The sequence below is a fragment of the Coregonus clupeaformis genome, unplaced genomic scaffold (assembly GCF_020615455.1).
Source record: "Coregonus clupeaformis isolate EN_2021a unplaced genomic scaffold, ASM2061545v1 scaf0870, whole genome shotgun sequence".
Lineage (NCBI taxonomy): Eukaryota > Metazoa > Chordata > Actinopteri > Salmoniformes > Salmonidae > Coregonus > Coregonus clupeaformis.
Window position 1 is genome coordinate 151,766 of NW_025534324.1, and position 71,750 is coordinate 223,515.

The 71,750-nt window shown below is 43.9% G+C and overlaps 2 protein-coding genes and 1 non-coding gene across 4 annotated transcripts; all 3 read right to left on the reverse strand.

Moving 5' to 3' along the window:
- Positions 1–1,940: 1,940 nt before the first annotated feature.
- mrpl39 (mitochondrial ribosomal protein L39) lies at positions 1,941–20,227 on the reverse strand. Of its 2 annotated transcripts, XR_006659166.1 has the most exons (11): positions 20,019–20,227; positions 19,353–19,559; positions 19,037–19,176; positions 14,312–14,411; positions 6,403–6,470; positions 3,908–4,020; positions 3,248–3,313; positions 2,851–3,004; positions 2,642–2,689; positions 2,367–2,521; positions 2,021–2,111 (listed from the first exon to the last, which is right to left on the reverse strand). XR_006659166.1 is itself a non-coding variant. In XM_045216946.1 (10 exons), the coding sequence occupies exons 1-10, from the start codon at positions 20,053–20,055 to the stop codon at positions 2,013–2,015; spliced, it is 1,032 nt and encodes a 343-aa protein (XP_045072881.1). In that variant the 5' UTR covers positions 20,056–20,226; the 3' UTR covers positions 1,941–2,012. The 2 variants fall into 2 exon arrangements, 1 of the variants encoding a protein (XP_045072881.1); XM_045216946.1 differs by lacking the exon at positions 2,367–2,521 and having other exon boundaries at positions 1,941–2,111; positions 20,019–20,226.
- Positions 3,704–3,792, reverse strand: LOC121553796. Its single transcript, XR_005997582.2, has one exon. It is a non-coding gene; the product is annotated as a small nucleolar RNA SNORA47 (small nucleolar RNA).
- Positions 20,228–27,236: 7,009 nt separating the features above from the next.
- LOC121562373 (ras-related protein Rap-2a-like) lies at positions 27,237–60,315 on the reverse strand. The gene is made up of 3 exons (XM_041874672.2): positions 60,130–60,315; positions 59,444–59,814; positions 27,237–28,332 (listed from the first exon to the last, which is right to left on the reverse strand). The coding sequence occupies exons 2-3, from the start codon at positions 59,755–59,757 to the stop codon at positions 28,092–28,094; spliced, it is 555 nt and encodes a 184-aa protein (XP_041730606.2). The 5' UTR covers positions 59,758–59,814; positions 60,130–60,315; the 3' UTR covers positions 27,237–28,091.
- Positions 60,316–71,750: the final 11,435 nt, after the last annotated feature.

Genomic DNA, 71,750 nt, shown 5'->3' on the forward strand with positions numbered 1-71,750 from the left:
ACTTGCACAAACACTCACACACACACAGAAATCAGAACCATGGACAGCCACATATTTGGCTTACATTGATTGGACTAAATTGTTTTTGGTATCTTTTAGTTGTCACTGTATTAGACTAAGCAGAGGTGATTTGATGATGTTGAAATGTTGAAGTTGAAATGGTGCTGGAATAGTGGAGGCAGCTCCTGTTTTCTTTGCGACTTGCGGTAACTCTGTGGTTCTAAATCAATAGTTGTTTAGTGGTCCGAAAATGTCGGAAACATTAACTTGCTAGACCATGCTGTAGGTCATGTAACTGTCTGTTACTACATGCAATATGCTTTGTGGACTTCACTGGACAGAGGTTGCTATCTGGTTTTGTGATAAAACAAAGGTGTGGTTTAATTTATTCTGCCACTGTCTTATTGTCTCGGCCTTTAGGCCTATATATCACAGTCGCAAGGCATTTGAATTAACAGGTTATAGAGCTTCCCCAGTGATTTTACCCACGCAGCGCTACTGCCTTATGGATTAAAGTTTTTTGCTTTATTGTTTGGTTGTGGAATAATCCATTGTGAATGCTTCTTTTTATAGCCTATAGGCCTAGACAAAAACATATTTAGAAAACAGTCTAAGCTATATTTTCCAAAAGCATATAGGCCTATCCCATCATTAGTTGATGAAAATATTGAATTGATAGCGGATTACCTAACCCAGGACAAATCTATTTTTTGTGGACAATAACATTACAAATATTCTACATTTTGACCCATTTCTCTGGATAATTTCCATGGAATACAGTGATCTGGAATTCCAGGCACCAGTTCAAACATCTCAATTGGTGAGAGGTGGGGGGGACTGGGGTGGTCATTTGTCCTTGGGTGTGTCTCCCATACTGTCGCTGGGTGTCGGGGTGGGGCTGGCTGTTTGAGCGGGGGCGACAGCTGCGCAATGGGCAACCTCTCGATCTGCCTCACGGCACCGTGGATATTAAATGTCCCATCTCCATTGTTGAGACTCTAGACATGGAGCGTCATAGATCAAGATGAATTATGCAGCATCACATTTATGCATACATTGTTATATTTCTTTTTATACTATATCACTGTTTCAGTTTGAGGAATATACTGTAACTGTTGACATGTACTGTAGGCCTACAGTTACTGTTTATGATCACACTTTTCTTCATCCCAAATGGAACCCTATTCCCTATATGGTGCACTACTTTTGACCAGAGCCCTATGCACCCTGCCCAAAAGTAGTGCACTAAATAGGGAGTCATTTGGGACGTACACCATGTCACCTAATCTGATCTGGTAATCTGTGACAGCTCATGCCCACTTTCACACACACACACACACACACTCCTCAAACACCTGTCCCAAAGCGACAGACCCAACAGCTGCTCTGCCCCCGATGGTCGAGCAGCACACACCAGTCTTTGTGTGTTAGCAAACTGCTGACCACTCAACACACACTTTTTGCCCACATACTGTCAGCTGAGCAGTTAAAGGCCGCAGAGGGGTGTGTTAGTGTATGGCTTTAACATGCTCGAGCATGGCACGGACCACGGCTTTCATTCCACACAAAAGACAGATGGTTATATCACACGCCACAGGTCATCAATTCATTTGACTTTGGTTTCAAATCCCCTGCAAGCACATACGATTAAGGAACAGTAAACTGAGCTGTGCTGTTGTAACAGTAGGTTCTATCCCTGTCCCTCACTGGGCGCAAACCAGTTACGTTCTGCACAACAATCCTTTGATTCCACATCAGCTACTACGTACAGATGTAGGATCAGATTCCCCTCCCCCAATCCTAACCTTAACCATTAGTGGGGAAAATGCAAAACTGACCCAAGATCAGCAACTTCACTCTACACCAAATCAGCTACACTGTCATAAACCAATAACCCACTTCATTTTCAGCAAGCATTTAGTATACAGAGGAGAGGGGACGATTTTCATACGTTATACATTTATTCCACAAATATTACAAAGACATATTTAATGACAACGTTATAGACATGATCATTGTTGGGGGGTAGGGGGAGGAGTCTGTTTAGGGGCAGAGGGCGGAGTCAATGTATCTGAAACAGTTTCATTGACTGATCCTGTGGGCACCTCAACCTGCAGAGAGGGAGAGGCATTAGGATGAAATCTGCAGTTCAATAATTAAGTATGAATAGATACTGATAGAGATTCTTAAAGGGATATTTCACTTTTTAAAGGATCACTTTACTCAAACACATGTATTTTGTTCATTAGTCAACTGTTGATATGGACCAAAAATGGTGCACGTCAGCAGAACAGATTTTCGAGATAGAACCCTTTCAGTAAAAATCTAAAAGTGTGATGATGCGTTTTAACTCATTTTTGACTTACTTACGGTGCTGTTGTTTCATCCAAACCATTCAAAATAATGTGGAAGCGTAACCTGATCCTCACAACATTTGTAATGCTTTTGAATGCACCGCTAGCTGTCTCCATCGATTTCCAGTAGCACTGCTACATGCTGTAAAAATGCCAGCCAGGTGATTCTGGACATTGGTAAATAACCAGACAACAACCTTAAAAACAGTTCAGATGAAATGACAACACCCTAGGTATGTCGCATACAAGCTACAACTTCAAAAAAGTAATGAGGTTATTTTCTTTACCAGCTTCTCTGCCCTGCTCCTCAGTTTCCTCCACACAGTGTGGTGGGCCTAAGGAAAGAGAACAGAAGAAATCGATGAATGACTCACTCAGTGAAACTAATCACCTCACTGACACTCACTCACAATCGGATACATTCTAAGATGCTTCATACATAGACAGAAACATCTCCTGCAGATGTGTGTGTGTGTGTGTGTGTGTGATTATGTACCTGTAGCTGGAGGGGCAGTGAGAGCCCCTGGGCCCGGCGGTGGAGACCCCACTCGTCCTCTCCTAGAGGGTGGATGGCGGTGACCTCGTACTGAGAGCACAGCCCTGTCCTGGCCACCAAGGGGCCCCCACTCAACAGAACATGGTCCCCACACCTAAGAGACAGACAGATAGGAGGTGAGACAAGAGTGTGTGTGTCATATATGTGTATGAGTGTGTATGAGAACACAGTGAAGATGAGTGTGTCTCAATAAGGATGTGAATAGTGTGTGTGTGTGTGTGAGAGAGAGAGAGAGAGAGAGAGAGAGAGAGAGAGAGAGAGAGAGAGAGAGAGAGAGAAAAAAAAAAAGAAAAAAAAAAAAGGAGGCATCTACCGCGGTACAGTTCCTGTAGCTCACCTGTAGAGCATCACTGTGCCTTTAGGACTTTGTGCTGACTTCTCCTCCACTTCCTCCTGCTTACACCTGCAAACACAGACAAAGACACAGGCACAGCTAGAACACTGGAAGAGAGAATATGAAACAGAGTAAAATAAGTGAAAAATAGCTATGAAAACATGGAGGAAAAGGGATAGAAGGGAAAATATTGCAAGAGAAGAGAGGTTTCGAATCTGGCTTTGCCAATAGACCTTCAGTCCAGAAAATAGCTACCAACAAGCCATACACATCTATGACCTAAGGTGAAATCCAACGTTTGTATTGTGTTACTTTTCCATTAAATACCTATGTAATTGAGAATGCTAGTTCTGTTCACAAACACAACGTCAGCTCTTATGGAGTTGATGTTGTATTCGGCGCATGTGACCAATAAAATTTGATTTGATTTGATTTGATTTGATATGGGTCTCATAGAGCTGGTTGTTGCATCTGCCTTATTTTCATTTAGGAGGTTATAACCTGTTATAACAGCACGTAACAAGCTGCTACACATTCTCAGTCCTCCGAAAGGGGGTACTGATAGCCAAATTCAATACCTTTGCATTATTTAGGTTTTGTCTTGTATATTCTATCCCCCAAAAATGATACAATTGAACAACAGAGGGTCTAGAAATAAAGTACCTGCTGTGAGAGAAGACCTCCAGGGCCACTGGGGGCGCTACCTCCAGAGGCTCCCAGGGCAGGTCCTGATGGATCAGCTGCTGAGCACCACGTGTCAGAGAGCGCAGGGACTCCTGGGACACACACACTCTCAGGTCATTTCACTTTGCTCAACACACATGCACTGTGGGGTCCGAAATGATTGACACCCTTGATAAAGATGAGCAACAATGACTGTATAATGTATGCAATATTTAAAATATATATATTTTATATAAGTGATAATGCCCAAGAAGCCGGTGTTTGGAGGATATATTGGCACAGGTGTTGTTAGGCCGGCAAACTGTGCCAATATATCCTCACAGGTGTTGTTAGGCTGGCAAACTGTGCCAATATATCCTCACAGGTGTTGTTAGGCTGGCAAACTGTGCCAATATATCCTCACAGGTGTTGTTAGGCTGGCAAACTGTGCCAATATATCCTCACAGGTGTTGTTAGGCCGGCAAACTGTGGCAATATATCCTCCAAACACCGGCTTCGAGGGCATTATCAACATATTCAAATAATGATTGACATATTTTCAATAAAAACGTAATTTTGATGAATTTATTCATACTATTTCATCCTTCCACAAGATATAGTCCCGACACAAATCTAGGATTGCTACCCAAGCCGGCTGGTTGTTCGTTCTATCGGTTCGGTTGCCAGAGACGCGACCCAGTCGCTCAGTCTTTTTTTGTTCTGTATCTATGGACGCGACCCAGTCATTAGTTCTAAATGTTACATTGCCATACTGGCTGTTCTTATCCCTTGCTTGCTAGTCAACTACGGCTAACTTACAGTCACGTCAAACAGTGCAGCCAGAATAACAACAGTAGCGGCATTTGCATTTGTTTAAGCTGTTTTTTAGTGACATTTATTTGGAGACATCCATAACAATGAGCTAATGAGGTGCAATTTCGCCTGGCTTAGAAAATGTGCTCTCTCGTCAGGACACTGTTGTTCAGAGGAGCAAGCCAACAACACAGCTAACACAATCACTTCAAACTGAAGCTGGAAAGACTGCAAACTAGCTGCACTTCGTTTCATTTTACTTTTTTCAACAGACATTTCTTTGTATCCATAAAAATGCCAGCTGATTCATGATTTCGACTGGCTGAGAAACGCTGCCTGCCTTTCTGTCTCGTCCCGACACGTTCATTACTATGGGACAGCAGGAGATCGAATTTGAATATCGAAACAAAGTTGTAAATGTCGGAGAGACAGACAGCAAGGTTTATACAAATCTCCGCTGTTGAAAACTACATTTTAGTCTAAAAGAAATGTGAGAATGTCTAGATGCTTTTTATAGTGGAGATCAAGTTTATAAAGTGCCTGGCTGGGTTGATGAGACAGTGGATTGCGCAGTGAGATGGAACAGAGTAAATAGGCATTTTAACATGGTGGTAACTTGTGGAATAGACACCGGCTGGAATGCGGTTTTAACCAATCAGCATTCAGGATTAGACCCACCCGTTGTATAAACTAATACAATTGCTCAGAGAAAGAGATTGTTTAACAAGTTTTTTAAAAATGATCTAAAAAAAACTCATTGACACCCGTAAAGATTCTTATAAATAAAGTAGTCAAAGTTAAGTAATTGGTCCCATATTCCTAGCACGCAATGACTACATTAAACTTGTGACTCTACAAACTTTATGGATGCATTTGCAGTTCGTTTTGGTTGTGTTTCAGATTATTTTGTGCCCAATAGAAATTAATTGTAAATAATGTATTTGGTCATTTTGGAGTCACTTTTTTAATAATATGTTTTTAAAGACTTCTACAATAATGTGGTGGCTGCCATGATTACGGAGAATCCTGAATAATGATGATTGAGAAAGTTAGAGGATCAAAGATCATACCCCCCCCAAGACATTCTAACCTCCTCTGTTACTGGTAATGGTGAGAGGTTAGCATGTCTTGGGGGTATGATCTTTTGACCCTCTAACTTTCTCACTCATCATTATTCATGATTCATTCAGGATTATCCGTAATCATGGTAGCATTCCTCATTAATGTAGAAGTGTTTAGAAACATATTATATTCTTACTTATAATAAATGTGACTCCAAAATTACAAAATACATTTTTTACCATTATTTTCTATTGGGCACAAAATAATCTGAAACACAACCAAACCTTTGACTACTTTATGTAAACTCTTTAGGGGTGTCAATAACTTTGACCCCTACCTTTTTAAGAAACAAAACTATTACTTGTTAAACAAAATCTATTTCTCTGAGGAATTGTATTAGTTTAAAATAATATAATAAAAACAATATTTCCATACAATATAGCTCAGTATTTGAATTTTTGATTTTATACAGTCATTATTGCTAATCTTTATCAAGGGTGTCAATCATTTCGGACTCCACTGTAAGCACACGAACACAACAGAGAATAACAAGTGTTTACACACACCAGAGATTAACATACATATTTACACAAACCAGAAAATAACACACATACACTGACCTCTGAAGGGCTCCAGGCGTCTAACTGAGGATCCAGCACCACATCACAACAGAATGCTCCTGAAGTTACTGCAGAGAGCGAGAGCGAGAATAAACATTGTATGTATTATATACACTGTGTGTACAAAACATTAGGAACACCTTCCTAATATTAAGTTGCACCCCCTTTCGCCCTCAGAACCGCCTCAATTTGTCAGGGCATGGACTCTACAAGGTGTTGAAAGTGTTCCACAGGGATGCTGGCCCATGTTGACTCCAATGCTTCCCACAGTTGTGTCAAGTTGGCAGGATGTCCTTTGGGTGGTGGACCATTCTTGATACATATGGGAAACTGCTAAGCATGAGAAACCCAGCAGCGTTGCAGTTCTTCTGACGTGGAAATTCTAACCAATGAGGAGAGACTTTGTTATTTCTTCAAACAATCACACTTTATTTATCTATTAATTATTGCAATAATGGAGCTGGTCAACGACCACCCGAATGACACGAGGAGTACAGAAACCTTATATAGGCAAGCCATCTTATGCAAGCATGTACAAAACTCGTGATCTTGGTGCGTGTATTTTCTGGACAATGAGACGGAACTGGGGTACAGGGTACAGACTAACTGTGAAAAAGGTAGTCTCATTCTGAGAACAATAGGTGTTAAAACAACAGGAAATCTCCCCAGACATAGTTCCTCAAAAGTAGATTAATGGTCCCTCGAACCAGGCAAGCAAGCATCTTTCGCTGTCTGCCTAGATGTGTGGGATTTGACACCCAAACACACACAGACGCTTGAACCTTTTGCCCAGCAACAGGCCCTAGCCAGGACACCAGCTTTATCACTAGTGCGCCGGATTCAACACTTTGCTCTGGTTTCAGTAGATTAAGAGGAACAGGTTATTTTCCTTCTGACTAGCAGGAAACCATAGGTCTCGCCTGTCAGCTCTTGGCTGTGCGCCCAGACATCATGCACATATTTCTCTAAACCTAGGTTCCTATGCTACACACATAGAACAGTTAGAAACAGGCCCATACCCATGCACACATAATCCCATCTCATATGATCTAGTTATATCAATAATCTCAGAATTAATGCCTAAGCAACTAGGCTTAAAGAAAAAGCTTCTAGTAAACAAGCATGATAAAGGTTTAACAGAAATTCCCATCACACTTCACACCCTCAAACCGGTGCGCCTGGCACCTACTAAAATACCCTGTTCAAAAGGCACATCAATATTTTGTCTTGCCCATTCACTCTCTGAATGGCACACGTACACAATCCATGTTTCAATTATCTCAAAGCATTCTTTAACCTGTCTCCTCCCCTTCATCTACACGGTTTGGTTACTACTGAAATGAACTGTATTTCATTATCCTCATTGCATTGTACAGTATTTACTGAAATGCTGTACCACTATACTGCTTTGTCAATATCTACAAATTGTATTTCATGCCAATAAAACAATCTCAATTTGAGAGAGACAGCGAAAGCCAGAGAGAAAGAAAGAGCAAAAAAGCGAGCGAGAGAACGAGCGAGGGTAAATAAAAGCTGGTTACAAACAGTGCCTTCGGAAAGTATTCAGACTCCTTCACTTTTTCCACATTTTGTTAGGTTATAGCCTTACTCTAAAATTGATTACATCTTTATTATCCTCATCAATCTACACACAATACCCTATATTGACAAAGCAAAAACTGGGTTTTTAGAATTTTTAAAAATGTATAACAAATAGAAAGATTGAAACATCACATTTACATAAGTATTCAGACCCTTTACTCAGTACTTTGTTGAAGCACCTTTGGCAGCGATTACAGCCTCAAGTCTTCTTGGGTATGACGCTACAAGCTTGGAACACCTTTATTTGGGGAGTTTCTCCCATTCTTCTCTGCAGATCCTCTCAAGCTCTGTCAGGTTGGATGGGAGCGTCGCTGCACAGCTATTTTCAGGTCTCAACAGAGATGTTTGATCGGGTTCAAGTCCGGGCTCTGGCTGGGCCACTCAAGGAAATTCAGAGACTTGTCCCGAAGCCACTCCTGCGTTGTCTTGGCTGTGTGCTTAGGGTCGTTGTCCTGTTGGAAGGTGAACCTTCGCCCCAGTCTGAGGTCCTGAGGATCATATACCTTACCTATCACACTAGACCCACTTCAATTTGCTTACCGCCCTAATAGATCCACAGACGATGCAATCGCCATCACACTGCCCTATCCCATCTGGACAAGAGGAATACCTATGTAAGAAAGCTGTTCATTGACTATAGCTCAGCATTCAACACCATATTACCCTCGAAGCTCATCATTAAGCTTGAGGCCCTGGGTTTGAACCACGCCCTTTGCAACTGGGTCCTGGACTTCCTGACGGGCCGCCCCCAGGTGGTGAATGGAGGAAACAACATCACTTCGCTGATCTTCAACACTGGGGCCCCTCAAGGGTGCGTGCTCTGCCCCCTCCTGTACTCCCTGTTCACCTATGACTGCGTGGCCAAGCACACCTCCAACTCAATCATCAAGTTTGCAGATGAAACAACAGTAGTAGGCTTGATTACCAACAATGACGAGACAGCCTAAAGGGAGGAGGTGAGGGCTCTGGGAGTGTGGTGCCAGGAAAATAACCTCTCACTCAACGTCAACAAAACAAAGGACATGATCGTGGACTTCAGGAAACAGCAGAGGGGGCACTCCCCTATCAACATCGATGGGACCGCAGTGGAGAAGGTGGAAAGCTTCAAGTTCCTTGGCGTACACATCACTGACAAACTGAAATGGTCCACCCACGCAGACAGTGTGGTGAAGAAGGCGCAACAGAGCCTCTTCAACCTCAGGAGGCTGAAGAAATCTGGCTTGGCACCTAAAACCCTCACAAACTTTTACAGATGCACAATTGAGAGCATCCTGTAGGGCTGTATCACCGCCTGGTACGGCAACTGCACCGCCCGCAACCGCAGGGCTCTCCAGAGGGTGGTGCGGTCTGCCGAACGCATTACCGGGGGCAAACTACCCGCCCTCCAGGACACCTACAGCACCCGATGTCACAGGAAGGCCAAAAAGATCATCAAGGACATCAGCCACTGCCTGTTCACCCCACTATCATCCAAAAGGCGAGGTCAGTACAGGTGCATCAAAGCTGGGACCGAGAGACTGAAAAACAGCTTCTATCTCAAGGCCATCAGACTGTTAAATAGCCATCACTAGCACATTACAGGCTGCTGCTGCCTATTGAAATCATTGGCCACTTTAAGAAATGGAACACATGTCACTTTAATAATGTTTACATATCTTGCATTACTCATCTCATATGTACAGTTGAAGTCGGAAGTTTATATACACTTAGGTTGGAGTCATTAAAACTCGTTTTTCAACCACTCCACAAATGTCTTGTTAACAAACTATAGTTTTGGCAAGTCGGTTAGGACATCTACTTTGTGCATGACACAAGTAATTTTTCCAACAATTGTTTACAGACAGATTATTTCACTTATAATTCACTGTATCACAATTCCAGTGGGTCAGAAGTTTACATACACTAAGTTGACTGTGCCTTTAAACAGCTTGGAAAATTCCAGAAAATAATGTCATGGCTTTAGAAGCTTTTGATAGGCTAATTGATATCATTTGAGTCAATTGGAGGTGTACCTGTGGATGTATTTCAAGGCCTCTTTGCTTGACATCATGGGAAAATCAAAAGAAATCAGCCAAGACTTCAGAAAATTTGTTTGTAGACCTCCACAAGTCTGGTTCATCCTTGGGAGCAATTTCCAAACGCCTGAAGGTACCACGTTCATCTGTACAAACAATAGTACGCAAGTATAAACACCATGGGACCACGCAGCCATCATACCGCTCAGGAAGGAGAGGCGTTCTGTCTCCTAGAGATGAACGTGCGAAAAGTGCAAATCAATCCCAGAACAACAGCAAAGGACCTTGTGAAGATGCTGGAGGAAACAGGTACAAAAGTATCTATATCAACAGTAAAACGAGTCCTATATCGACATAACCTGAAAGGCCGCTCAGCAAGGAAGAAGCCACTGCTCCAAAACCGCTATAAAAAAGCCAGACTACGTTTTACAACTGCACAAAGATCTTACTTTTTGGAGAAATGTGTTCTGGTCTGATGAAACAAAAATAGAACTGTTTGGCCATAATGACCATTGTTATGTTTGGAGGAAAAGGGGGTAGGCTTGCAAGCCGAAGAACACAATCCCAACCGTGAAGCACGAGGGTGGCAGCATCATGCTGTGGGGGTGCTTTGCTGCAGGAGGGACTGGTGCACTTCACAAAATAGATGGCATCATGAGGAAGGAAAATTATGTGAATATATTGAAGCAACATCTCAAGACATCAGTCAGGAAGTTAAAGCTTGGTCGCAAATGGGTCTTCCAAATGCACAATGAACCCAAGCATACTTCCAAAGTTGTGGTAAAATGGCTTAAGGACAACAAAGTCAACTCCCCTCCATGTCTCCGACCACTACTCTGTATCCTTTTCTCTCTCGCTCTCCTCCAACACTACTCACTCTGCCCCTACTCAGATGGTAATGCGCCTTCGCAACCTTCGCTCTCTCTCTCCCGCTACTCTCTCCTCTTCCATCCTATCATCTCTTCCCTCTGCTCAATCCTTCTCCCTCCAATCTCCTGATTCTGTCTCCTCAACCCTCCTCTCCTCCCTTTCTGCATCCTTTGACTCTCTATGTCCCCTATCCTCCCGGCCGGCTCGGTCCTCCCCTCCAGCTCCGTGGCTTGATGACTCATTGCGACCTCACAGAACAGGGCTCCGGGCAGCTGAGCGGAAATGGAGGAAAACTAGACTCCCTGCGGACCTGGCATCTTTTCACTCCCTCCTCTCTACATTTTCTTCATCTGTTTCTGCTGCTAAGGCCACTTTCTACCACTCTAAATTCCAAGCATCTGCCTCTAACCCTAGGAAGCTCTTTGCCACCTTCTCCTCCCTGCTGAATCCTCCTCCCCCCCCTCCTCCCTCTCTGTGGATGACTTCGTCAACCATTTTGAAAAGAAGGTTGACGACATCCGATCCTCGTTTGTTAAGTCAAATGACACTGCTGGTCCTGCTCACACTGCCCTACCCTATGCTTTGACTTCTTTCTCCCCTCTCTCTCCAGATAAAATCTTGCGACTTGTGACGGCCGGCCGCCCAACAACCTGCCCGCTTGACTCTATCCCCTCCTCTCTTCTCCAGACCATCTCCGGTGACCTTCTCCCTTACCTCACCTCGCTGATCAACTCATCCTTGACCGCTGGCTATGTCCCTTCCATCTTCAAGAGAGCGAGAGTTGCACCCCTTCTCAAAAAACCAACACTCGATCCCTCTGATGTCAACAACTACAGACCAGTATCCCTTCTTTCTTTTCTCTCCAAAACTATTGAGCGTGCAGTCTTTAGCCAACTCTCTTGCTATCGCTCTCAGAATGACCTTCTTGATCCAAACCAGTCAGGTTTCAAGACTGGTCATTCAACTGAGACTGCTCTTCTCTGTGTCACAGAGGCTCTCCGCACTGCTAAAGCTAACGCTCTCTCCTCTGCTCTTGTCCTTCTAGACCTGTCTGCTGCCTTTGATACTGTGAACCATCAGATCCTCCTCTCCACCCTCTCCGAGCTGGGCATCTCCGGCGCGGCTCACTCTTGGATTGCGTCCTACCTGACCGGTCGCTCCTACCAAGTGGCGTGGCGAGAAGCTGTCTCCGCACCACGTGCTCTCACCACTGGTGTCCCCCAGGGCTCAGTTCTAGGCCCTCTCCTATTCTCGCTATACACCAAGTCACTTGGCTCTGTCATATCCTCACATGGCCTCTCCTATCATTGCTACGCAGACGACACACAACTAATCTTCTCCTTTCCCCCTTCTGATAACCAGGTGGCGAATCGCATCTCTGCATGTCTGGCAGACATATCATGGATGACGGATCACCACCTCAAGCTGAACCTTGGCAAGACGGAGCTGCTCTTCCTCCCGGGGAAGGACTGCCCGTTCCATGATCTCGCCATCACGGTTGACAACTCCGTTGTGTCCTCCTCCCAGAGTGCGAAGAGCCTTGGCGTGACCCTGGACAACACCCTGTCGTTCTCCGCTAACATCAAGGCGGTGACCCGATCCTGTAGGTTCATGCTCTACAACATTCGGAGAGTACGACCCTGCCTTACACAGGAAGCGGCACAGGTCCTAATCCAGGCACTTGTCATCTCCCGTCTGGATTATTGCAACTCGCTGTTGGCTGGGCTCCCTGCCTGTGCCATTAAACCCCTACAACTCATCCAGAATGCCGCAGCCCGTCTGGTGTTCAACCTTCCCAAGTTCTCTCACGTCACCCCGCTCCTCCGCACACTCCACTGGCTTCCAGTTGAAGCTCACATCTGCTACAAGACCATGGTGCTTGCCTACGGAGCTGTGAGGGGAACGGCACCTCCGTACCTTCAGGCTCTGATCAGTCCCTACACCTAAACGAGGGCATTGCGTTCATCCACCTCTGGCCTGCTGGCTCCCCTACCTCTGCGGAAGCATAGTTCCCGCTCAGCCCAGTCAAAACTGTTCGCTGCTCTGGCACCCCAATGGTGGAACAAGCTCCCTCACGACGCCAGGACAGCGGAGTCACTCACCACCTTCCGGAGACATTTGAAACCCCACCTCTTTAAGGAATACCTGGGATAGGATATGAATGCACCAATTTGTAAGTCGCTCTGGATAAGAGCGTCTGCTAAATGACGTAAATGTAAAAAAAAAATTCAATGTAATGTATTGGAGTGGCCATCACATAGCACTGAGCTCAATCCTATAGAACATTTGTGGGCAGAACTAAAAAAGCGTGTGCGAGCAAGGAGGCCTACAAACCTGACTCAGTTACACCAGCTCTGTCAAGAGGAATGGGCCAAAATTCACCCAACTTATTGTGGGAAGCTTGTGGAAGGCTACCCGAAACGTTTGAATCAAATTAAACAATTTAAAGGCAATGCTACCAAATACTAATTGAGTGTATGTAAACTTCTGACCTACTGGGAATGTGATGAAAGAAATAAAAGCTTAAATAAATCATTCTCTCTACTATTATTCTGACATTTCACATTCTTAAAATTAAATGGTGATCCTACTGAACTAAGACAGGGAATTTTTACTAGGATTAAATGTCAGGAATTGTGAAAAACAGAGTTTAAATGTATTTGGCTAAGGTGTATGTAAACTTAAACTGTATATACTGTATTCTATAATATTCTACTGTATCTTAGTCCATGCCGCTCGTCCATATATGTATATATTCTTAATTCCATTTCTTACTTAGATTTGTGTGTATTTGGTATATGTTGTGAAATTGTTAGATATTACTTGTTAGATATTATTATTGATATGAGAGAATGCCAAGAGTGTGCAAAGCTGTCATCAAGGCAAAGGTTGGCTATTTGAAGAATCTCAAATATAAAATATATTTTGATTTGTTTAACACTTTTTTGGTTACTATCGATTCCATATGTGTTATTTCATAGTTTTGATGTCTTCACTATTATTCTACAATGTAAAAAATAGTAAAAATAAAGAAAAACCCTTGAATGAGTAGGTGTGTCCAAACTGACTGGTAGTGTATGTAAATAAGGTATTTGTGTTTTTTACTTTTAATACATTTGCAAAAACGTATAAAAACGTGTTTTCGCTTTGTCATTATGGGGTATTGTGTGTAGATTGCAGAGGATATATATATTTTTTAATCCATTTTAGAATAAGGCTGTAACGTAACAAAATGTGGAAAGAATCAAGGGGTCTGAATACTTTCCGAATGCACTGTATACTGTTGATTAGAAACACAAGAAACACCCCAATCCCCATAGGATTCAGTTCCTATCTGTTAGCTAGATGCTAGTAATTTCTTGATGTTTTTTTTACTGAAAATGGTAGGGAAAACATGGGTGTGAGTGTTTCCTGGCATATACCTGACACCTCTGGGACTCTGAGCAGCTCCACAGAGAAGTCCTCTTTAAAGGCATCCTGAAGGACCTGGCCCAGGAGGGCTGCACACGACCGCCAGTATGCCTATGGAGGGAGAGAGAGGCCACACACACACATAAATATAAACCATCAGCCAATCACTACAGTCACATTATTCTGAGATCAGTCAGTAACCACCACCAGAAAACCACCACTTTGGGGGCAAATATGGCTGGTGTTAAAAGTTTGCTGTATACAGTATCTATGGCCCTGTACACTAGAGTCTACATGTACACTGCAGAAATGTTGATCTTACCTAGATACTGGATCTCTTAACATTAGAATGCAATGACTTGACGTCTTAACAAGGTCAATTATCTTAGTGCACTGGCAAATCATTTTGCTTACTTTAACCTAAAAAAAAGGCTTGAAACAAGTCAGAATATCTTAAAACAAGACCAATTATCTTGATGCATTTTCTGGGTGAGCGAGATCAATTCAAAACAAGTATATATATATATATATATATATATATATATATATATATATATATATATATATATATATATACACACACACACACATACAGTGCCTTCAGAAAGTATTCAAACCCCTTGACTTATTCCAAATGTTGTTGTGTTAGACAGAATTTCAAATGGATTCAATTGAGATTTTGTGTCACTAATCTACACACAATACCCCAAAATGTCAAAGTGGAATTTTGTTTTTAGAAATATTTACAAATAAAAAAAAACTGAAATGCCTTGAATCATTAAGTATTCAACCCCTTTTATGGCAAGCCTAAAAAAAATACATGTGCTTAACAAGTCAGATAATAAGTTGCATGGACTCACTGTGTGCCATAATAGTGTTTAACATATTTTGGAATGTTTACCCCATCTCTGTACCCCACACATACAGTCGTAGTCAAAAGTTTTGAGAATGACAAGTATTGGTCTTCACAAAGTTTGCTGCTTCAGTGTTTTTAGATATTTCTGTCAGATGTTACTATGGTATACTGAAGTATACAGTATCTATGGCCCTTTTGTTTTTAGATATTTTTGTCAGATGTTACTATGGTATACTGAAGTATACAGTGTCAAAGGCTTTTATTGACAATTTCATTAAATTTATGCAAAGAGTCAATATTTGCAGTGTTGACCCTTCTTTTTCCAAGACCTCTGCAATCCGCCCTGGCATGCTGTCAATTACCTTCTGGGCCACATCCTGACTGATGGCAGCCCATTCTTGCATAATCAATGCTTGGAGTTTGTGGGTTTTTGTTTGTCCACCCGCCTCTTGAGGATTGACCACAAGTTCTCAATGGGATTAAGGTCTGGGGAGTTTCCTGGCCATGGACCCAAAATTTCAATATTTTGTTCCCCAAGCCACTTAGTTATCACTTTTGCCTCATGGCAAGGTGCTCCATCATGCTGGAAAAGGCATTGTTCGTCACCAAACTGTTCTTGGATGGTTGGGAGAAGTTGCTCTCGGAAAATGTGTTGGTACCATTCTTTATTCATGGCTGTGTTCTTAGGCACAATTGTGAGTGAGCCCACTCTCTTGGCTGAGAAGCAACCCCACACATGAATGGTCTCAGGATGCTTTACTGTTGGCATGACACAGGACTGATGGTAGCGCTCACCTTGTCTTCTCCAGACAAGCTTTTTTCCGGATGTCCCAAACAATCGGAAAGGGGATTCATCCGAGAAAATGACTTTACCCCAGTCCTCAGCAGTCCAATCCCTGTACCTTTTGCAGAATATCAGTCTGTCCCTGATGTTTTTCCTGGAGAGAAGTGCTACCTCGCTGCCCTTCTTGACACCAGGCCATCCTCCAAAAGTCTTCGCCTCACTGTGCGTGCAGATGCACTCACACCTGCCTGCTGCCATTCCTGAGCAAGCTCTGCCCCCCACAGCTGAATCAACTTTAGGAGACGGTCCTGGCGCTTGCTGGACTTTCTTGGGCGACCTGAAGCTTTCTTCACAACAATTGAACCTCTCTCCTTGAAGTTCTTGATGATCCGATAAATGGTTGATTTAAGTGCATTCTTACTAGCAGCAATATCCTTGCCTGTGAAGCCCTTTTTGTGCAAAGCAATGATGACGGCATGTGTTTCCTTGCAGGTAACCATGGTTAACAGAGAATGAACAATGATTTCAAGCACCACCCTCCTTTTAAAGCTTCCAGTCTGTTATTCTAACTCAATCAGCATGACAGAGTGATCTCCAGCCTTGTCCTCGTCAACACTCTCACCTGTGTTAATGAGAGATTCACTGACATGATGTCAGCTGGTCCTTTTGTGGCAGGGCTGAAATGCAGTGGCAATGTTTTTGGGGGATTAAGTTCATTTTCATGGCAAAGAGGGAATATGGAATTAATTGCAATTCATCTGATCACTCTTCATAACATTCTGGAGTATATGCAAATTGCCATCATAAAAACTGAAGCAGCAGACTTTGTGAAAATTAATGTGTGTCATTTTCAAAACTTTTGACCACGACTGTACTATTATCTGTAATGTCCCTCAGTCGAGTAGTGAATTTCAAACACAGATTCAACCAAAAAGACCATGGAATTTTTCAATGCCTTGCAAAGAAGGGCACCTATATTGTACCACCAGGTGTGCAAAGCTCTTAGAGACTTACCCAAAAAGACTCAAAGCTGTAATCGCTGCCAAAGATGATTCTAACATGTATTTACCCAGGGGGTTGAATACTTATCTAATCAAGAAACATTTTTTTTTTTTTACTTTGACATTACATAGTATTTTGTGTCGATCGTTGATATTGTTTTACAATTAAATCCATTTGAATCCCAATTTGTAACCCAACAAAATGTGTAAAAAGTTAAGGGTTGTGAATATTTTCTGAAGGCACTGTAAGATTTAAAATGTTTGCAGTGTAGATCCATTGTGCTGAACACCTCCGTTCATTATTATCTGTGGTGCTGTACGCTCCAGGGTGAAGTTTCCCCTTAGTACAGATTGAGGATCAGCTTCTCTTCTCCCAACCCTAACCATTAGTGGGGGAAACGCAAAACTGATCCTGATCTAAGGGCAACTTCACCCTACACGGGTCCTATATACCTCAGTGCATGTATACCTATATACAGTGGGGGAAAAAAGTATTTAGTCAGCCACCAACTGTGCAAGTTCTCCCACTTAAAAAGATGAGAGAGGCCTGTAATTTTCATCATAGGTACACGTCAACTATGACAGACAAAATGAGAAATTCTTTCCAGAAAATCACATTGTAGGATTTTTAATGCATTTATTTGCAAATTATGGTAGAAAATAAGTATTTGGTCAATAACAAAAGTTTCTCAATACTTTGTTATATACCCTTTGTTGGCAATGACACAGGTCAAACGTTTTCTGTAAGTCTTCACAAGGTTTTCACACACTGTTGCTGGTATTTTGGCCCATTCCTCCATGCAGATCTCCTCTAGAGCAGTGATGTTTTGGGGCTGTCGCTGGGCAACACAGACTTTCAACTCCCTCCAAAGATTTTCTATGGGGTTGAGATCTGGAGACTGGCTAGGCCACTCCAGGACCTTGAAATGCTTCTTACGAAGCCACTCCTTCGTTGCCCGGGCGGTGTGTTTGGGATCATTGTCATGCTGAAAGACCCAGCCACATTTCATCTTCAATGCCCTTGCTGATGGAAGGAGGTTTTCACTCAAAATCTCACGATACATGGCCCCATTCATTCTTTCCTTTACACGCATCAGTCGTCCTGGTCCCTTTGCAGAAAAACAGCCCCAAAGCATGATGTTTCCACCCCCATGCTTCACAGTAGGTATGGTGTTCTTTGGATGCAACTCAGCATTCTTTGTCCTCCAAACACGACGAGTTGAGTTTTTACCAAAAAGTTATATTTTGGTTTCATCTGACCATATGACATTCTCCCAATCCTCTTCTGGATCATCCAAATGCACTCTAGCAAACTTCAGACGGGACTGGACATGTACTGGCTTAAGCAGGGGGACACGTCTGGCACTGCAGGATTTGAGTCCCTGGCGGCGTAGTGTGTTACTGATGGTAGGCTTTGTTACTTTGGTCCCAGCTCTCTGCAGGTCATTCACTAGGTCCCCCTGTGTGGTTCTGGGATTTTTGCTCACCGCTCTTGTCATCATTTTGACCCCACGGGGTGAGATCTTGCGTGGAGCCCCAGATCGAGGGAGATTATCAGTGGTCTTGTATGTCTTCCATTTCCTAATAATTGCTCCCACAGTTGATTTCTTCAAACCAAGCTGCTTACCTATTGCAGATTCAGTCTTCCCAGCCTGGTGCAGGTCTACAATTTTGTTTCTGGTGTCCTTTGACAGCTCTTTGGTCTTGGCCATAGTGGAGTTTGGAGTGTGACTGTTTGAGGTTGTGGACAGGTGTCTTTTATACTGATAACAAGTTCAAACAGGTGCCATTAATACAGGTAACGAGTGGAGGCCAGAGGAGCCTCTTAAAGAAGAAGTTACAGGTCTGTGAGAGCCAGAAATCTTGCTTGTTTGTAGGTGACCAAATACTTATTTTTCACCATAATTTGCAAATAAATTCATTAAAAATCCTACAATGTGATTTTCTGGATTTTTTTCCTCAATTTGTCTGTCATAGTTGACGTGTACCTATGATGAAAATTACAGGCCTCTCATCTTTTTAAGTGGGAGAACTTGCACAATTGGTGGCTGACTAAATACTTTTTTCCCCCACTGTATGTGGTGTTGTGTTGTACCTGGTTGACCAGCAGTGGGTCTGTGTCTTTGAAGGTGAGCAGGGAGAGGGAGCAGGATTGGGTGAGGGGCTGATGCAGGGGCCAGGGCTTTCCGTCTACTAAGGCCAGGGCAGAGCTGGTTACATACCACTCTTTCAAGTCTGAGAGAGAGATTTAATATGATTCATATTATATACTTTTTCTGACTGCCTTGACAAAATCATACAGCATACAGACAATCCATGCATGAAACGTATTCCACACACTGGCTGTACTGTACTAAGTATGCAGCTGTGTGGCACACAGACACACACACAGGTATCATCCCTGTACTCACGGCGTGCACAGCTGTGTGGTGTGGACACTCCCTTGTTCATGACAAGCAGGGTGCCCTGCAGACCGGGTATTTGCAGGGTCACCTCGATCTTTTCCGTGCGCGGGTACAGGGCGCGCTGGCGAGCCTGCTCCCGGGAAAACACGACGCTGCGCTGACCACGTACCTCCGCAGCCGAGGGACGCACAGACGCAGCACTGGACGCCAACCCTGAGTCAATGATACATAGGCAGTACATGATTAGACAACACACTAGGAATAATACAAATTTCCTAGGCCTAAACTAGTTTGAAGATTAAATATTTAATGGAATTCACAATTTGTTGGTCTTCATTGGAATAGTGTTATTGGGAACTAGCTATCCCTTGAAAATCAATTCCCGAAAAAACGCAGCCACATCATCTGACAGCAAGAATATGGCAACTGATTTTCACAATCCCACGTCCCACAAGTTAGCGATGCAGCAACCGAGATTAGCTATATAAACTATCTCACTGTCATAGTTTACATAATTAACATTTGTTGATGATGATGTCCTCATCATCTAATCTTGTACTTAGCAACACCCAAGGTCATTTTGTATACAGTGAAGCTATCTAGTTAGCATTCGGTAGTTAGCCCATGTTTTTTGAGTGGCAGCGGTTGTGTGGTCAGAAATACTGTACTTACGGTGCTGGAGAAGTTGACATACGGTACGACACGCCATTGTTGCGTTTGGGATTTTGGCGATGAGTCTCTGGTACTGGTTTAACAGTAGGCAACCAATGCCGGCCTAAATTATGTGTATTTTACAATGCTATTTTTTGTGGAGTTCGTTTTGACTCCATGCCTGTTTAAAGAGCAACGTTGATTACGGTCCGGGTAGAATCAATTGGTGGGGTGTTGAGTAGTTCCCATATAAGCGCTTGAGAGGACACTATGTTCCAAAAACAGACAGCAGGTGTAGTTGTAATATGTTTCAGTAAAGCATGAACAATTTTATTGATAGTTTTGTCTGTTCAGAGATGTGACTCACTGATAGACCAGAATGTAATTGTTGACATCTGACCTAGGCTCAATGTATGGGGATATCTAGCCTGGACAGCCGCTAGTGGTCGCTATTGTATTTAAATATACAAAATCCCCATGCTATGGCAGGCCCTATAAAAGACAAACTCATTAATATCTCTTTAATTTCATAATTTTTTAGTTATTGCGGGTGTAGTGAAATGCTTGTGTTAATTGCTCCAACAGTGCAGTGATATCTAACGATACCTAAAAAAAAAAACGAATCTAAGTGTAAAATAATGGAATTAAGAAATATATAAATAGTAGGAGGAGCAATGTCGGAGTCTGCCCCAGAGTAAAATATATATATACAGTGGGGAGAACAAGTATTTGAAACACTGCCGATTTTGCAGGTTTTCCTACTTACAAAGCATGTAGAGGTCTGTAATTTTTATCATAGGTACACTTCAACTGTGAGAGACGGAATCTAAAACAAAAATCCAGAAAATCACATTGTATGATTTTTAAGTAATTCCTTTGCATTTTATTGCATGACATAAGTATTTGATCACCTACCAACCAGTAAGAATTCCGGCTCTCACAGACCTGTTAGTTTTTCTTTAAGAAGCCCTCCTGTTCTCCACTCATTACCTGTATTAACTGCACCTGTTTGAACTCGTTACCTGTATAAAAGACACCTGTCCACACACTCAATCAAACAGACTCCAACCTCTCCACAATGGCCAAGACCAGAGAGCTGTGTAAGGACATCAGGGATAAAATTGTAGACCTGCATAAGGCTGGGATGGGCTACAGGACAATAGGCAAGCAGCTTGGTGAGAAGGCAACAACTGTTGGCGCAATTATTAGAAAATGGAAGAAGTTCAAGATGACGGTCAATCACCCTCGGTCTGGGGCTCCATGCAAGATCTCACCTCGTGGGGCATCAATGATCATGAGGAAGGTGAGGGATCAGCCCAGAACTACATGGCAGGACCTGGTTAATGACCTGAAGAGAGCTGGGACCACAGTTTCAAAGAAAACCATTAGTAACACACTACGCCGTCATGGATTAAAATCCTGCAGTGCACGCAAGGTCCCCCTGCTCAAGCCAGCGCATGTCCAGGCCCGTCTGAAGTTTGCCAATGACCATCTGAATGATCCAGAGGGGGAATGGGAGAAGGTCATGTGGTCTGATGAGACAAAAATATAGCTTTTTGGTCTAAACTCCACTCGCCGTGTTTGGAGGAAGAAGAAGGATGAGTACAACCCCAAGAACACCATCCCAACCGTGAAGTATGGAGGTGGAAACATAATTCTTTGGGGATGCTTTTCTGCAAAGGGGACAGGACGACTGCACCATATTGAGGGGAGGATGGATGGGGCCATGTATCACAAGATCTTGGCTAACAACCTCCTTCCCTCAGTAAGAGCATTGAAGATGGGTCGTGGCTGGGTCTTCCAGCATGACAACGACCCGAAACACACAGCCAGGGCAACTAAGGAGTGGCTCCGTAAGAAGCATCTCCAGGTCCTGGAGTGGCCTAGCCAGTCTCCAGACCTGAACCCAATAGAAAATAATTGGAGGGAGCTGAAAGTCCGTATTGCCCAGCGACAGCCCCGAAACCTGAAGGATCTGGAGAAGGTCTGTATGGAGGAGTGGGCCAAAATCCCTGCTGCAGTGTGTGCAAACCTGGTCAAGACCTACAGGAAACGTATGATCTCTGTAATTGCAAACAAAGGTTTCTGTACCAAATATTAAGTTCTGCTTTTCTGATGTATCAAATACTTATGTCATGCAATAAAATGCAAAGGAATTACTTAAAAATCATACAATGTGATTTTCTGGATTTTTGTTTTAGATTCCGTCTCTCACAGTTGAAGTGTACCTATGATTACAGACCTCTACATGCTTTGTAAGTAGGAAAACCTGCAAAATTGGCAGTGTATCAAATACTTGTTCTCCCCACTGTATATACACAGTACCAGTCAAAAGTTTGGACACTCATTTAAGGGTTTACATTGTAGAATAATAGTGAAGACATCAAAACTATGAAATAACACATATGGAATCATGTAGTAACCAAAAAAGTGTTAAACAAATCAAAATATATTTTATATTTGAGATTCTTCAAATAGCCAACCTTTGCACACTCTTGGCATTCTCTCAAATCAAATCAAATTTCATTTGTCACATACACGTGTTCAGCAGATGTTATTGTGGGTGTAGCAAAATGCTTGTGCTTCTAACTCCGACAGTGCAGTAATATCTAACAAGTAATATCTAACAATTTCACAACATATACCCAATACACACAAATCTAAGTAAGGAATAGAATTAACCCAAAGCACAGCTCCAAACTATGCAATAACTATTTAGGGAAGAAGCAGTCAGCTGGTATTCTGTCTATAATGGAGTGGCCAGCACAGTCACCGGATCTCAACCTTATTGAGCTGTTGTGGGAGCAGCTTGACCGTATGGTACGTAAGAAGTGCCCATCAAGCCAATCCAACTTGTGGGAGGTGCTTCAGGAAGCATGGGGTGAAATCTCTTCAGATTACCTCAACAAATTGACAACTAGAATGCCAAAGGTCTGCAAGGCTGTAATTGCTGCAAATGGAGGATTCTTTGATGAAAGCAAAGTTTGAAGGACACAATTATTATTTCAATTAAAAATCATTATTTCTAACCTTGTCAATGACTATATTTCATTTACATTTACATTTACGTCATTTAGCAGACGCTCTTATCCAGAGCGACTTACAAATTGGTGCATTCACCTTATGATAGCCAGTGGGACAACCACTTTATAATTTTTTTATTTCTAGAGTATATTTTTAATTTTCATTTGTTTTATATATATATTAATATATATTTTTAAGTTTGTTTATTATTATTATTTTTTTTTTTGTGGGGATGGGGTGGGGGGTGTAGAAGGATTACTTTTATACTATCCCAGGTATTCCTTAAAGAGGTAGGGTTTCAAGTGTCTTCGGAAGGTGGTCAGTGACTCCGCTGTCCTGGCGTCGTGAGGGAGCTTGTTCCACCATTTCCACCATTTCCACCATTTCCTATGCATTTTGCTATATTTCCTATTCAAACTCATTTCATGTATGTTTTCATGGAAAACAAGGACATTTCTAAGTGACCCCAAACTTTTGAACGATAGTGTGTGTATATATATATATATATATATATATAGTTAAGTAAACAAGATAATGGCAACTGCTCTGCCTCTGACCGCAAGGCACTACAGAGGGTAGTGCGTACGGCCCAGTACATCACTGGGGCCCAGCTTCCTGCCATCCAGGACCTCTATACCAGGCGGTGTCAGAGGAAGGCCCTAAAAATTATCAGACTCCAGCCACCCTAGTCATAGACTGTTCTCTCTGCTACCGCACGGCAAGCGGTACCGGAGTGCCAAGTCTAGGTCCAAAATACTTCTCAACAGCTTCTACCCCCAAGCCATAAGACTCCTGAACAGCTAATCATGGCTACCCGGACTTTTGTATTGTCCCCCCCACCCCACCCAACCCCCACTTTTAAGCTGCTGCTACTCTGTTTATTATTATTTATGCATAGTCACTTTAACGCTACCCACATGTACATATTACCTCAATTACCTCGACTAACCGGTGCCCCCGCACATTGACTCTGTACCCGTACCCCCTGTATATAACCTCCTACTGTTATTTTATTTTACTGCTGCTCTTTAATTACTTGCTATTTTTAGTTTTTTCTTAAACTGTATTGTTGCTTAAGGGCTTGTAAGTAAGAATTTCACAGTAATGTCTACACCTGTTGTATTCGGCGCATGTGGCAAATAAATTTTGATTTGATTTGATTTGTCATGCATGGCTCAGACCCTGAGGGCCATCGAGAGCAGTCAGATCTTCCTGTCCCGTTCTAGTGTGGCCCGGCCCTGCAGCCCAGCCTGAGCTCCTCCAGCAGCAGTAGCATGGACAGCAATGTCTTCTGCTCTGATGAGCCACGAAGGGTTACAAGGTCCAGGACCAGGTCCAGCAGAACCGCTAGCTTAGCATTAGCCTGTCTCTATGTCTGTGCCTTGTTTGTTAGCATTAGCTTAGCATTAGCTTGTCTCTATGCCTGTGACTTGTTTGTTAGCATTAGAGTTAGCTTTGGCTCCGTTTATTGCCCCTGCAGCTGGCTCATGTTTCCCTGGATCCTGGATCGCTATCCTGCTCTTCCTCCTGAGGGTCTTCCTGACCACCGGTGAGTGTCACATCACATGTTCACACATCTAAATGTCATCCTATGTAACTAATCTGTGTCCCAAATTGCACCTTATTCCCTATGGACCCTGGGCAAAAATCGTGCACTAAATAGGGAATAGGGTGCCATTTGGGATGTATCCTAGATTTCCTATATATCTAACTTGTACTGGTACATGAGACAGATCCCCTGTCCACCCCAAACCTAGTGTGTGTGTGTGCACGCGCATGTGTGTCATCCACCCCTCTAGCAAAACATTTAAACAATATCTTATCTCTCTATTGGGTAGAATTGGAGTGGTTTACTTTGTGCACAAACAAATACAGAATTTACTGACACCTGATGCTTTTGGTGAGGTTGACGTCTTCTAGTACCAGGTCATTTGTCTACTGGTGGGTTGGCATCACTGCTGCAGGTCAGGGTCACTGAACTGCCCTCCACTATTTCACCAGAGGAACAAATTACATACAAAATATAGTAATGTCATTAACAAAAAATGTTTTACAGGCCTACATATACAGTTGAAGTCGGAGGTTTACATACACTTAGGTTGGAGTCATTAAAACTCGTTTTTCAACCACTCCATACATTTCTTTTTAACAAACTATAGTTTTGGCAAGTTGGTTAGGACATCTACTTTGTGCATGACACAAGTAATTTTTCCAACAATTGTTTACAGACAGATTATTTCACTTATAATTTACTGTATCACAATTCCAGTGGGTCAGAAGTTTACATACACTAAGTTGACTGTGCCATTAAACAGCTTGGAAAATTCCAGAAAATGATGTCATGGCTTTAGAAGCTTCTGATAGGCTAATTGACATAATTTGAGTCAATTGGAAGTGTACCTGTGGGTGTATTTCAAGGCCTACCTTCAAACTCAGTGCCTCTTTGCTTGACATCCTGGGAAATCAAAAGAAATCAGCCAAGACCTCAGAAAAAAATGTGTAGACCTCCACAAGTCTGGTTCATCCTTGGGAGCAATTTCCAAACTACTGAAGGTACCACGTTCATCTGTACAAACAATAGTACGCAAGTATAAACACCATGGGACCACGCAGCCGTCATACCACTCAGGAAGGAGACGCGTTCTGTCTCCTAGAGATGAACGTACGAAAAGTGCAAATCAATCCCAGAACAACAGCAAAGGACCTTGTGAAGATGCTGGAGGAAACAGGTACAAAAGTATATATATCCACAGTAAAACGAGTCCTATATTGACATAACCTGAAAGGCCACTCAGCAAGGAAGAAGTCACTGCTCCAAAACCGCCATAAAAAAAGCCAGACTACGGTTTGCAACTGCACATGGGGACAAAGATTGTACTTTTTTGAGAAATGTCCTCTGGTCTTGATGAAACAAAAATAGAACTGTTTGGCCATAATGACCATCGTTATGTTTGGAGGAAAAAGGGGGTTCCTTGCAAGCCGAAGAACACCATCCCAACCGTGAAGCACGGGGGTGGCAGCATCATGCTGTGGGGGTGCTTTGCTGCAGGAGGGACTGGTGCACTTCACAAAATAGATGGCATCATGAGGAAGGAAAATTATGTGGATATATTGGAGCAACATCTCAAGACATCAGTCAGGAAGTTAAAGCTTGGTCGCAAATGGGTCTTCCAAATGGACAATGAACCCAAGTATACTTCCAAAGTTGTGCCAAAATATCTTAAAGACAACAAAGTCAAGGTGTTGGAGTGGCCATCACAAAGCCCTGACCTCAATCCTATGGAAAATTTGTGGGCAGAACTGAAAAAGCGTGTGCGAGCAAGGAGGCCTACAAACCTGACTCAGGTACACCAGCTCTGTCAGCAGGAATGGGCCAAAATTCACCCAACTTATTGTGGGAAGCTTGTGGAAGGCTACCCGAAACATTTGACCCAAGTTAAACAATTTAAAGGCAATGCTACCAAATACTAATTGAGTGTATGTAAACTTCTGACTCACTGGGAATGTGATGAAAGAAATAAAAGCTGAAATAAATCATTCTCTCTCCTATTATTCTGACATTTCACATTCTTAAAATAAAGTGGTGATCCTAACTGATCTAAGACAGGGCATTTTTACTAGGATTAAATGTCCGGAATTGTGAAAACTGAGTTTTAATGTATTTGGCTAAGGTGTATGTAAACTTCCAACTTCAACTGTAGTAATGTCATTAACACTTTTTTTTTCTGCACTTCATTAGGCCTACATCAAGTAGTCTAAAACTCCAAAACTGTCTTAATCACTATTCTCTGTAAAAAAACGTTTTCAAATAACTTAAAAAGGCATTTTCTAAAAGTAGTTTGTCGTTATAATTTGACACAGTTCCAATATGATTCTATATACCCATTGGGCTCACTCTGCTCAAAATTAGTGCACTACGGAATAGGGTACAATTTGGGACAGAGACCTTTACTGCAAACAACACAATTACTTACCCAACAGGATAAATATTGGCAGTAAATACCATCAGCCCCTTTGTATTTACCAAGTTCCATTCTATTCCAACAGCACAACATGCAGTAGATCGTAACTGGATACAGAAATCACCAGTCTGGCTCACACAGTTAGTTTTTTGTAAGGCGTCCAGAAACACAACAACTACCTAATCAAAAAGATGACTTCATAAAAGCCTGTAAAATGTGGTGTGGGAAGTTATGTTCAAAGTCTAGAGTTTATTAATAATTGTAAAACAAATCTATCGCATTTCATCACACCGTTCAATGTATAACATCATGTCATTAAATACATTTGACTATTTTTCCACGTTTGTTGAAGATTAATTTAATGAGGTGCAAAATAAAACTTTTTTACCATTTTGTCTCTGAAGTGGGAGATTAAATGCAACTGTACACATAAAAACATCTGAAGTCAACCACGAACCTCAGGTAACAAGGCAAACAATTTGTTGTGTATGGCAACAGAGATGCACAGATGACGTCAGCCTGATCTATGTGAAGCATTACAGATTGCACAATAGAAACGTAAAGGTTATTTCCAATTGAGCCGACATATGCAGTCTCCGCTAACACCAGAAAATTGGCTTTAAATTTCTATCACACTGTAACGCTGATCTTTCGCGATACGGATTTAATAGAGCGTTTAGACTGTCTTTCTGTCTGTCTGTGCTTCTGTCCATCCTTCTGTCTTGGTGAGTTTGATTGTACGTACTCAACAGTGTCCCATGCTCTGCGCCATCCTTTTGAGTCAACACACTATGTAGGCCTAGAATGTTTATCTGTTTTCTTTGACCCCTGTTGCCACATGCTTCTCTGGCGAATGTGTAATAGAGGGAGTTCGGTGTATCACTGTCGCATGAAGAATAACCTTGCCTGAGACCTAAATACTTGGATAGCTCACCGTCACAAACGTGTTTTATTCATTGGGGGCAGTATTGTCCTGTCTTGGCCCCTCCCGCTGTCACCCTCTCACACCGCCACCCCCCTGGAGCTGGTAAATACTGCAGACGGAGCAGCAGGGCTCCTATTTGTCCAGCCCCCTGTCCGCCACACTCTCACAGACCCCCCCCCCAAGCTATTGTATACGGCAGGATAAGCCGCAGCAGGGTTCCTCTCTGTCGGGCAGCGAGGACGAGTCCATCTGTCGGACGATCTCAGTGAACAGCTCGTCCACCATGTTCTTGCTCTTGGCTGAGGTCTCCAGGAAGGGACAGCCCCAGTCCTCGGCCAAAGCCTGGCCCTCTCCACACGACACCTCCCTCTCTCCCTCCAGGTCCACCTTGTTCCCCACAAGGATCACCGGCACACTCTCGTACCTGGGAGGGAGAGAGAGAGAAAGTGTGTGAGAGAGAGAGATGGGGGAGATACATTATATCTGTGTGCATCTCTGTATTTATTACAGCAATGGGAGCTCTATATTCATGTACAGAATAGAGATAGAGAGAGACATAGACATATACAGTGCATTCGGAAAGTTTTCAGACCCCTTGACTTTTTCCACATTTTGTTATGTCACAGCATTATTCTAAAATGGATTAAATTGTTTATTCCTCTCATCAGTCTACACACAATACCCCATAATGACAAAGCAAAAACAGGTTTTTAGAATTTTTTCCAAATTTATAACAAATAAAAACTGGAAATATCACATTTACATAAGTATTCAGACCCTTTACTCAGTACTTTGTTGAAGCACCTTTGGCAGCAATTACAGCCTTGAGTCTTCTTGGGTATGACGCTACAAGCTTGGCACATCTGTATTTGGGGAGTTTCTCCCATTCTTCTCTGCAGATCCTCTCAAGCTCTGTCAGGTTGGATGGGGAGCGTCGCTGCACAGCTATTTTCAGGTCTCTCCAGAGATGTTTGATCGGGTTCAAGTCCGGGCTCTGGCTGTGCCACTCAAGGACATTCAGAGACTTGTCCCGAAGCCACTCCTGCGTTGTCTTGGCTGTGTGCTTAGGGTTGTTGTCCTGTTGGAAGGTGAACCTTCGCCCCAGTCTGAGGTCATGAGCGCTCTGGAACAGGTTTTCATCGAAGATCTCTCTGTACTTTGCTCCGTTCATCTTTGCCTCGATCCTAACTAGTATCCCAGTCCCTGCCACTGGAAAACATCCCCACAGCATGATGCTGCCACCACCATGCTTCACCGTAGGGATGGTGCCAGGTTTCCTCCAGACGTGACGCTTGGCATTCAGGCCAAAGAGTTCAATCTTGGTTTCATCAAACCAGAGAATCTTGTTACTCATGGTCTGAGAGTCTTTAGGTGCCTTTTGGCAAACTCCAAGTGGGCTGTCATGTGCCTTTTACTGAGAAGTGGCTTCCGTCTGGCCATTCTACCATAAAGGCCTTATTGGTGGAGTGCTGCAGAGATGGTTGTCCTTCTGGAAGGTTCTCCCATCTCCACAGAGGAACTCTAGAGCTCTGTCAGAATGACCATCGGGTTCTTGGTCACCTCCCTGACCAAGGCCCTTCTCCACCCATTGCTCAGTTTGGCCGGGCGGCCAGCTCTAGGAAGAGTCTTGGTGGTTCCAAACTTCTTCCATTTAAGAATGATGGAGGGCACTATGTTCTTGGGGACCATCAATGCTGCAGACATTTTTGCCAAGAGTTTGCAAAGCTGTCATCAAAGCAAAGAGTGGCTACTTTGAAAAATCTCAAATATATTATAATATATATACACTGCTCAAAAAATAAAGGGAACACTAAAATAACACATCCTAGATCTGAATGAATGAAATAATCTTATGAAATACTTTTTTCTTTACATAGTTGAATGTGCTGACAACAAAATCACACAAAAATTATCAATGGAAATCAAATTTATCAACCCATGGAGGTCTGGATTTGGAGTCACACTCAAAATTAAAGTGGAAAACCACACTACAGGCTGATCCAACTTTGATGTAATGTCCTTAAAGCAAGGCAAAATTAGGCTCAGTAGTGTGTGTGGCCTCCACGTGCCTGTATGACCTCCCTACAATGCCTGGGCATGCTCCTGATGAGGTGGCGGATGGTCTCCTGAGGGATCTCCTCCCAGACCTGGACTAAAGCATCCGCCAACTCCTGGACAGTCTGTGGTGCAACGTGGTGTTGGTGGATGGAGCGAGACATGATGTCCCAGATGTGCTCAATTGGATTCAGGTCTGGGGAACGGGCGGGCCAGTCCATAGCATCAATGCCTTCCTCTTGCAGGAACTGCTGACACACTCCAGCCACATGAGGTCTAGCATTGTCTTGCATTAGGAGGAACCCAGGGCCAACCGCACCAGCATATGGTCTCACAAGGGGTCTGAGGATCTCATCTCGGTACCTAATGGCAGTCAGGCTACCTCTGGCGAGCACATGGAGGGCTGTGCGGCCCCCCAAAGAAATGCCACCCCACACCATGACTGACCCACCGCCAAACCGGTCATGCTGGAGGATGTTGCAGGCAGCAGAACGTTCTCCACGGTGTCTCCAGACTCTGTCACGTCTGTCACATGTGCTCATTGTGAACCTGCTTTCATCTGTGAAGAGCACAGGGCGCCAGTTGCGAATTTGCCAATCTTGGTGTTCTCTGGCAAATGCCAAACGTCCTGCACAGTGTTGGGCTGTAAGCACAACCCCCACCTGTGGACGTCGGGCCCTCATACCACCCTCATGGAGTCTGTTTCTGACCGTTTGAGCAGACACATGCACATTTGTGGCCTGCTGGAGGTCATTTTGCAGGGCTCTGGCAGTGCTCCTCCTGCTCCTCCTTGCACAAAGGCGGAGGTAGCGGTCCTGCTGCTGGGTTGTTGCCCTCCTCCACGTCTCCTGATGTACTGGCCTGTCTCCTGGTAGCGCCTCCATGCTCTGGACACTACGCTGACAGACACAGCAAACCTTCTTGCCACAGCTCGCATTGATGTGCCATCCTGGATGAGCTGCACTACCTGAGCCACTTGTGTGGGTTGTAGACTCCGTCTCATGCTACCACTAGAGTGAAAGCACCGCCAGCATTCAAAAGTGATCAAAACATCAGCCAGGAAGCATAGGAACTGAGAAGTGGTCTGTGGTCACCACCTGCAGAACCACTCCTTTATTGGGGCTGTCTTGCTAATTGCCTATAATTTCCACCTGTTGTCTATTCCATTTGCACAACAGCATGTGAAATGTATTGTCAATCAGTGTTGCTTCCTAAGTGGACAGTTTGATTTCACAGAAGTGTGATTGACTTGGAGTTACATTGTGTTGTTTAAGTGTTCCCATTATTTTTTTGAGCAGTGTATATATATATATATACAGTTGAAGTCGGAAGTTCATATACAAACATAAAACTCGTTTTTCAACCACTCCACAAATTTCTTGGTAACAAACTATAGTTTTGGCAAGTCGGTTAGGACATCTACTTTGTGCATGACACAAGTAATTTTCCCAACAATTGTTTACAGACAGATTATTTCACTTATAATTCACTGTATCACAGTTCCAGTGGGTCAGAAGTGTACATACACTAAGTTGACTGTGCCTTTAAACAGCTTGGAAAATTCCAGAAAATGATGTCATGGCTTTAGAAGCTTCTGATAGGCTAATTGACATCATTTGAGTCAATTGGAGGTGTACCTGTGGATGTATTTCAAGGCCTGCCTTCCAACTCAGTGCCTCTTTGCTTGACATCATGGGAAAATCAAAAGAAATCAGCCAAGACCTCAGAAAAGAAATTGTAGACCTCCACAAGTCTGGTTCATCCTTGGGAGCAATTTCCAAACGCCTGAAGGTACCACGTTCATCTGTACAAACAATAGTACGCAAGTATAAACCCCACGGGACCACGCAGCCGTCATACCGCTCAGGAAGGAGACGCGTTCTGTCTCCTAGAGATGAACGTACTTTGATGCAAAAAGTGCAAATCAATCCCAGAACAACAGCATAGGACCTTGTGAAGATGCTGGAAGAAACAGGTACAAAAGTATTTATATCCACACTAAAACGAGTCCTATATCGACAAAACCTGAAAGGCCGCTCAGCAAGCTCTTAAATGCTAGTAAAACTAAATGCATACTCTTCAATCGTACGCTGCTTTCACCCGCCCGCCCGACTAGAATCACTACTCTCGGCGGGTCTGACTTAGAATATGTGGACAACTACAAATACCTAGGTGTCTGGTTAGACCGTAAACTCTCCTTCCAGACTCACATTAAGCATCTCCAATCCAAAGTTAAATCTAGAATCGGCTTCCTATTTCGCAACAAAGCCTCCTTCACTCATGCTGCTAAATATGCCCTCGTAAAACGTACTATCCTACCGATCCTTGACTTCGGCGATGTCATTTGCAAAATAGCTTCCAACACTCTACATAGCAAATTGGATGTAGTCTATCACAGTGCCATCCGTTTTGTCACCAAAGCCCCACCAAAGCCACCATTGTGACCTGTATGCTCTCGTTGGCTGGCCCTCACTACATATTCGTCGCCAAACCCACTGGCTCCAGGTCATCTATAAATCACTTCTAGGCAAATCCCCGCCTTATCTTAGATCATTGGTCATATTAGCAACACCCACCATAGCAACACCCACCTGCAGGTATATCTCACTGGTCATCCCCAAAGCCAACACCTCCTTTGGCCGCCATTCCTTCCAGTTCTCTGCTGCAAATGACTGGAACGAACTGCAAAAATCTCTGAAGCTGAAGACACTTATCTCCCTCACTAACTTTAAGCATCAGTTGTCTGAGCAGCTTACCGATCACTGCACCTGTACACAGCCCATCTGTAATTAGCCCACCCAACTACCTCATCCCCATATTGTTATTTACATTGTTCATTATTTTGCTCATTTGCACCCCAGTATCTCTATTTGCACATCATCTTCTGCACATCTCACTCCGGTGTTAATACTAAATTGTAATTATTTTGCACTATGGCCTATTTATTGCCTTACCTCCATAACTTACTACATTTGCACACACTGTATATAGATTTCTATTGTGTTATTGACTGTACGTTTTGTTTTTTGTTTATTCCATATGTAACTCTGTGTTGTTTTTTATCGCCCTGCTTTGCTTTATCTTGGCCAGGTCGCAGTTGTAAATGAGAACTTGTTCTCAACTGGCTTACCTGGTTAAATAAAGGTGTGTCAGAGGCGTCAGTGACGTGGATGTGGTGTAGGAGTCAAACACAGGACACAGAAGCTTCGTCCAACCGACTTTACTAAACAAACAAATAAACACTGGCCTCAACTAAACAGGAGGCGAACTATACGCAGCAGTGCGTAAAACACCAAAGTGCAATAGCGCACGAAACACAGTGCGACTATCCTAAATATACAAACATGCGAAAACGAGCAGCACCAAAAGACAGGCGGAACAATTACACACAACACACGACTAGCAAAACGAGAAACTTATAGGATACATAATTAACACTAAAAGGAAACAGGTGTACAAAGAAGACAAAACCAAACAAACATCGATAACATACAACGGTGGTAGCTAGTACTCCGGGGACGACGACCGCCGAAGCCTGCCCGAGCAAGGAGAAGGAGCAGCCTCGGCCGAAACCGTGACAGTACCCCCCCCTTGACGCGCGGCACTAGCCGTGCGCCGACCCCGGCCTCGGGGACGACCAGGAGGACGCGGAGCAGGGCGCGTGGGATGACCACGGTGGAACTCAGTCAGGAGAGACGGGTCTAAGATGTCCCTCCTCGGCACCCAGCACCGTTCCTCCGGGCCGTACCCCTCCCACTCCACGAGATATTGGAGACCCCCCATCCGACGTCTCGAATCCAGGATGGACCGAACTGTGTACGCCGGAGCCCCCTCGATGTCCAGTGGGGGCGGAGGAGTCTCTCCTATCTCACAGTCCTGGAGTGGACCAGCTACCACCAGCCTGAGAAGAGATACATGGAACGAGGGGTTAACGTGATAATCAATAGGCAGTTGTAACCTGTAACACACCTCGTTCAGTCTCCTCAGGACTTTAAAAGGCCCCACAAACCGCCGACCCAGCTTCCGGCAGGGCAGGCGGAGGGGTAGGTTTCTGGTCGAGAGCCAGACTCGATCTCCAGGTGCGTACACCGGACCCTCACTGCGGTGGAGATCGGCGCTCGCCTTTTGTCGACAGATGGCCCGCTGCAGATGGACGTGTGCAGCGTTCCACGTCTCCTCCGAGCGCCGCACCCACTCATCCACCGCAGGGGCCTCGATCTGGCTCTGATGCCATGGTGCCAGAACCGGCTGGTACCCTAACACACATTGGAAAGGGGTTAGGTTGGTGGAGGAGTGGCGGAGAGAGTTCTGTGCCATCTCTGCCCAGGGGATATACCTCGCCCACTCCTCCGGCCGGCCCTGGCAATACGATCTCAGAAACCTACCCACATCCTGGTTCACTCGTTCTACCTGCCCATTGCTCTCCGGGTGGTATCCCGAGGTAAGGCTCACCGAGACCCCCAGGCGCTCCATGAACGCTCTCCAGACTCTGGAGGTTAACTGGGGACCTCGATCAGACACTATATCCTCAGGTACCCCAAAGTGCCGAAAGACGTGGGTGAATAGTGCCTCAGCGGTCTGTAGGGCAGTAGGGAGACCCGACATTGGGAGGAGACGACAGGCCTTAGAGAACCGATCCACAACGACCAGTATAGTGGTATTCCCCTGAGAGGGGGGAAGGTCTGTAACGAAATCCACCGAGAGGTGAGACCAGGGTCGTTGTGGAACGGGCAGGGGTTGTAACTTCCCCCTGGGCAGGTGTCTAGGCGCCTTACACTGGGCGCACACCGAGCAGGAGGAGACATAAACCCTCACATCCCTGGCTAATGTTGGCCACCAGTACCTAGCGCTAAGGCAGTGCACTGTCCGGCCAATACCTGGATGTCCAGAGGAGGGTGACGTGTGAGCCCAATAAATCAATCGATCCCGAACCTCGAGCGGAACGTACGTCTGACCCACAGGACACTGTGGAGGACTAGGGTCGGTACGCAACGCCCGCTCGATTTCCGCATCGACCTCCCACACTACCGGTGCCACCAGACAAGACTCTGGCAGTATGGGAGTGGGCTCAACGGACCTCTCCTCTGTGTCATACCGCCGGGACAGGGCGTCTGCCTTACCGTTCTGGGACCCAGGGATGTACGTGATTTTAAATACGAACTGGGCTAGAAACATGTTCCACCGAGCCTGACGAGGGTTCAATCTCCTAGCTGCCCGGATGTACTCCAGGTTACGGTGGTCAGTCAAAATGAGAAAAGGGTGTTGAGCCCCCTCAAGCCAATGCCTCCACACCTTTAGGGCCTGTACCACGGCTAACAGCTCCCTGTCCCCTACGTCATAATTTCGCTCCGCTGGGCTGAGCTTCTTGGAGTAGAAGGCACAGGGGCGGAGTTTAGGTGGCGTGCCGGACCGTTGCGATAGCACGGCCCCAATACCGGCCTCTCACGCGTCCACCTCTACCTGAAATGGTAAAGCGGGATCCGGATGCGCCAGCACCGGGGCCGAAGTAAACAGGTCCTTCAGTCTCCCAAAAGCCCTGTCCGCCTCAGCTGACCACTGCAAACGCACCGGACCCCCCTTCAGAAGAGACGTTATGGGAGCTGCCACCTGTCCAAAACCCCGGATAAACCTCCGGTAGTAATTTGCAAAACCCAAGAACTGCTGCACCTCTTTAACCGTGGTTGGGGTTTGCCAATTACGCACGGCTGACACACGGTCAACCTCCATCTTCACCCCTGACGCGGACAACTGATAACCCAAAAAGGAGATAGACTCCTGGAAAAACAGACATTTCTCTGCCTTGACATACAAGTCGTGCTCCAACAGCCTCCTCAACACTCGGCGCACCAGAGCTACATGCTCGGCTCGGGTAGAAGAGTACACTAGGATGTCGTCAATGTACACGACCACCCCCTGCCCCTGCATGTCCCGGAAGATCTCATCCACAAAGGATTGGAAGACTGAAGGAGCATTCATCAACCCGTATGGCATGACGAGATACTCGTAATGACCCGAGGTGGTACTAAATGCTGTCTTCCATTCATCGCCCTCCCTAATGCGCACCAAGTTGTAGGCGCTCCTGAGATCCAGTTTCGTGAAGAAACGCGCTCCGTGTAATGATTCCGTCATAGTCGCAATCAGAGGGAGTGGATAACTGTATTTCACAGTGATCTGATTGAGACTACGGTAATCAATACACGGGCGCAATCCTCCATCCTTTTTCTTCACAAAAAAGAAGCTTGAGGACGCAGGGGAAGTGGAGGGCCGTATGTATCCTTGTCTCAGAGACTCGGCTATGTATGTCTCCATAGCCCCCTTCTCCTCTTGAGACAGAGGATACACATGGCTCCGCGGAAGCGCTGCTCCTGCCTGGAGGCCTATCGCACAATCCCCCTGTCTATGAGGAGGCAACCGCGTCGCCCTCGTCTTGCTAAACACGAGTGCTACCTCCTCATACTCAGGGGGGATGTGCATTGCGGGCACTTGGTTCGGACTCTCCACCGAGGTCGCCCCCACGGAAACACCTAGACATCGCCCCACACACTGGGCAGACCACTCCTTAAGAGCCCTCTCTTGCCACGAAATGGAGGGATTATGGGTAATCAACCAGGGAAGCCCCAGCACCACTGGATACGCAGGAGAGTCGATCAGATATAACTGAATAGTTTCCTCATGACCCCCCTGCGTACTCATCCTAAGTGGCGCTGTGACCTCCCTAATCAACCCCGATCCCAACGGGCGGCTATCTAGGGCATGGACAGGGAAGGGAGCATCAACAGGAAGGAGGGGAATCCCTAACTCTACACAAAAATTCTGATCAACAAAATTCCCAGCTGCGCCTGAATCTACTAGCGCCTTATGCTGGATATGAGGTGCAACCTGTGGAAATCTTACAGGTATACATAAGTGCACAACAGAGAGCTCTGGGTAAGTGGGGCGCCTACTCACCTGGAAGGTCTCCCCAGTGCGTGGCCTGTTGTCTCGTCCTCCTGGAGACCCTCCCCAGCACCTAGCCGCAGTGTGCCCTCCACGGCCACAGTTGGTGCAGGGGACGGCCCCCCTCGGGCTCCTTCTCCTCCTCTCTCTAGTGCCAGCACCCCCAAGCTCCATAGGGCTCGGCTCGGAGGTGCTGGAGGGTGGAATGGACGGCCCCCACTCGGGACGTCCGCGGGTGGCCAGCAGGGTGTCAAGACGGATGGACATGTCCACCAACTGGTCGAACGAGAGGTTAGTGTCCCTGCAGGCCAGCTCTCGGTGGACGTCCTCCCGCAGACTGCATCGATAGTGGTTGATGAGGGCCCGCTCATTCCACCCTGCATCTGCCGCTAGAGTCCGGAACTCCAGGGCGAACTCTTGTGCGCTCCTCTTCCCCTGTCGGAGGTAGAATAGACGCTCCCCCGCCGCTTTCCCCTCAGGTGGATGGTCGAACACGGCCCTGAAGCGGCGGGAGAACTCCGCGTAGGTGATAGTGGCGGCGTCTATCCCCCTCCATTCGGCGTTGGCCCACTCCAACGCCTTTCCGGTGAGACAGGAGATGAGGGCGGAAACGCTCTCGTGTCCCGAGGGCGCCGGGTGTACGGTGGCCAGGTAGAGTTCCACCTGCAGGAGGAACCCCTGACACCCGGCAGCGGTGCCGTCATACGCCCTCGGGAGCGAGAGCCGAATCCCACTGGATTCCGGAGCTTGGATGGGAGGACTGACCGATGGTGGTGGTAAGCTGGGTGGAGGTGTGGGTACCCCTCTGGCCTCCCATCGGTGCAGAGTATTTATCACGTCCTGCAGGGCGGTCCCGAGTTGTAGGATCCTATCGTCCTGTCCACGGACGCGCTCCTCCAAAGACTCGGGCGCTGCTGCTGCTCCTGCTGACTCCATTAGATGGTGTGTAATTCTGTCAGAGGCGTCAGTGACGTGGATGTGGTGTAGGAGTCAAACGCAGGACACAGAAGCTTCGTCCAACCGACTTTACTAAACGAACAAATAAACACTGGCCTCAACTAAACAGGAGGCGAACTATACGCAGCAGTGCGTAAAACACCAAAATGCAATAGCGCACGAAACACAGTGCGACTATCCTAAATATACAAACATGCGAAAATGAGCAGCACCAAAAGACAGGCGTAACAATTACACACAACACACGACTAACAAAACGAGAAACTTATAGGAGACATAATTAACACTAAAAGGAAACAGGTGTACAAAGAAGACAAAACCAAACAAACATCGATAACATACAACGGTGGTAGCTAGTACTCCGGGGACGACGACCGCCGAAGCCTGCCCGAGCAAGGAGAAGGAGCAGCCTCGGCCGAAACCGTGACAAGGTGAAATAAAAATAAAATAAAAATGTACAAGCACAATCGTGGCATCAGCGTCAGGCAAACAGGCATTGGATGTAAAAACGTTCCTTTTTAGTGTCATTTAAACTTTTTTTAACTTACTTTTATCTTTTACTGTTATTCTACCCCCCCGCCCAGCAACTTCACTCCCACTTGTCTCCAGTTCCACATCCCAACCCTCAATTTCCCTCAGCCCATCCCACCTATCTCTGCTGGTCACCCTCTTCGGATTTCTGTGCGCCATATATCTTTCAACTATACTGTGATGTTTAACATACAATTTGAATCTATCTAATTGAATAGAATCCACAGATTGTGAGTTGAAGATAAATACTTTTACTAAGAGTATTAGTAATTGACTGACCAGGTCTCTCCAAATCTCCCAACAATGCTATTTCTAGGGTCAGTTTTAGATGAATGTTATGCTTTTTCAGCCATTCCTGAACCTGAGACCAGAAACAGGCTACCTGAACAAATGGTCTATTGATTCTGTATCCTCGCTACAAAATCTGCAGAGCTGCGATGGTTGTATGACCCAAATATTCAACATTTTGTTGATGGCAAGAATTCCGTACAATAATATTTGCTGAAAAGCACAAAGTCTTAAATCTTGCGTTGTTTTATATATCAACTCATACACCCTGTGCCATGGAATCGGTACATAAAAAATCTCTTCCCAGCTGTTTTGCAATATGTTTGGCACAGCTGTCAACATCCTGGTCCTCAAATGAAACTGGTATACTTTCCTATTTATGCTATTTTTGTTCCTCCGCCAGTTTTGATCCTTTATATTGGGCAGACAGACCAGTTCCCTACCACCTCCCGCTGCCACGTGCCTCCTCAATTTTTGGGGTAGTGCTGTAATCAATTGGTTGTAATCTTGGATTGAGCAGACCTTCCCATACAATTCCGATAGCTCCATGAAATACATAAATCTACCGTTCCAATTTACAATATCATTTAAAAACAAAATACCCTTCTAAAACATATTTCCCATAAATAAAGGTATTTTATCGACCAGCACATTTGAGTTCAACCATAATATTTGTTGTAATATTTATTCTATATTTTCTGGGGGATGAAATTGAAATTGTAACCAGCTCTGCATTTCTTGTTTGAAAAAGAGAGATACTTTGAACAAAGTTTCATTTTCAATTAATCGAAAAATGAGAAATGGCAATCTGCACAAATGCAAAAAGGCCATTTTTAAACAAGGGATGAGCTTTTCTTAGTAATCTAATGCAGAACCATTTTGTGTTCAAGTAAAACATTTGTATACAGTAAGTGAAGAAAGCTTTTAGAGAGAGGTTTAGTGCATTTATATTTAATAATCTCAGCCCACCCAGTTCATATTCATTATATAGATAGGCATGCTTTATCTTTTCTGGTTTAGCAAACCTGTTAAAGCAAAAAAAAAATTTGCTCAGATGATTTGAAAAACAAATCATCAGTAGTAGGCAGTGCCATAAGTAAGTGAATAAACTGAGATATGACTAAAGAGTTAATCAGTGTAATTTTCCCATAAATAGACAGGTATTTACCTCTCCATATTTGCAGGATCTTGTCAATTTGTACTAGTTTTCTATTGACATTCATTGTGGAGAGCTCATTTATATATTTTGTGATATGAATACCAAGTATGTCTACTTCACCGTCAGCCAATTTTATAGGTAAACTGCAGGGTAATGTAAAAGTTATGTTTTTAATGATCCAATACGTAATATGGTACACTTATCATAATTAGGTTTTAGTCCAGAGAAGCCAGAAAAGTAATCTAAATCTTCAATGAGACATTGCAGGGTTCTAGCTTGCGGACTTAATATATAACTTGAGTCATCGGCATACATGGACACCTTTGTTTTTAAGCCTTGGATTTCTAATCCTTTAATGTTGTTATTTGAGCATATTTTAATAGCTAGCATTTCGATGGCCATAACAAATAGATATTGTGACAGCGGACACCCTTGTTTAACTCCTCTTGACAGTTCAAAACTGTTGTAGCCCCTATTTACCATTTTACACCTGGGGTTGCTATACATTACTTTTATGAATTGAATAAGAGACTCACGTAAATTGAAAAAATCCAGACATTTATATAAAAAATCCAGTATTACTTTATCAAAGGCCTTTTCAAAATCTGCTATGAATACCAGGCCTGGCTTCTTAGATGTTTCATGTTGTTCTATTATTTATAGTAGTTGTCGTATATTGTCTCCAATGTATCATCCATGTAAAAAACCTGTCTGATCAGGATGAACAATACCTGGTAAAACCTTTTTAATTCTGAGTGCTATTCATTTCGCTATTATTTTTGCATCACATCATTGAATATATAAAATATTTAGCTTCCTCTTTTAAAATATCATTTGGAGAATCATGGATGACTCCGTCTTAAGTAACAAGTTTCTGCAAATTAATTTTGGTAGCAAGAAGTGTGGATCATCCTGATTTGGACCATATAGACTAATGAGCCAAATCAGTTTTTCATCCACTTTCATTATCAAAAGGGTCCACCTTTCTTGCGGATCATTCCTGACTGTTTCATTCGGATCAACATTTTTGTTAATTAGTCTCAACACACCTTTTGAGTTCCTTTGTCCTTGTCACGACTTCTGCCGAGGCTGCCTCCCCTCCTTGTTCGGGCAGGTTTCGGCGTTTGTCGTAACCGGCTTACTAGCTACTGCCGATCCCATTCTCATCACTCCACTTGTCATGTCTTGTCTTGTCAATCATACACACCTGGTGCTCATTCCCCTAATTAGTATGTGTATAAGTGTTCCCTCTGTTCCCCTTGTCTTTGTGAGTGATTGTTTCATTGTGAGAGCGAGTAGCTCAGTTGAGCTTTCCCTTGTGATAGTTTAATTTTGACCCTGGGTGCGTTTTATTTATGTAAATGGAATAAACTCTGGACTTCGGTGTTTTACCTCCTGCGCCTGACTCCTTTATTCACACCTCGTCACAGAATCACTCACCCGCTGAATGGAGTCAGCAGGAGAAGACCGCATGCCTGGAGTTGTGGCAAGGGTCCAGGAGCATTCCTCGATAATGGCCAACTTGGGGGAAGCGATGGATCGGGTTCTTCAGGTAGTACAACGCCTGGAGAGGAGAGGACCCGATCTATCGAGACCAGCTGGTCAACCGGATCCAGCCACCTACACCTTAGCCCCTGGAGGGATCCAGATATCCCGGCCACCAGTCGATTCAGGCGCAGCTGGGAACTTTATGGACAGGGCATTTGCACGCCGTCAAGGCATTTCATTGGTTCCCCTATCCATTCCACTCCCCATCAGAGCACTTGATAGTCGACCATTAGGGTCCGGGTTGGTTAAGAAGGTTACTGTACCAGTCACCATGATTACACAGGAGACGCATGTTGAGCAGATCACTTTTTTGATTGAGTCTCCTGCTTACCCTGTAGTCTTAGGTATTCCGTGGTTAGCCCTTCACAACTCCAATTTTTCATGGCCGCAGAGGGTTCTTACGGGGTGGTCGTGTGAGTGTCCGGGTAGGTGTCTAGGTGTTTCCGTTGGTGCGACCATGGTGGAAAGTCCAGACGGTACCCCCACCGTGCGCATTCCCCCTGAATACCATGACCTGGCGCTCGCGTTTTCCAAGACGCAAGTGACTAAATTACCACCTCATCGGGAGGGGGATTGGGCGATAAATCTTCGGGTAGACGCTGTACCTCCCAGCAGTCATGTGTATCCCCTGTCGCAGGCTGAAACGGAGGCTATGGAAACATACGTCACAGAGTCCCTGCGCCAGGGGTATATACGTCCCTCCACTTCACCCGCTTCCTCGAGTTTCTTCTTTGTGAAGAAGAAAGATGGCGGTTTACGCCCGTGCATTGATTATCGACCACTGAATAAGGTGACGGTACAATTTAGTTATCCTCTTCCCCTCATTCCTTCAGTGATTGAGTCAATGCATGGGGCCCGTTTTTTCACCAAATTAGCGCTCAGGAGTGCCTACAACCTGGTTCGGGAAGGGGATGAGTGGAAAACAGCATTCAGCACAACCTCGGGGCATTATGAATACCTGGTGATGCCCTACGGTTTGATGAATGCTCCATTCGTTTTCCAGTCCTTTGTGAACGAGATGTTTCGGGACATGCTTGGTCGCGGTGTGGTGGTCTACATCGATGACATCATGGTGTATTCCGCTACGCGCGCCGAGCATGTGTCCCTGGTTCGCAAGGTACTGGTCCGACTGCTGGAAAATGATCTTTATGCCAAGGCAGCTAAGTGTGAGTTTTTCCAGCAGTCAATCTCCTTCCTCGGATACCGCATTACTACCACAGGTGTGGAGATGGAGGGAGATCGCATTTCAGCCGTGCGTCATTGGCCAACTCCAACCATGGTGAAGGAGGTGCAGCACTTCCTTGGCTTTGCCAACTACTATCTGAGGTTTATTCGGGGCTTTGGCAAGGTCGCAGCTCCCATTACCTCCTTGTTGAAGGGTGGGCCGTCCCGGCTCCGCTGGTCTGCTGAGGCTGATTTGGCCTTCAGTAGATTGCGGGGTCTGTTCACTTCAGCCCCGGTACTGGCTCACCCCGATCCATCACTACCATTCGTAGTGGAGGTGGATGCGTCCGAGGTAGGGATAGGCACTGTCTTATCCCAACGCTCGGGCACACCACCCAAGCTCCGCCCCTGTGCCTTCTTTTCGAAGAAGCTCAGCTCGGCGGAGCAGAACTACGGCGTTGGTGATCAGGAGCTGCTGGCTGTTGTCCGAGCTTTGACGGTGTGGAGGCATTGGCTCGAAGGGGCGAAACACCCTTTCCTCGTCTGGACAGACCACCGTAACCTGGAGTACATTCGGGCAGCGAGGAGGCTGAATCCTCGCCAGGCCAGGTGGGCCCTCTTCTTCACCCGGTTTGATTTCACACTCTCACACATTCCGGGTATGAAGAACGTGAAGGCAGACGCACTGTCTTGGCTGTATGACACAGAGGAGAGGCCCAGAGACAACACCCCCATACTCCCGGCCTCATGCATTGTGGCGCCGGTAGTATGGGCGATGGACGCGGATATAGCGCAGGCATTACGCACAGATCCATCTCAACCGCAGTGTCCGGCTGCAGTACGTGCCTGCGCTTATCCGTGATCGTCTGATCTACTGGGCACACACGTCACCCTCCTCTGGTCATCCAGGTATCGGTCGTACAATGCGCTGCCTGACCGAGAAGTACTGGTGGCCTACCTTGGCTAAGGACGTGAGGGTGTATGTTTCCTCCTGCTCAGTGTGCGCCCAGAGTAAGGCACCTAGGCACCTCCCAGTGGGTAAGCTACAACCTTTTCCAGTTCCACAACGACCATGGTCTCACCTTAGTATTGATTTTCTTACTGATCTTCCCCTCTCCCAAGGTAACACCACTATCCTTGGTCGTTGTGGATCACTTTTCGAAGTCCTGCCGCCTTCTTCCTCTGCCCGGTCTCCCCACGGCCCTACAAACTGCGGAGGCTCTGTTTACTCATGTCTTCCGGCACTACGGGGTACCAGAGGATATAGTGTCCGACCGAGGTCCCCAGTTTACGTCTAGAGTCTGGAAGGCGTTCATGGAACGTCTGGGGGTCTCGGTCAGCCTGACCTCTGGATTTCACCCGAGAGTAATGGGCAGGTAGAAAGGGTGAATCAAGATGTGGGTAGGTTCCTGCGGACCTACTGTCAGGACGGGCCGGGGGAGTGGTCGGTGTTCCTGCCATGGGCAGAATATGCTCAGAACTCTCTCCGCCAATCCTCCACTAACCTAACACCCTTCCCATGTGTTTTGGGTTACCAACCGGTCCTGGCACCGTGGCACCAGAGCCAGTGGATGACTGGTTTAGGCACGTGGAGGAGACTTGGGACGCTGCCCGCGTTCGCCTCCAGCGCGCCATGTGTCGTCAGAAGGCGAACGCTGACCGCCACCGCAGGGAGACCCCGGTTTTCTTACCGGTGGATCGGGTCTGGCTCTCGACCCGGAATCTACCCCTCCGCCTGCCCTGCCGGAAGCTGAGCCCGCGGTTTGTGGGGCCGTTTAAAGTCCTGAGGAGGATAAACGAGGTTACATACAGGTTGTTACTCCCCCTGATTACCGTATTAACCCCTCGTTTCATGTGTCTCTCCTCAGGCCGGTGGTAGCTGGTCCGCTCCAGGAGTCTGAGGTGTGGGAGGTTCCTCCATCTCCTCTGGACATCGAGGGGGCCGCGGCGTACTCGGTCCGTTCCATACTGGATTTGAGGCGTCGGGTGGGGTCTTTTCATGCCGCGTGTCAACATTGCAGGCTGGAGGTGATGGTGTGGGGTCTTTTCATGGCACACATTGGGCCCCTTGATAAAAGTGGAGCAATATTTGAATGCCACAGGATATCTGAACATCATTGCCAATCAGGTGCATCCCTTCATGGCGGCAGTGTATCCATTTGTGAATGGATTTTTACAGCAGGATGATGCCCCATGCCACAAGGCTAGGATTGCCAGGAATGGTTCCACAAACATGACAGTGAATTCAGCTTACTGCAGTGGCCTGCCCAGTCACCAGATCTCAATCCAATTGAGCATCTGTGGGATGAGATGGAACAAGCTATTCAGAGTAGAGATCCAGTACCAGCTAACTTGACACAACTGTGGGAAGCATTGGAGTCAACATGGACCAGCATCCCTGTGGAAACGCATTTGACACCTTGTAGAGTCCATGCCCCAACGAATTGAGGCTGTTCTGAGGGCAAAAGGGGGTTCAACTCAATATTAGGAAGGTGTTCCTAATGTTTTGTACACTCTGTGTATATGCTACTACCAGTCACTTTTTACGTATAAACCCACTTTACCCACTCCAGTACCCCTGCACTTTGAATAAGGTACTAGCGCTGACCTGTATATACTTGCATTCTTGTGTTTCTTTAAAGCTGCAATATGTAACTTTTTGTGTGAGTCGACCAAATTCACATAGAAATGTGTCTTATAGATCTGTCATTCTCATTTAAAGAAAGTCTGAGAAGCGGCAGATATGTTCTATGTGCGCTATTTCTATGCTTCCCGTTTCTAAGTTTAGTTTCTGCATCTTTTACTTTCGGTTTTGTACCTGCAAATTCAATATTTTTGGTTATGGAAAATACAGTACCAGTCAAAGTTTTGGACACACCTACTCATTCCAGGGTTTTCCTTTATTTGTACAATTTTCTACTATTTTTCGAATAATAGTGAAGACATCAAAACTATGAAATAACACATATGGAATTATGTAGTAACCAAAAAAAGTGTTAAACAAATCAAAATATATTTTCTATTATTTCTTAGTTTTGATGTTTCACTATTATTCTACAATGTAGAAAATAGTAAAAATAAAGAAAAACACTTGAGGTACTGGTACTGTATATTTCACAGCAGTTTAGATGGTACAATGATTCTGTACACTATACTTACTTGTTTTGCCACATAAACTGAAATTAGGCTAACTATTAGAATTTTAGCAACCAGCAAATGGCTAAGCGATTTCTGCATAGTGCATTTTTAACTCACATGGTAGTCCTTGTGTGTTTTTTTGTTGTTGTTTTTTAAATAATATTTTCTACTATTTATATACACTACCGGTCAAAAGTTTTAGAACACCTACTCATTGTAGAATAATAGTGGAGACATCAAAAGTATCAAATAACACATATGGAATCATGTAGTTTTTTTTCAACAAATCAAAATATATTTTATATTTGAGATTCTTCAAATAGCCACCCTTTGCCTTGATGACAGCTTTGCACACTCTTGGCATTCTATCAACCAGCTTCATGAGGTAGTCACCTGGAATGCATTTAAATTAACAAGTGTGCCTTGTTAAAAGTTAATTTGTGGAATTTCTTTCCTTCTTAATGCATTTGAGCCAATCAGTTGTGTTGTGACAAGGTAGGGGGGTATACAGAAGATAGCCCTATTTGGTAAAAGACCAAGTCCATATTATGGCAAGAACAGCTCAAATAAGAAAAGAGAAACAACAGTCCATCATTACTTTAAGACATGAAGGTCAGTCAATCCAGAAAATTTCAAGAACTTTGAAAGTTTCTTCAAGTGCAGTCGCAAAAACCATCAAGCGCTATGATGAAACTGGCTCTCATGAGGACCGCCTCAGGAATGGAAGACCCAGAGTTACCTCTGCTGCAGAAGATACGTTCATTAGAGTTACCAGCCTCAGAAATTGCAGTCCAAATGCATGCTTCACAGAGTTTACATTTACATTTTAGTCATTTAGCAGACGCTCTTATGCAGAGCGACTTACAGTTAGTGAATACATATTTGTTTTTATACTGGCCCCCGTGGGAATCGAACCCACAACCCTGGCGTTGCAAACGCCATGCTCTATCAACTGAGCTACATCCCTGCCGGCCATTCCCTCCCCTACCCTGGACGACGCTGGGCCAATTGTGCGCCGCCCATGAGTCTCCCGGTCGCGGCCGGCTGCGACAGAGCCTGGATTCGAACCAGGATCTCTAGTGGCACAGTTAGCACTGCGATGCAGTGCCTTAGACCACTGCGCCACTCAGGAGTTCAAGTAACAGACACATCTCAACATCAACTGTTCAGAGGAGACTGTGTGAATCAGGCCTTCATGGTCGAATTGCTGCAAAGAAACCATTACTAAAGGACACCAATAAGAAGAAGAGACTTACTTGGGCCAAGAAACACGAGCAATGGACATTAGACCAGTGGAAATGTGTCCTTTGGTCTGGAGTCCAAATTGGAGATTTTTGGTTCCAACGGCCGTGTCTTTGTGAGACGCGGTGTGGGTGAACGGATGATCTCCGCATGTTTATTTCCCACCGTAAAGCATGGAGGAGGAGGTGTTATGGTGTGGGGGTGCTTTTCTGGTGACACTGTCTGTGATTTATTTAGAATTCAAGGCACACTTAACCAGCATGGCTACCACAGCATTCTGCAGCGATACGCCATCCCATCTGGTTTGGGCTAAGTGGGACTATCATTTGTTTTTCAACAGGACAATGACCCAACACACCTCCAGGCTGTGTAAGGGCTATTTTACAAAGAAGGAGAGTGATGGAGTGCTGCATCAGATGACCTGGCCTCCACAATCCTCAACCAAATTGAGATGGTTTGGGATGAGTCAGACCGCAGAGTGAAGGAAAAGCAGCCAACAAGTGCTCAGCATATGTGGGAACTCCTTCAAGACTGTTGGAAAAGCATTCCAGGTGAAGCTGGTTGAGTGAATACCAAGAGTTTGCAAAGCTGTCATCAAGGCAAAGGGTGGCTATTTGAAGAATCTCAAATATAACATATATTTTGATTTGTTTAACACTTTTTGGGTTCCTACATGATTCCAATAGTGTTATTTCATTGTTTTGATGTCTTCACTATTATTCTACAATGTAAAATATTGAAAAGCCGTTGAATGAGTAGATGTTCTAAAACTTTTGACCGGTAGTGTATATCTATATTATTATTATCACTGCATTGTTGGTAAAGAGCTCTCAAGGTAAGAATTTCACTGTACTGTTTTACACCTGTTGTATCCTGTGCACGTGGCAAATAAACGTCGAAACTTGAACTAAGCAAACGAAGAACGGTCATTTAAGAGTTGTTGGCCATGAAGTAGATATGAAATGTGATCATTGCAACTGCTGAAGTATAGGTTCGGAACACCTTTATGGAGTGATGTTAGTTCCAAATTAAATTTCTCAATTTATGTTGGTACTAATATCACTCCATAAACGTTGCTGGTTATACCATATGTAACAACACAATAAGAACACCTTTGTGTTTTTGAAAGGCATTTCCATTCTTTGTTTCGCCTGAAGGAGTGTCAGCCTTATGGCTACCTGCTCCCTTATCCACCACACCTACACCAGCTTCCTAAAGCACAGTCCAATTACACTAATGACTGCAGAGCACGCACCCTCTCCAGCACAATGCCCCCCAAACCTTGAGCTGCTGTTGTTTCATTGTGCTCATCTGTCGTTAATTAAAGGTGCAATCTGGGATATTTGCATGCAATTTTTTTGCAGGCAAGATATTTGCAGGAAATGTTTGATCATTAAAATGAATGGGTCATTGCAGTCAAATTCGTGATTTTTCTGTGTTTTATATATACACTACCGTACAAACGTTTGGGGTCACTTAGAAATGTCCTTGTTTTAGAAAGAAAAGCAATTTTTTTGTCCATTAAAATAACATCAAATTGATCAGAAATACATTGTAGACATTGTTAATGATGTAAATGGCTATTGTAGCTGGAAACGTCTGATTTTTTATGGAATATCTACATAGGCGTACAGAGGCCCATTATCAGCAACCATCAATCCTGTGTTCCAATGGCACGTTGTGTTTGCTAATCCAAGTTTATAATTTTAAAAGGCTAATTGATCATTAGAAAACCCTTTTGCAATTATTATGTTAGCACAGCTGAAAACTGTTGTGCTGATTTAAAGAAGCAATAAAACTGGCCTTCTTGAGACTAGTTGAGTATCTGGAGCATCAGCAATTGTGGGTTCGATTATAGGCTCAAAATGGCCAGAAACAAATAACTTTCTTCTGAAACTCGTAAGTCTATTCTTGTTCTGAGAAATTAAGGCTATTCCATGCGAGAAATTGCCAAGAAACTGAAGATCTCGTACAACGCTGTGTACTACTCTCTTCACAGAACAGCGCAAACTGGCTCTAACCAGAATAGAAAGAGGAGTGGGAGGCCCCGGTGCACAACTGAGCAAGAGGACAAATACATTAGAGTGTCTAGTTTGAGAAACAGGCGCCTCACAGGTCCTCAACTGGCAGCTTCATTAAATAGTACCCGCAAAACACCAGTCTCAACGTCAACAGTGAAGAGGTGACTCCGGGATGCTGATCTTTTAGGCAGAGTTGCAAAGAAAAAGCCATATCTCAGACTGCCCATCTAATCTTTTCTTTTAATTGGCCAGTCTGAGATATGGCTTTTTTTCCCATTAAAAATCAGCCGTTTCCAGCTACAATAGCCATTTACAACATTAACAATCTCTACACTGTATTTCTGATCAATTTGATGTTATTTTAATAGACAAAAAAATTGCTTTTCTTTCGAAAACAAGAACATTTCTTAGTGACCCCAAACTTTTGAACTGTAGTGTACTATGATGGAATAATACTGTGAAATTGAAACAATGATGATAATACCTTTTTTAGTGTAAGAGCTGTTTAAAAGACTGCCTGAAATTTCAGCTTGTTTTGCATGGGTGCAGTTTTGGCCTGCCTGGTGACATCAAGTTAATAGACCAATAACAAATTAGAGTTTCAAACTGCCTTCTGCCAATAACAGCTAGTTTTCAGGTTACATATCCCTCTCATTAGGCTCCTCCAATTAGGTCCCTCACTCAGACCTATCCCATACAGTCCTAGCAAAATTCTTGCTTAAGAAATTGCTTTTTGCTAAGAAGCTATTTTTGTTTATTTTTGATCATTTCAATTGAAAACAATCACAGTAAGGTACTTAATTGTTACCCAGAAATTATTTGATATTGAGATAGAAACGGCTGCATTGGACCTTTAATGATATATCCCCATTGATTCTTGAAAAATATAACTGCAGTTGGGTTGAAACACAAATACCAGATTGTGGCTTTAACATTGCAACTGTCCCAATGCTGTAGCCTTATGGTGGCTAAGCTAACATACAGTAGTTACAGTGGGGAAAAAAAGTTTTTAGTCAGCCACCAATTGTGCAAGTTCTACCACTTAAAAAGATGAGAGAGGCCTGTAATTTTCATCATAGGTACACGTCAACTATGACAGACAAAATGAGAAAAATAAATCCAGAAAAACACATTGTAGGATTTTTTATGAATTTATTTGCAAATTATGGTGGAAAATAAGTATTTGGTCAATAACAAAAGTTTCTCAATACTTTGTTATATACCCTTTGTTGGCAATGACACAGGTCAAACGTTTTCTATAAGTCTTCACAAGGTTTTCACACACTGTTGCTGGTATTTTGGCCCATTCCTCCATGCAGATCTCCTCTAGAGCAGTGATGTTTTGGGGCTGTCGCTGGGCAACACGGACTTTAAACTCCCTCCAAAGATTTTCTATGGGGTTGAGATCTGGAGATTGGCTAGGCCACTCCAGGACCTTGAAATGCTTCTTACGAAGCCACTCCTTCGTTGCCTGGGCGGTGATTTGGGATCATTGTCATGCTGAAAGACCCAGTCACGTTTCATCTTCAATGCCCTTGTTGATGGAAGGAGGTTTTCACTCAAAATCTCACGATACATGGCCCCATTCATTCTTTCCTTTACACGGATCAGTCGTCCTGGTCCCTTTGCAGAAAAACAGCCCCAAAGCATGATGTTTCCACCCCCATGCTTCACAGTAGGTATGATGTTCTTTGAATGCAACTCAGCATTCTTTGTCCTCCAAACACGACGAGTTGAGTTTTTACCAAAATAGAACCATATGACATTCTCCCAATCCTCTTCTGGATCATCCAAATGCACTCTAGCAAACTTCAGATGGGCCTGGACATGTACTGGCTTAAGCAGGGGGACACGTCTGGCACTGCAGGATTTGAGTCCCTGGCGGCGTAGTGTGTTACTGATGGTAGGCTTTGTTACTTTGGTCCCAGCTCTCTGCAGGTCATTCACTAGGTCCCCCCGTGTGGTTCTGGGATTTTTGCTCACCGTTCTTGTAATCATTTTGACCCCACGGGGTGAGATCTTGCGTGGAGCCCCAGATCGACGGAGATTATCAGTGGTCTTGTATGTCTTCCATTTCCTAATAATTGCGCCCACAGTTGATTTCTTCAAACCAAGCTGCTTACCTATTGCAGATTCAGTCTTCCCAGCCTGGTGCAGGTTTACAATTTTGTTTCAGGTGTCCTTTGACAGCTCTTTGGTCTTGGCCATAGTGGAATTTGGAGTGTGACTGTTTGAGGTTGTGGACAGGTGTCTTTTATACTGATAACAAGTTCAAACAGGTGCCATTAATACAGGTAACGAGGACAGAGGAGCCTCTTAAATAAGAAGTTACAGGTCTGTGAGAGCCAGAAATCTTGCTTGTTTGTAGGTGACCAAATACTTATTTTCCACCATAATTTGCAAATAAATTCATTAAAAATCCTACAATGTGATTTTCTGGAAAGAAAATTCTCAGTTTGTCTGTCATAGTTGACGTGTACCTATGATGACAATTACAGGCCTCTCTCATCTTTTTAAGTGGGAGAACTTGCACAATTGGTGGCTGACTAAATACTTTTTTCCCCACTGTAGATAGATGTTCATTTTGAGTACTGAAGGAGAGCTAGGGAAAAGAATAACAAAACGGATGTGGAGTCCCAAGAGATGCTGTGATGACGGACTTCCCACGCTGTGCTGCTGCTGCTGGGCTGTGTATGTGTGCGTGTGTGTGTCTGCGCGTGTGGGGGAGGGAGTCATTCTGCTTATAACTTATAAAAACTAAACACAACACAACAAAAGGCCACATAGTTTTTGACAACAAAAATAAATTGGGCAAATCAGTGAATTCAACATGAACCATAACAGTAACTTCAACTAAATAATGTTCCTTGCTGTAACTTTAAAGCTCAATGGCAAACCGGGGAATGAGGCCTAAGAAATGGGTCTACATTGTGATAATTTTCAAATTGAGCCCAGTACTTCTAAAACATAGCTACCAGTATTGGTTTGTATTCCATTTCATAGCCTATATGTTTATGTTCTTTAAATCATGGTGACCATTACCCATTTTTTTTTCATTGTTTAATTTTATCCAGATAGACTTACAATATTGAGTGCATACATTTTCATACTGGTCCCCCTTTTGAATCGAACCCACAACCCTGGTGTTGCAAGCTCCATGCTCTACCAACTGAGCCACGCAGGACCTTGTGGGCACCAAACATTTTGCTACGGTGTGCCTAATGAACACCACCACCACCCTGTTGAGCCAGGATGTGGGTTTAACGTCCACCTCAGAACTTCAGTCAGAGGTCCCTCCTGGGAAATGTAGTTTGAGACCACACCCCATTGCACAAATGACTACACTTAATAGCCCGTGTTGTTCCTCTCTTGCTATTAAACACAGCATCAGTGCAGCGTGAAACCCATCTGAAGTGCTTTGAAAACCCAGCTTCTAGGTCGATCGACTCATCCTTCACATTCATGCGAGGAAATCGTTAAGATCAAGTTGGAGCACAGCCAGGTTGGATTTCCGAAACAACAATATACACGATACAGTAATTTATTTGGTTATTTTGTGGGTGCCGTAACAAGAGCTGAAGGTACATACACACACACACATACACACACACAAAGCCCAAATGACCTCACTCTTGGATCTCCAGCTAGTTCAGAGGATTCCGCTGCCAGGAGTCAAACGTGGCTTTAGGTTATGTGCCTTCTCACTAATGGAGGACTGATGTTTCCTTGGCTTCCAACTCCAACACAATCCCAAGTTGTGATGAGTAAGGATATAGTGCACTTCTGCTCGCTGGCTCAGCAATAATGGGTTTTGTGAGGCAGTAAAAGTACTGTAAAGCCACTTTCTGGAGTTAGCTAATTTGAGTAGGGTGAAGTTGCCCCTAGACGCTGATCTTGGCTCAGTTTAGCATTTTCCCTACTAATGGTTAAGGTTAGGTCTGTGGGAGGGGAAGCTGATCCTAGATCTGTATCTAGAGGAAATTTCACCCCGGAGCTAGGTAATGTATGCCAGGAGGAGCACTGTGCATCTTAGTAATGACAGGCAGGACAATAGAAGCTAAACCAAGCTAAACCAACCCGAGCTGTTCTGACCATGTGATCTGAGCAGGGCAAGTTATTGCCAATAACTAGGACCTGGAGTTTTTCCTGGGCTTTTCTCTAGACCTCCGTGTCTAACATCTCTGGTTACAAAGATACAGTACTTCCTAACTGAGTTGCCAGGGAGGAGGGAAACTGCTATTCTGGACCTGGTCTCCATTGTAATAGAGATGACCTACAGTGCCTTCAGAAAGTATTCACACCCGTTGACTTTTTCCACATCTTGTTGTGTTACAGGCTGAATTTTAAATGTATTACATTTTGATTATTATTATTATTGTGTCCTCGTGTAAATAGCCTGTTTTTTTTTGTTGTGTCTTTTTTTCGTATATATTTCTCTATCTCACTTTCCATCCTTAACTAAATATACTTTCCTGCAACCCGCCACACCCATTGTGGAACGGATTCTATTATTTCTTAATTCCTTTTATCAAGAACCCACGGATGAAACTAGCCAGCTAGCCAGCTAACTAGCTACTTGCTATTAGCTATTGCTATTAGCCACCGTTAGCGGTCTTCACCACTGTCCGTGGCCTGCACTACCTACCAGCCAGCTCTAGCCTGGACAATTATCGGCCAGTCTGCACAGCGTGCTATCGACCCAGAGCATTTCTGATTTTCTGCCGGAATCACTGAATCACTGGACCTTAACACCGGATCATCACAACTAGCTGGCTGCAACCAAATAGATGTTGTTGTTGGCTAATCACCACTAATCACCACTTGTCCCAAAGCTTGCACCAGTTAGCCTTGAGCTAGCCTCGAGCCAGGCCCATCTCCCGGCTATCCACCTTTCTGTCAACCGGACGGGACCTCCTATTGTCGACACGGAGCCCCACCGATCCATCACGACTGGTCTGCCAACGTAATCATCTGATGTGGTTTCAACAGGCTTCCCGTTGCGGCGACCATGAAGATCCATCTGCTAGCACCCGGCCCGCTTAGCACGCGCAATCAACAGCCGTGCCTCCTGCTCACCTGTGCTGTAGGTGCCTACGAACTGCTCCCCGGACTTACCTATTGCTGTTCACTGGACCTTATGATCACTCAGCTACACATCTGATGCCCGCTGGACTGTTCCTTTACACGGTACCCCATCCTGTTTTATCTGTTTAGCTTCAGCCCAAACTTTCGTCGCCATTACCAGTTATTGTCTTAGCCCTCTCGAATAACACCTGTGATTGCGTTATGCCTCTCTCCCATGTCAATATGCCTAGCCTATTGCTGTTTGGGTTAGTTGTTATTTTACTATTTCACTGTAAAGCCCCCAGTCCCGCTCAACCTGCCTCAGATAGCTTCTTTGTCCCACCCCCCATACACGCGGAGACCGGCTCAATCGGTACCTCCAGTGATGCTATCTCTTTCATCGTTACCCAATGCTTAGGTGTACCGCCACTGTACTCATACCCTTCCATATCCTTGTCTGTACATAATGCCCTGAATCTATTCTACAAAGCCCGGAAATCTGCACCGTTTATTCTCTGTACCCAACGCACTAGAAGACCAGTTCTTAAAGCCTTTAGCCGTATACTTATTCTATTCCTCCTCTGTTCCTCTGGTAATGTAGAGGTTAACCCAGGCCCTGTAGCCCCCAGTATCACTCCTACTCCCCAGGCGCTATCATTTGTTGACTTCTGTAACTGTAGAAGCCTTGGTTTCTTGCATGTTAACATCAGAAGCCTCCTCCCCAAGTTTGAGTTATTCACTGCGTTAGCACACTCTGCCAACCCTTATGTTCTAGCAGTGTCTGAATCCTGGCTTAGGAAGGCCACCAAAAATTCAGAAATGTCCATCCCGAACTACAACATTTTCCGTCTAGATAGAACTGCCAAAGGGGGCGGAGTTGCAATCTACTGTAGAGATAGCCTGCAGAGCTCTATCATACTATCCAGGTCTGTGCCCAAACAGTTTGAGCTCCTACTTCTAAAAATCCACCTTTCCAGAAATAAGTCTCTCACTGTTGCCGCTTGCGACAGCCCCCCCTCAGCCCCCAGTTGTGCCCTGGACACCATATGTGAATTGCTTGCCCCCATCTATCCTCAGAGTTCGTACTGCTTGGTGACCTAAACTGGGATATGCTTAACACCCCGGCCGTCCTACAATCTAAACTAGATGCCCTCAATCTCACACAAATTATCAAGGAACCTACCAGGTACAACCATAAATCCGTAAACATGGGCACCCTCATAGATATCATACTGACTAATTTACCCTCTAAATACACCTCCGCTGTCTTCAACCAGGATCTCAGCGATCACTGCATCATTGCCTGGGTCCGTAATGGGTCCGCGGTCAAACGACCACCCCTCATCACTGTCAAACGCTCCCTAAAACACTTTAGCGAGCAGGCCTTTCTAATTGACCTGGCCCGGGTATCCTGGATGGATATTGACCTCATTCCGTCAGTAGAGGATGCCTGGATGTTCTTCAAAAGTGCTTTCCTCTCCATCTTAAATAAGCATGCCCCATTCAAAAAATTCAGAACTAAGAACAGATATAGCCCCTGGTTCACCCCAGACTTGACTGCCCTTGACCAGCACAAAAACATCCTGTGGCGTACTGCATTAGCATCGAACAGCCCCCGCGATATGCAACTTTTAATGGAAGTCAGGAACCAATATACACAATCAGTTAGGAAAGCAAAGGCTAGCTTTTTCTAACAGAAATTTGCATCCTGTAGCACTAACTCCAAAAAGTTTTGGGACACTGTAAAGTCCACGGAGACATCTGGCCCTTCATGGTATACATCTGGCCCTTCATTGGACACCAACGAGCTTCAATGCCATACAACACTCCTTCTGTGGCCTCCAACTGCTCTTAAACGCTAGTAAAACTAAATGCATGCTCTTCAATCGAACGCTGCTTGCACCCGCCCGCCCGACTAGAATCACTACTTTCGGTGGGTCTGACTTAGAATATGTTAGACAACTACAAATACCTAGGTGTCTGGTTAGACCGTAAACTCTCCTTCCAGACTCACATTAAGCATCTCCAATCCAAAGTTAAATCTAGAATCGGCTTCCAACAAAGCCTCCTTCACTCATGCTGCTAAACATGCCCTCGTAAAACGTACTATCCTACCGATCCTTGACTTCGGCGATGTCATTTACAAAATAGCTTCCAACACTCAACTCAGCAAATTGGATGTAGACTATCACAGTGCCATCCGTTTTGTCACCAAAGCCCCATATACTACCCACCATTGTGACCTGTACGCTCTCGTTGGCTGGCCCTCACTACATATTTGTCGCCAAACCCACTGGCTCCAGGTCATCTATGAATCACTTCTAGGCAAATCCCCGCCTTATCTTAGCTCATTGGTCACCATAGCAACACCCACCCGTAGTATGCGCTCCAGCAGGTATATCTCACTGGTCATCCCCAAAGCCAACACCTCCTTTGGCCGCCATTCCTTCCAGTTCTCTGCTGCAAATGACTGGAACGAACTGCAAAAATCTCTGAAGCTGGAGACACTTATCTCCCTCATTAACTTTAAGCATCAGTTGTCAGAGCAGCTTACTGATCACCGTACCTGTACACAGCCCATCTGTAATCAGCCCACCCAACTACCTCATCCCCATATTGTTATATACATTGTTATTTATTTTGCTCATTTGCACCCCAGTATCTCTATTTGCACATCATCTTCTGCACATCTATCACTCCAGTGTTAATACTAAATTGTAATTATTTTGCACTATGGCCTATTTATTGCCTTACCTCCATAACCTACTACATTTGCACACACTGTATATAGATTTTCTATTTTCTATTGTGTTATTGACTGTACGTTTTTGTTTATTCCATATGTAACTTTGTTGTTGTTTTTATCGCACTGCTTTGCTTTATCTTGGCAGTTGTAAATGAGAACTTGTTCTCAACTGGCTTACCTGGTTAAATAAAGGTCTACACACAATATCCCATAATGTCAAAGTGGAATTTCATTTTTAGAATTTTTTACAAATTAATACAAAATGAAAAGCTAAAATGTCTTGAGTCAATAAGTATTTAACCCTTTTGTAATGACAAGCCTTAATAAGTTCAGGAGTAAATATTTGCTTAACAAGTCACATAATATGTTTTCCAAATGCCTCGCAAAGAACAGCACCGATTGGTAGATGGGTAAAATAAAAAATAATACAGACACTGAATATCCCTTTGAGCATGGTGAAGATATTAATTAGGCTTTGGATGGTGTATTAAAACACCCAGTCACTACAAAGATACAGGGAAGGAAGGAAACCGCACAGGGATTTTACCATGAGGCCAATGATGATTTTAAAACGGTTACAGAGCTTAACGGCTATGATAGTAGAAAACTGAGAATGGAACAACATCATTGTAGTTACTCCATAATACTAACCTAAATGACAGAGTGAAAAGAAAGAAGCCTGTACAGTATAAAAATATTCCAAAACATGCTTCCTGTTTGCTTCAAGGCACTAAAGTAATAGTGTGAAAAATGTGCCAAAGAAATGAACTTTTTGTCCTGAATACAAAGCGTTATGTTTGGGGTTAATCCAACACATCACTGAGTACCACTCTTCATATTTTCAAGCATGGTGGTTGCTGCATCATGGTATTGGTATGCTTGTCATCGGCAAGGACTGGAGAGTTATTTAGGATAAAAAGAAATGGAATGGAGCTAAGCATAGGCAAAATCTGATAGGAAAACCTGGTTCAGTCTGCTTTCCAACAGACACTGGGAGATTAATTCACCTTCCAGCAACTACAATGATGTTGTTCCATGCTCTTCCTCCCGGACTGCCCGTTCCATGATCTCGCCATCACGGTTGACAACTCCGTTGTGTCCTCCTCCCAGAGTGCAAAAAACATTACTGCAACTCGCTGTTGGCTGGGCTCCCTGCCTGTGCCATTAATCCCCTACAACTCATCCAGAATGCCGCAGCCCGTCTGGTGTTCAACCTTCCCAAGTTCTCTCACGTCACCCCGCTCCTCCGCACACTCCACTGGCTTCCAGTTGAAGCTTGCATCTGCTACAAGACCATGGTGCTTGCCTACGGAGCTGTGAGGGGAACGGCACCTCTGTACCTTCAGGCTCTGATCAGTCCCTACACCCAAACGAGGGCATTGCGTTCATCCACCTCTGGCCTGCTGGCCCCCCTACCTCTGCGGAAGCACAGTTCCCGCTCAGCCCAGTCAAAACTGTTTGCTGCTCTGGCACCCCAATGGTGGAACAAGCTCCCTCACGATGCCAGGACAGCGGAGTCACTCACCACCTTCCGGAGACACTTGAAACCCTACCTCTTTAAGGAATACCTGGGATAGGATAAAGTAATCCTTCTACCCCCCCCAAAAAAAATATATACATATTGTAAAGTGGTTATCCCACTGGCTATAAGGTGAATGCACCAATTTGTATGTCGCTCTGGATAAGAGCGTCGGCTAAATGACGTAAATGTAATGTAAATGTAAGCAAGACAATAACCTAAAACACAAAACCAAATCTACACTGGAGTTGCTTACCAAGAGGACATTGAATGTTCCCGAGTGGCCTAGTTACAGTTTTGACTTAAAACCTATGCCAAGACTTGAAAATGACTGTCTAGCAATGATCAACAACCAACTTCACAGAGCTTGAAGAACGTTAAAAAGAAAAATTGTCAAATATTGCACAATACAGGTGTGCAAAGCTCTTAGACTTACCCCAAAAGACTCACAGCTGTAATTGCTACCAAAGGTGTTTCTAACATGTAATGACTCAGGGGTGTGATTAATTATCTAATCAAGATATGTTAGTGTTTTGTTTTTCATTAATAAATAAAAAAAAATTGAATTTTTCTTCCACTTTGACATTGCAGCGTATTTTGTGTAGATCATTGACAAAAAAGACAATTAAATCCATTTGAATCCCACTTTGTAACAGAACAAAATGTTGAAAAAGTCAAATGGTGTGAATACTTTCTGAAGGCACTGTATGTGGGACAACCTGACCAGTTCAGGTTTCGTATGGGTTCTCCATCTGGCTAGAAGTCCAACATCAAACCTAAGGGCTTCTGGGTAATAGAGTAAAGGTGAAGCACAGCTGGACTTTCATGACTAACACATGACCTGGATGAATCAGATAATATCTCCTCAAAGAGCAAAGGAAGCTTGTTTGGTTTCACATGTCCAATATAAATCTAAGCAGATGTGGGCCCAGCCCTGCTCAAGTATGTTCGATCCAAAGGAATCAAATCATGCTCACACACACACATACTAATTTGCAATTAGTAGTGGAATAAACTAGAGTAATTACTAGACCATTAGAATTTACTACAATATAGCCTATATTCACTGATTTCAATAGGGCCGTAGGCCATGACTCTGATCATGTTCCAAATTAACTTTCAATCTAGTGACACAGTCAGGGAATTAATATCAAACTCAGAAATCACCTTTTAACTCTGATGATCTGATCTCTCATTGGCTTGATGTCTTGGAAACTCTGTTGGTTGACCAGACTGTAGACTAGTATGAAGCCCTGGCCGTTCTTGATGTAAAGGTCTCTCATAGAAGCAAACTGCTCTGTCCCAGCAGTGTCCAGAATCTCCAGCACCGACGGGGAGGAATCCACCTCGATCTCCTTTCGATAAAAATCTTCAATTGTCGGGTCATACTTCTCTATGAAGGTTCCGGTCACAAATTGCACGGTGAGAGCAGACTTGCCGACACCTCCGCTGCCGAGGACCACGACTTTATACTCACGCATTGCCCCACTGATGCCGTCAAGGATGATTAGAATAATTTGTAAAAATGCCACTGCCTCCTGCCGACATCAAAGCAATTAAATAGGCTAATCTAAAGTAATAACATTTTATAGAATGTCCATATCATAACACAAAATAGCCTACGACAATTGATGGGACATTATAATAACTTCATTACAGAAAACCCCACATTAATAATCTAAGAGAAAAAAAGAAAAAAAACATATGCATTTGAGTTCAACTATCTATAGCCTGATTTGTTCATAATTTCAGACCATGGTTAAAAACTTGCTTCAGTTCTGCATGCCTTCTTCAGGAATCCTTTGGAGACTCCAGAATGATTTAGGCAGAGGGAAAACATAGTTTTGAAATACCTTGCTGGAAAGGTTAGGCTGGCATATGTAGTAACATTCCGAATTGCATCACTCTATGTCCACCACTTATGCCTTTCTGACATTCTTCAGTCGCCATTCTCGCGGGTGGTGACAAAATATCTCGTCTCTCATCGGTGTCCGTAGGCCTTTATGCGATCTGTCTCCCATCTCAATGACGACCACACCTGAAACTATATAATATGCCTACTCTCTCTTATGGAAAGAGGCTAACAGACGAATGGAGCTTTTCATTGGTTACGTCCCACTTTAAGCCTCGCCCACATGTTGTACGTCAGGTTGTATCAGATACTTTTTCTTGAATACAATAGTCTGTACAATAGTGACATCTTCAGACAGAACAGAATCAAGTATGCCTATCTGGTACCAACCCGGATGCTTTTTATATGGTAACTGCTCCTCACCTAACGAAACAAGGGAGACCAAGAACCAGTCATGTGTGACCATGGGAAATCAGCAAATTGTATCACAAATAGCGATTTAAAAAAAAAAAGTGCTTAAACAATGATCCACTGTTAATTTGTATCTGCCCTAATCTATTCAAATAAATCAATTTCAACATGAACAAAGGGAAAATATTCAAGTTAGATACATGTTCAATAATAAGCGTATCATTTTAAATCCACTGAATGCGCCGCTTAGTTCATAGAATCAGTTATGTGAGTAACCTCTGATATCCGCTATTAGCGGTTGTGACAAACAGAGCGGTTTCTGTTTTCTACCTACACATTTGTCTCTAACTTTTGAGGCATCCTATCCGATTATTTTTTTTAAACAGCCAGATCGATTTGATCCTGGATTGCAAAAAAGAGGATTACAGAATCCGGATCATTTTGATCTAGGTTGAACACTTTGAAAAAATGGGCGTAGGGTGAAAAAACCTTAGAAAAACTGTCCAGAAAGGTAACCAATATAAGCAACACTCGTTATGTTCCGTTTAACTTGTTCAGTGATTTTTTGGTTGACATTTAGAAAGTTCACATAGAAAATACACACTGCTACGGTGCGTTCCCATTGAACTGTTTAGTGTAGATAAAAACAGCTAGAAGTAATGTCACATCTAAAAAAAAAAATCTCAAAACCTAGTGTCTCGAATAAAAATGAAGTGGTTGAAGTGTTTCCATTATCCATATATTGCACATTAATAAATTGGTGACAGCCTGTATGCCCTCCCAACTACAGTGCCTTCAGAAGTATTCACACCCCTTGGCCTTTCCCCCAAACGGTTGTGTTACAGCCTGAATATATTGATTAAATTGAGATTTTGTGTCACTGGCCTACACACAATACCCCATAATGTCAAAGTGTAATAATGTTTTTAGATTTTTTTTATGGCAAGCCTAAATAAGTTCAGGAGTAAAAAAGTGATTAACAAGTCACATAATAAGTTGCATGGACTCACTCTGTGTGCAATAATAGTGTTGAACATGATTTTTGAATGACCACCTCATCTCTGTACCCCACACATACAATTATCTGTAAGGTCTCTCAGTCGAGCAGTGAATTTCAAAAAACAGATTCAACCACAAAGACCAGGGAAGTTTTCCAATGCTTCACAAAGGGCACCTATTGGTAGATGGGTAAAAAAAATCAAAAAATAAAAGCAGACATTGAATATATTTAAGCATGGATGGTGTATCAATACACCTAGTCACTACAAAGATACAGGCATCCTTCCTAACTCAGTTGCCGGAGAGGAAGGAAACCGCTAAGGGATTTCACCCTACTAACCTAATTGACAGAGTGAAAAGAAGGAAGCCTGTACAGAATAAAATATTATAAAACATGTATCCTGCAAACATGCAATAAGGCACCAAAGTAAAACTGCAAATAATATGGCAAAGAAATGAAATGTATGTCCTGAATACAAAGCGTTATGTTTGGGGCAAATCCAACACATCACTGAGTACCACTCTTCATATTTTCAAGCATGGTGGTGGCTGAATCGTGTTATGGGTATGCTTGTCATCTGCAAGGACTAGGGAGTTTTGTAGGATAAAAAGAAACGGAATAAAGCTAAGCACAGGCTAAATTAGATATTTTTGTATTTCATTTTCAATAAATTTGCAAAAAATGTCTAAAATAAACATTTGTTACATCGTTGAAAAAACATTTAGCAAGCAGTAGGCATTTAGAATTACATGTGGAGTGGAGCTTTATATAGTAGTTATGTGATGACATCACGTGCCCCGCGTATCTTCAAAATTATCCAGCAATCCTAATCTTTTAAAAATAAAATACTGTTTCCATCATCATATGTCGCAATAAAGAAAGTTCAACAAAAGAAAAATCCACCTGTCGAAACAGATAACATTTTGTTGATCTTTACAACATGTCTCCTATAGCTGCCGTTTCCATTACACGTTGCAATGTTTTTTGAGACATTGCTTTTGTTGAATAAACCTGTGTCAATGGAAACCTGTCTACTGATATGTATAATACTTTATTGCAGAGGACGACAGTGTCCATTATTTTCAGCATGGGGCACTAGCAACTTTGGTTTAGTGTTGCAACAACTAAAGATTGGCAACTCGGGCAAGACCAAAGTTCAATGTTCTTCAATGCAGCCTCGATCCAATGGCCTACTGCAGGGTTCTTCAATTCCGGTCCTGGAGGGCCGAAACATCTCTGTTTTTCATCTTCTCCTTCTAATCAGGGGCTAATTCAGACCTGGGACACCAGGTGAGTGCAATTAACTACCAGGTATAAATAAAAAACAGACGTGTTACGGCCCTACAAGACCGGATTTGAAGAACCCTGGCCTACTGTATCAATAATGAAAAACAAATCGGCCATATTTATTTCTCCCAGTTAGATATACAGAAATAAGTGAAGTTGCTGGAGCGTCATCCAGGAATGAACTGGTTGCTAAAATGGGGCTGCTCACTTAGTCCTTTATGTAACTACACTGCTCGAAAAAATAAAGGGAACACTAAAATAACACATCCTAGATCTGAATTAATGAAATAATCTCATTAAATACTTTTTCCTTTACATAGTTGAATGTGCTGACAACAAAATCACACAAAAATTATCAATGGAAATCAAATTTATCAACCCATGGAGGTCTGGATTTGGAGTCACCCTCAAAATTAAAGTGGAAAACCACACTACAGGCTGATCCAACTTTGATGTAATGTCCTTAAAACAAGTCAAAATGAGGCTCAGTAGTGTGTGTGGCCTCCACGTGCCTGTATGACCTCCCTACAACGCCTGGGCATGCTCCTGATGAGGTGGCGGATGGTCTCCTGAGGGATCTCCTCCCAGACCTGGACTAAAGCATCCGCCAACTCCTGGACAGTCTGTGGTGCAACGTGGCGTTGGTGGATGGAGCGAGACATGATGTCCCAGATGTGCTCAATTGGATTCAGGTCTGGGGAACGGGCGGGCCAGTCCATAGCATCAATGCCTTCCTCTTGCAGGAACTGCTGACACACTCCAGCCACATGAGGTCTAGCATTGTCTTGCATTAGGAGGAACCCAGGGCCAGCCGCACCAGCATATGGTCTCACAAGGGGTCTGAGGATCTCATCTCGGTACCTAATGGCAGTCAGGCTACCTCTGGCGAGCACATGGAGGGCTGTGCGGCACCCCAAAGAAATGCCACCCCACACCATGACTGACCCACCGCCAAACCGGTCATGCTGGAGGATGTTGCAGGCAGCAGAACGTTCTCCACGGCGTCTCCAGACTCTGTCACGTCTGTCACGTGCTCAGTGTGAACCTGCTTTCATCTGTGAAGAGCACAGGGCGCCAGTGGCGAATTTGCCAATCTTGGTGTTCTCTGGCAAATGCCAAACGTCCTGCACGGTGTTGGGTTGTAAGCACAACCCCCACCTGTGGACGTCAGGCTCTCATACCACCCTCATGGAGTCTGTTTCTGACCGTTTGAGCAGACACATGCACATTTGTGGCCTGCTGGAGGTCATTTTGCAGGGCTCTGGAAGTGCTCCTCCTGCTCCTCCTTGCACAAAGGCGGAGGTAGCATTCCTGCTGCTGGGTTGTTGCCCTCCTACGGCCTCCTCCACGTCTCCTGATGTACTGGCCTGTCTCCTGGTAGCGCTTCCATGCTCTGGACACTACGCTGACAGACACAGCAAACCTTCTTGCCACAGCTCGCATTGATGTGCCATCCTGGATGAGCTGCACTACCTGAGCCACTTGTGTGGGTTGTAGACTCCGTCTCATGCTACCACTAGAGTGAAAGCACCACCAGCATTCAAAAGTGACCAAAACATCAGCCAGGAAGCATAGGAACTGAGAAGTGGTCTGTGGTCACCACCTGCAAAACCAGTCCTTTATTGGGGGTGTCTTGCTAATTGCCTATAATTTCCACCTGTTGTCTATTCCATTTGCACAACAGCATGTGAAATGTATTGTCAATCAGTGTTGCTTCCTAAGTGTACAGTTTGATTTCACAGAAGTGTGATTGACTTGGAGTTACATTGTGTTGTTTAAGTGTTCCCTTTATTTTTTTGAGCAGTGTATATAGAGAGGTATCATCATCACATGACTCAACACTGTGAAAGAAGGCATACATCATCCTGCAAGTAACCCAGTAAACAATACTCGATATTAAACGTTTTCCATTGCAAACATGATCGTAGATATACTTCAGGACCCTGATACATCCTCAAATCACAGGTGTCAAAATCCATTACTGAAGGTGCCAGTCTGCACTACAGGTTTTCCTTTTAAAATCTCTGCATTAGACCTGAAAAACCATGGGTGTGGACTCCCACTTAGACCAGTGGTTCCCAACTCCAGGGCCCAATACAGGCTAAAATATTGGCCCCATGTAGGCTGCCCACGTTGGGCCAATGCGCCTTTGTTCATCGGCTCCTCATTGGCCCTAAAGCAGTTGGCCCCAAGGGCAGCCCTCACCATTTGGGCCCCAATATGAGTTTATGGTATTGGCCCTATGTGTTTTGCCCACCCTATGCCAATTTATCAGTTTGATCTATTATTTATTTATTACAATTTAACTCAAATATAAAGTGTACAATTTCCAAGTCTTATAGGTATTTAGTGAATTTGTTACATTGTATCAGAAAGACAACCAAGTTGTTACCATCATACTTATACTGTATTTTTTACAAGATAAACTGCGCAGTTTCCTATGTCACATGTTTAAAACAATCTTTATTATATACATTAGAAATTATCTATGTTTTGTGTGTGTGTTATTGCTTAGCTGGATGCCTTGAAGCAGCAGAATTCCAAATATCAAGAGAAGGTCAACCTGTCTAAGGAGCAGCTCAGCTCAGAGAACCAATAATTCATATACAGTATACACTAGATGACTGACATTTCCTTAAAGGATATATTTTTTAGATTAGTAATGTTACCTTCCAACAACAAAATACTTAAATACATGTAATTTTGTCCTTGAAACATTTAATTGAAACACTGTGGAATTCCATTCATTCCTATGGAGGACTGCTCCTACTGAGGTGTGCCAATATGGCCAACTGTCACGCCCTGGCTCTGGGGACTCTTAAAAGTTGAGCCAGGGTGTGTAGTGTCTGTGTTGTGTTTTCTATGTTCATGTTGTAGTTCGTGTATTTCTATGTTGGCGGGGTGGTTCCCAATCAGAGGCAGCTGTGGCTCGTTGTCTCTGATTGGGAACCATACTTAGGCAGCCTGTTTTGCACAGTTCATTGTGGGATCTTGTTCCGTAAGGTTTGTTTTGGTGTTTAACCTAGGACTTCACGTATCGTTTTGTTGTTTTGTTATTTGTGTATAGTACTCATTAAAAGATGTACGCATATCACGCTGCGCCTTGGTCCGCTTCATATAACGACGATCGTGACACCAACCAGTGGCTTCAAAGCCTCTCAATGGCTAATACATAGCATCAGCAATCCAGGGCTTATACTGCATACATAATTGCAGAGAACCAGAAGATCAGCAGCCTGTGCCAGGAGATGGAGAAGCATCCAGCTGCATATTATGCTTGCTGATGCCGTGTAGTCTGCTAAACTCAAAGCGCATGTGCGTGATGCTCAGGTGGTATTTTTGCATCTCAAATGGTAGCACGTGCTCGCCTAACCTGTAAACGTTTGTTGGTCTCATGTATCGCGTGAGTCAGTTGCATTGTTCCAGAACGTCAATACCAGTAGACACACTAGCTGTGGTCCGGGCGTTATGTTAACCACTGTTGCTTATACAGCTAGCTAGTACACACTAGCTAGCTAGTACACACTATTTTTCACATTGTAGTATTGTGCACATGCTAGGCAGAGATGGTAGGGGGACTCACAACTCATAAACACATCCTATTTTGTCTATGTAGAGTAAGATGATGGTAAGGATCTTCAACTAATAGGCATAAACCACCTGAATATTGATATTCATTCGATTTTACTTGAAGGTTGTGTGATTTAGAGAAATAAATGGTTATAAAAATAACATTTTCAAACACCAAACAATTGGGTGGCCAACCCTTCTGGAGAGCAAGCAGGATTTTCTTCCAGACTGTCACACCCTGGCTCTGGGACTCTATATGTTGAGCCAGGGTGTGTTCATTCTATGTGTTCTATTTCTATGTTGGGGGTTCTAGGTTGTGTATTTCTATGTTGGCCTGAGTGACTCCCAATCAGAGGCAACGAGTGTCAGCTGTTGGCTGGTTGTCTCTGATTGGGAGCCATATTTATACTGTCTGTTTTCCTTTTGTGTTTGTGGGTTCTTGTTCCGTCATTGTCACCGTGGACTTCACGAGTCGTTTATTGTTTTTGTTCGTGCTTTAATATAATAAAGTAACATGTTCATTCATCACGCTGCGCATTGGTCTACTTCTCTCCCTGACGATCGTGACACAGACCTATTTTAAAGAGATGGTTCACCAAAATTACAAAATACAAAATATTTGTGTCCTTACCTTGAAAGCAGTCTATGGACAAGGAGACTGTAATCTATGATTTGGTTGCCCACGGCCATCAACCATTAATATTAGTATTCCCTGTGCAGAGCATTTGTCTAGTGGTAACACACCCCTGCGCATACAACTAAGAACAGGGCTCAATCCCTGCTTCCAACTTTCTCACATTTTCTCCCACTTGCCTGTCTCCCAATGTAATTTCATTACTGTCTGAATAAGTGTCAAACCACCTAAAAAATATTAGCATACTTTAAACTTCATCCCACAAAAATCTAAATGTAAAAAAGTAATTGAATTTTGAGTGTTGTATTTCATGTTCAAAGCATTCTGAATACACCTGACCTGTGATTTTTTTTCACCATGGTCATAGGCCTAAGCAATTTTCCCTCAAACACTGAGCAAATTTCAGGTCTGCTGAGCTCAAACTTGAACTTTGTGAAAATTCTGTGCAACTTTCGGCGCATATTTACTGTGATCACTGAGGCTGTACCCACTTTAAGTTACAGTTTCAGACAATGGTCAAGTAGGCTACTGTGGCTATTTGATCATAATGTAGTCCTACCAGTGTGGCCTACCATCAAAAACAAGGGAGAAAATGCATCCCATAACATTAACATGGAAATAGCTGTTCTATCATTCAGCCTACAGTAGCAGCCAATGTGTGGTGTTCAATGTAGGCCTACATTCCATGAGACTTTTGGAAAAAAAACATGCAGGGTTTGACATTAACCTGTTTATCCACTTGTCCTTCAGACAAGGAGGTGACTGAAAATGTTGTTGTGTTGTTTGATGCAAGAAACCACTTTACAAAATAAAATGTATTATTATTCCCATACCATTATCACAGAGAATCAGACAAATTATGCTACCCTCTGCCTATTGGCTCCAGCTTATTCAAGCCTGTCTCAAAATACAACACTGCCCCTTTAAGCCAAAAAAAAGCTCTTTACTTGACTGACTTTTCAAACATGTCTAGAAATGTACCACTTTTGTGCTCTTGTAGGAAGCAATCACTCCCCCATTGCTGACTACAAATGATCTTTAACTGGGCTAATAACTCACTAACTATGAAAAGGATACTGTATGAACAAATGTGAACACGTGGCTACATGCACCTCTCGCTTTGCATCTACTCATGACCACTCATGCAGTAAACACAGTCCAGTTCAAAGTGAATGGCACAGATCCATAAATGGCAATAGTCTATTTGCATATAGTCCTACTGCAGCAATATAATCCTACATATACAGTTGAAGTCAGAAGTTTACATACACTTAGGTTGGAGTCATTAAAACTAGTTTTTCAACCACTCCACATATTTCTTGTTAACAAACTATAGTTTTGGCAAGTCGGTTAGGACATCTACTTTGTGCATGACACAAGTAATTTTTCCAACAATTGTTTACAGACAGATTATTTCACTTATAATTCACTGTATCACAATTCCAGTGGGTCAGAAGTTTACATACACTAAGTTGACTGTGCCTTTAAACAGCTTGGATTGCAGAAAATTATGTCATGGCTTTAGAAGCTTCTAATAAGCTAATTGACATCATTTGAGTCAATTGGAGGTGGAGCTGTGGATGTATTTCAATGCCTACCTTCAAACTCAGTGCATTTTTGCTTGACATCATGGGAAAATCAAAAGAAATCAGCCAAGACCTCAGAAAAGAAAGTCTGGTTCATCCTTGGGAGCAATTTCCAAGCGCCTGAAGGTACCACGTTCATCTGTACAAACAATAGTACGTATAGTAAGTATAAACACCATGGGACCACGCATCCATCATACCGCTCAGGAAGGAGCCTAGAGATGAATGTACTTTGGTGCGAAAAGTGCAAATCAATCCCAGAACAACAGCAAAGGACCTTGTGAAGATGCTGGAGGAAACAGGTACTAAAGTATCTATATCCACAGTAAAACTAGTACTATATCGACATAACCTGAAAGGCCGCTCAGCAAGGAAGAAGCCACTGCTCCAAAACCGCCATAAAAAAGCCAGACTACGGTTTGCAACTGCACATGGGGACAAAGATCATACTTTTTGGAGAAATGTCCTCTGGTCTGATGAAACAAAAATAGAACTGTTTGGCCATAAATACCATTGATATGTTTGGAGAAAAAAGGGGGTAGGCTTGCAAGCCGAAGAACACCATCCCAACCGTAAAGCACGGGGGTGGCAGCATCATGCTGTGGGGGTGCTTTGCTGCAGGAGGGACTGGTGCACTTCACAAAATAGATGGCATCATGAGGAAGGAAAATTATGTGGATATATTGAAGCAACACCTCAAGACATCAGTCAGGAAGTTAAAGCTTGGTCGCAAATGGGTCTTCCAAATGGACAATGACCCCAAGCATATTTCCAAAGTTGTGCCAAAATGGCTTAAGGACAACAAAGTCAAGGTATTGGAGTGGCCATCACAAAGCCCTGACCTCAGTCCTATGGAAAATTTGTGGGCAGAACTGAAAAAGCGTGTGCGAGCAAGGAGGCCTAAAAACCTGACTCAGATACACCAGCTCTGTCAGGAGGAATGGGCCAAAATTCACCCAACTTATTGTGGGAAGCTTGTGGAAGGCTACCTGAAATGTTTGACCCAAGTTAAACAATTTAAAGGCAATGCTACCAAATACTAATTGAGTGTATGTAAACTTCTGACCCACTGGAAATGTGATAAAATAAATACAAGCTGAAATAAATCATTCTCTCTACTATTATTCTGACATTTCACATTCTTAAAATAAAGTGGTGATCCTAACTGACCTAAGACAGGGAAATTTTACTAGGATTAAATGTCAGGAATTGTGAAAAACTGAGTTTAAATGTATTTGGCTAAGGTGTATGTAAACTTCCGACTTCAACTGAAAAAAAAGTATTTGATCCCCTGCTGATTTTGTACGTTTGCCCACTGACAAAGAAATGATCTGTCTATAATTTTAATGGTAGGTTTATTTGAACAGTGAGAGACAGAATAACAACAAAGAAATACAGAAATACACATATCAAAAATGTTATAAATTGATTTGCATTTTAAATGAGGGAAATAAGTATTTGACCCCTCTGCAAAACATGACTTAGTACTTGGTGGCAAAACCCTTGTTGGCAATCACAGAGGTCAGACGTTTCTTGTACTTGGCCACCAGGTTTGCACACATCTCAGGAGGGATTTTGTCCCACTCCTCTTTGCAGATCTTCTCCAAGTCATTAAGGTTACGAGGCTGACGTTTGGCAACTCGAACCTTCAGCTCCCCTCCACAGATTTTCTATGGGATTAAGGTCTGGAGACTGGATAGGCCACTCCAGGACCTTAATGTGCTTCTTCTTGAGCCACTCCTTTGTTGCTTTGGCCGTGTGTTTTGGGTCATTGTCATGCTGAAATACCCATCCACGACCCATTTTCAATGCCCTGGCTGAGGGAAGGATTTGACGGTACAGAACCGAATATAATACCATAGCATAGTAGGCCTATAACATTACTGTTACACCAAAAACACCTCCTCATTTCTAGTGAGATTTTAGGAGCTGAAGCTGAATAGTCACATTTATTTTCTCATGTGGCCAAAACTCAACAGTGTGTCGCCACTAGGCAGGATACAATGCCTTGCAAAAGTATTCATCCCCCTTGGCGTTTTTCCTATTTTGTTGCATTACAACCTGTAATTTAAATGGATTTTTTTGGGACATTATGTAATGGACATACACAAAATAGTCCAAATTGGTGAAGTGAAATGAAAAAAATTACTTGTTTCAAGAAATTCTAAAAAATAAATAACGGAAAAGTGGTGCGTGCATATGTATTCACCCCTTTGCTATGAAGCCCCTAAATAAGATCTGGTGCAACCAATTACAATCAGAAGTCACTAAATCAGTTAAATAAAGTCCACCTGTGTGCAATCTAAGTGTCAAATGATCTGTCACATTATCTCAGTATATATATACCTGTTCTGAAAGGCCCCAGAGTCTGCAACACCACTACGCAAGGGGCACCACCAAGCAAGCGGCACCATGAAGACCAAGGAGCTCTCCAAACAGGTCAGGGACAAAGTTGTGGAGAAGTACAGATCAGGGTTGGGTTATAGAAAAATATCAGAAACTTTGAACATCCCACAGAGCACCATTAAATCCATTATTAAATTTTTTTTAAAGAATATGGCACCACAACAAACCTGCCAAGAGAGGGCCGCCCACCAAAACTCACGGACCAGGCAAGGAGGGCATTAATCAGAGAGGCAACAAAGAGACCAAAGATAACCCTGAAGGAGTTGCAAAGCTCCACAGCGGAGATGGGAGTATCTGTCCATAGGACCACTTTAAGCCGTACACTCCACAGAGCTGGGCTTTACAGAAGAGTGGCCAGAAAAAAAGCCATTGCTTACAGAAAAAAAAAAGCAAACACGTTTGGTGTTCGCCAAAAGGCATGTGGGAGACTCCCCAAACATATGGAAGAAGGTACTCTGGTCAGATGAGACTAAAATTGAGCTTTTTGGCCATCAAGGAAAACACTATGTCTGGCGCAAACCCAACACCTCTCATCACCCCGAGAACACCATGTTGTTTTTCCATCGGCAGGGACTGGGAAACTATTAATTATTAATTGACATGCAAATCCTAGCAGCTAGAAGTTGCAGTTATTTCCTCGTATAATAATATGTTTCCTTGTACCTATTTCCCTCTTTCAACCCCTTATCAGTTGTCTTTGTATTCTTGTAATCATGTAGCTACAGTGA

What these genes read in the sequence shown, in the direction of transcription:
- mrpl39 (XM_045216946.1), bottom strand. Translation starts at nt 20,055, where the DNA reads ATGGCGTGTCGTACCGTATGTCAACTTCTCCAGCACC. An exon ending in ACGCCTGGAGCCCTTCAGAG is followed by an intron (nt 4,021 to 6,402) that starts GTCAGTGTATGT and finishes TGTGTGTCCCAG; the next exon opens with GAGTCCCTGCGCTCTCTGAC. An exon ending in CACTGCCCCTCCAGCTACAG is followed by an intron (nt 2,690 to 2,850) that starts GTACATAATCAC and finishes CTCTTTCCTTAG; the next exon opens with GCCCACCACACTGTGTGGAG.
- LOC121562373 (XM_041874672.2), bottom strand. Translation starts at nt 59,757, where the DNA reads ATGCGTGAGTATAAAGTCGTGGTCCTCGGCAGCGGAGGTGTCGGCAAG. An exon ending in CAGATCATCAGAGTTAAAAG is followed by an intron (nt 28,333 to 59,443) that starts GTGATTTCTGAG and finishes TCTCCCTCCCAG; the next exon opens with GTACGAGAGTGTGCCGGTGA.